Raw genomic sequence first — 72,089 nt, forward strand, 5'->3', positions numbered from 1 at the left:
ATCAAGTCCTGTGGTCCTAATTCTGTCTTCAAATAAGTCCAGAGGAAATCTCTCTGTGTTGCACCCATTAAAAGTAGGAAGAGCTGGGTCCCGTATTGCAAATGCCATCTGCAGCTCCATCTAGAACACTCTGTGAAGTTATGTGAAGCAAATACAGGCCACAATCCTACAGAAAACTGCAAGTGGGCTGATCCCTGAATTCATGCATAGCAGCACTTAAGTTAATTGGCCTTCCTGGGCATGCAGGGGTCCTTATACATGGCGCATCTGCCAGGCTCAGGATCAATTAGAGATTTTTTCCATCAGAGAACTTCCCACCCTGCTCCTTCCACTGATAAGCCTAAAAGTCAGAAGTTACAATATGTTAACTCTCAATAGCTCAAGCACTGGGACTTTTTCTAGCAGGAAATGCATGACAATTTTTTTCCTGTTAAAAAGTTGTGCTAAATATAGAATCTTGACTTATGGCCAAAACAAAGCCCACTAGCAATCACAATAGGAGGACTTCTTCCTCCATGTTACCACTGAGGTCCCCTAGGTCTTGCTCTAGACCTGGTGAATGCAGATGCTTGTTCTAGAGCTAAATTGGTTCAGCTCTGGGAACGGATTGTAGCCACGATGTAGATATCAGGATAGCGTGTGTATATACATATACATTTATATCTGTATAGCCAGTTCATGTGATTTTTTTTTAAAGGCTTTAATTGTTGTATTATGCATAGGGTTTGGGTTTTTTAATGGAATTCATCACCATAGAATCTAGGTATCTCAGAGCTGGTCGAAAAATGCCAATTTTTCACAGGAAATTTAAAACAAAAACTTGTTTTAACTGCAATTTCCCATAATGTTTGGGTTTTGCATGAAAAAGTGTAACCAGAATGTTTGTTTTCAAAATATTTTTGGTAAAAGAATTATGGGTTTCAGTACAACTGAATTTCACTGCCACCCAATCATTTTTATAGAAAACATTTCATTTTGTCCAAATAGCAGAAAATTTTGTTGCAAATTAAAATTTTCCATGAACATTTTTACTTTCAATAGAAAGATTTTCAAAGAATTTTTGTACCAGTTCTACCTCAAACATTAAATAAAGCCTTGCAACTCTCCTGCTACTATAGATGGGGAAATGGAGCACAGAGAGGTTAGTGCCCTGATTTGCAGAGGTGCCAAGCTCCAGCAGCTCCCATTGACTTCAGAAAGGTACAAGTGACCAAGGTCACACAAGAAGTTTGTGGTAGATTTGGGAATAGAATATTAATTACTGAGATGGGTACTAGCGTAAGAAAGAGTCCCTATCCTAGAGAGCTATCTTCTTTAATACTTGTCTGTACAGTGCCTAATGATAACTAGCTATTCTATAGTGATCTGAAATCACCTTACAAAGAAGGAAAGTATCATCCCTATTTCATAACTGGGGAAACTGAGGCGGGAGTGGCCATATGACTTTCCCCAGGTCATAAGGCCAGTGATAGAGCCGGGAATGGAATCTCATTTTCCTAAATTCCAGTTCAGTGTTCTACCCACACTCCCCACCCCTCCCACCCCCCATTGTACCTAGCACAATAAGATTCTGAATCAAGAATCATGGACCTCAATGCTATCTTAATACACCTCTACCTCAGTATAACGCAACCCGATACAACACGAATTCAGATATAACTTGGTAAAGCAGTGCCATGCGGGGGCAGGGCTGCGCACTCTAGTGGATCAAAGCAAGTTCAATATAACGTGCTTTCACCTATAACGCGGTAAGATTTTTTGGCTCCTGAGGGCAGCGTTATATCGAGGTAGAGGTGTAAAAGTAGTAATGCTAGATCAAATCCATGCCGGTTGTTTCCTTTCCTTTTCCTCAAGCCACAAGGCCATCCTTGTGCTCTTCTAGGTCTGAAAATTGCCAAATTGAAATGAACTGTTCATCAACATATCAAATTTCAACCTGGAAATCAGGCATGTGGCTGTAAATTTGCTACCATTAAAGTGAACCGTAATAGGAAATACCTGCAAAAGCACGATAGAAAAACAACATGAATTAGTCATGATCTTATCAAAAATATTTTATTTATGAAAGTAACAATTATACTATACCACCTATACTGGAAGTATGTTGAATAATTGCTAGAATAAATACAGGCAATTAATTCAATATCTTATAGAATGAGAGGATTTATTTGACATTTGAATGTTACTCAAGCTTTAACTTACAACATAAATAGTTAAAAGGCAAACTCAAGTTTTTTTTTAAATGTTTCTTTTGCTTGTTTTTAATACTGCTTGTTCTATTTTGTAACCAACAAAGATCAACTCTTCAATCATGAACATATTAGTATGACATTCAAGCAACCATGTATGTACCTTAACATAATCAGACAAATAAGGTAGTGTGTGGCCCATTCATTCTACAGCAGAAACTATTCACGTCTGCATATAAAGGAAGGTGAACATACTTCTAGATCGTTAAAAATATATGCTGGTTTCTGCTTTGCCACAGTCCTTTTTAAGCCAGAATCCAAAAGGGCCTATATTTGTATGCAGCCAATGTTCTATCATTATATAGTATATTAAGGCTCAATGCTGCATTCCTTTGCTTAACGTCCTGGTTAGAATATAGTCCTAAAAGTTATTTTTCCAAAGCTTTCAAACCCAGTGCCTTAATTATACTTTCTAGCTCTTGAAATGAAGACCGGATGTCTTTCTGGAAGATATGTTTTCGTCAGACACAAGTTATTGGGCTCTCTACAGGGGTAACTGAGTGAAATTGTATGGATTGTGTCATACAGGAGGTCAAACTAGATGATCTGATGGTTTCTTCTGGCCTTTAAAAAAGATTTATGGATGTCAGTTTAGAAGGCTTATTTAGACACCCGGGTTTTGAAATTTTTGGCCATTTTTTGTCTTCAGAGCATTTAATTTTTATCCTAAGAAAATGTGCACTCTCTGCCTGATCCTGAGAAGTAGTGAGCATCTGCAACATTCATGGAAGTCAAAGAGTTGTGAGTGCTCAGCACGTCCTAAGATCAGAACCTGTAGGCCCAAATCCTTCTTCTTTCAAAACCAATGGGAGTTTTGCAATTAACTTCAATGGTATCAAGAACAGGCCATTTTATACCCATGGCCATATGCTGAGACTGTCGTGTTCTCTTTAGAGAATCAGGGTTCCCTCTTACAATGTCCTCCAATAAAATTGCACGTATGTACCCCTTTGGCCTTTTTGTGCATACAAATATGTTTCTATTCAAAAACTGACAACAATGTTGGCCTTTTCCAATACAATTAAGTCAAAAGTTCAAGAGAACATTTAAATACTTTTCACAGAAATAACCATTCAGCAATTTAAAAAATGTAGAGACATTTTATTATTTTTGTTGTGAACAATATCAAAATCAACACGTTTTCACATTGTGGGAAGCTTTTTGCGGGGAGAAGAAGTGTTAATTCTTTCAAAACGTATTTAGAAGGATAGATAGAGAGCAAAATGTTGGGGAGGTGTTCTTTTGGCAGATAAGTAAAATATAAAATATACAATTTTTAAAAAAAGTTGGTGTAAAAATACACACACACACAAATAAGACAATAATATAAAAATACAGCTCAGCCAATGTCCTCTTAAAATTTACCTTTGGCATTACATTTGTCAGCCTAACACAAAAAGACCCTTCCTATAAAACAAAAATATTCTAAAAAGTTCATAAATTAGGTTGCAAGATCCTTTGCTTGATTCACCAAACTCATTTCTTTCCTGTCCACCCACATAAGCATGACTAGTGAGGTATATAGAACGTAACACTGTCAGGCATATGCACAATAAAAAAAAGTGCATAAACAAAGAAGTCCTCCCATTTTCCTGTGAACAGGTGGAATCTGTGTGGTTTTTTTTCCCCCTTCAGAAAAAAACAATGGTGTGTTTTTACTTTGGCAGGATGAAAGTGAACCCATAGAAACATGAATGTTTGAGTCCCAGCAGCAGTGATTCATTTCTCGTGGTGACATTAATTCGATGCCACAAATACTATCAAGTTGTTGGGTTGCTTTAAAATTTTCCGTGTAACGTTCTGCAGAAATATCATACATCAAGCACCATATCGTACTGTTGCCCTTTCTTCCGCCTGCCACATTTGGTGATAAGAACCAAATACAAAGTCAAAAGCATAACCCAGTAGCATGCATAGAGTACTGTACCAATGATGAGAACTGTCTGTTCTGAATCGGAAAATGACTTTTTTGATTCCTTGCATATAGTGAAAATCACACCGCCTAGAAGGATTGTAAACCAAACAGACACTGGAATAAGTCCTATGAAATTGACGACAATGGTTTTTCTTCCTGATGTGCCCCACCCTGCTTTGTTTATTGTGGCTATTGCGAACATCTTCGCTGGAAGTAAACTTGACATGTACAACACTGAGTAGAGTGACATGAACACCATGACAATGTTCCCCCTAAGGCAGCTGGCAAAGGAAGACTTTACAAGGCCCACTAACTGAACTGTCAACAAGAAAAGGAGGATGTTCCAGATTTTCCCCCGGTAGAAAAGCTGAATGACTGTGGCAATAAGGAAGAAAGGAAAGAATCCAGTGATTACAGCTTCGTAAGTCATCCACAAATGATGCTTGTGGAACCACATTGCATTATATAGCCACTCTCTAAAGTATGATTTACTCCAACGAGTCTGCTGGTTCAACCACCTTAGATATTCTATAGGTGTTTCAGTAAGGCACTTTGATCTAGCTGTGTACTTTGTGGCATAACCCAGACTCAGCACTCGGTTCGTTAGATGTCTGTCATCTCCAAAACTACACTGGGAGCCCATAAATTCTTGATTGTACCAATCTTCCACAAATTCATGCAGTAAGGAGTTCCGGTACATTCCCAAGGGTCCGCTGATGCACTGTACACAGCCAAAATAGGACTGACAGGCTCGTTCTATGTTAAATGCCATCCAGTATCTCACGCTGCTGAGAAAGGAGATCCAGGAATCGTACTTGTTCAAAATCTGCAAGTAAAAGGAAATTTCAAAAATTAGCTCTAAAGAAACAGAAATATTTCTGGGTCTGAAAATTAACACTCATGAAGTGAATGGCACTAACCAAAATATGGGATAATGACTTGTGGGAAGAGCTGTCCACCCTGACAATTCAGGAGAAACATCAAGAGTTCCCATTAAATCGCCAGCACTTTTAACCAAGGGTTAGACTATCAATTCCTACCAAGCTGAATTGTCTCTTCCAGAAGCCATGCTTCCTCATTTACAGTGACTGTTCAGAGTCCCTGGTCCACCAAAACTTCTCTCCCTTCTATCCAAAAACAACATGAACCTTCCCCTCACTCCCACAAAGAATCACCCTCCCGACTCATAGATCTTCCTTCCCAGCCCCATGTACTGACTCTTCCTCTGTGCCAATCTGCCCATTCCCACTTAGCAGACCCAGAAAGACTCCTGGGGACACACTCGCTGTTGTACTCAGTTTCTGCTGTGTGTAACAGAGCAGAAATGCTGCTTAGTAACTATTCACTTCCCTCTATGAGCTCACACTGTCTCCCACCTCCTTGACTCTCACGCTCAGGGTAAGTGTGATGCCTGATTTGTTCTGAGCAGCGTGCAACAGTAGGGAAGGTGGGAAGCAAGCTCAGACAGGGACTCAGGCCCAGACCCTCAAAGGTATTTAGGTGCCTAACTCCCAGGCCCTGTGCCTCAGCTGTTAGCTGGCTGCAAGAGTAAAGATGTTTCTCCTTCATCCCATGTTAAAAGTCTACTGGGTGGAAAGGGAAACAACAAATTTTTACAAAACCTAAGACCAGTGGAACTGTTGTTGTGAATTTTTTTTCATAAATCCCACCAGAAGCAATTATTTTGAAAGAAATAAACATCCCTCTGCTGCATTTGCAACCCAAACATTGCAGCACTGAAAATGCACTAAGATGGGTGAACCTGAGTGTCTGGTATTAAATTGATATTGATAGAACAGGTATCACAAAATGATGATAATGAAGGGGACATGATAATACCGGGGTGCAAAATGTATAGGAATGACAGAGTAGGTTGTGCTGGTCAGGGAGTGGCACTATTTGTTAAAGCATAATCAAACAGTAACAATCTTAAATGAATCAAACAGTACCATAGTCTCTATGCATAGGAATTCCATGCTTGAATAATAAGAATATAGCAATTTATACTACTGACTAAGAAGGGTAATTTCATAGAATATTAGGGTTGAAAGGGATCTCAGGAGGTCATCTAGTCAGACAGATTTTTACCGCAGCTCCCTAAATGGCCCCCTCAAGGATTGAGCTCACAATCCTGGGTTTAGTAGGTTAATGCTTAAATCACTGAGCTATCCTTCCCTGATTAGAAAATGCTCACAGAGATTAGAGATGCTACAAAAACAGAAAACTTGATACTAATGAGAGATTTAAACTATCTCCATATTGACTGGGAACATGGCATCTCAGGATGAGATGCAAAGATAAAATTTCTAGATACCATTAATGACTGCTTCTTGGAGAAGCTAGTCCAGGAACACACAAAGTGAGAGGCAGTTCTTGATTTACTCCTGAATGACACACAGGATCTAGTCCAAGAGATGAATATAGCTGAACTGCTTGGTAATGGTGATCATAACATAATTAAATTTAATATTCTTGTAGGGAGGAAAATACCAAAGAAACCCATCATAATAGTATTTAACTTCAAAAAGTGCATTACACAAAAATAAGGAGGCTAGTACATGAAAATTAAAAGGAACAGTCACAAGAGTGAAATGCCTGCAAGCTGCATGGAAACTATTTAAAAAGATCATAAAAGACACTCATGTATGTATATACCAAAGAAAAAAATACAGTAAAAGAACCAAAAAATGTCACAATGGCTAAACAACAGTGTAAAGGTGGCAGATAGAGGTATGCTTTAGAAATTAGAAGTCAAATCCTGTTGAAGAAAATTGAAAGAAATGAAAACTCTGGTAAATCAAGTGTAAAAGTATAATTAGGTTGTCCAAAAAAGAATGTGAAGAGCAACTAGTAGAAGACACAAAAAGTAACATCAATTTTTTTTTAAGTACATTAGAGGCAGGAAGTCTGCCAAACCATTAGTGGGACCACTGAAGTGCTAAAGGAGCACGCAAAGAAGACAAGACTGTTGCAGAGAAGCTAAATGAATTCTTTGCATTGGTCTTCAATGCAGAGGATGTGAGGGAGATTGCCACACCTGAGCCATTCTTTTTGGGTGAGTGATCTGAGGAACTGCCCCAGATTGAGGTTTCAATAGAGGAGGTTTTGGAACAAATTGATAAATTAAAATGTCACCAGGACCAGAGAGTAATCACCTAAGAGTTTTGAAGGAACTGAAATATGAAACTACTAATTGTGGGATGTAACATATTGCTTAAAACAACCTGTTTCAGATGCCTGGAGGATAGCTAATGGAGGATAGCTAATGTAACATCATTTTTTAAAACAGGCTCCAGAGGGAATGCTGACAATTACAGGCCACTAAGCCTAACTTCAGTGCAAGGCAAATTGGTTGAAACTATAGAAAATAACAGAATTATGATATGTTGGGGAAGAGTCAACATGGTTTTTGTTAAGGGAAATCATGCCTCACCCATCTATTTGAATTCTCTGAGGAGTCAACAAACATGTGGATAAAGTTGATCCAATGGATATAGTGTACTTGATCTTTCAGAAAGTGTTTGATAAGGTCCCTCATAAAAGGCTCTTAAGTAAAGTAGGCATTATGGGATAAGAGGGAAGGTCCTCTCATGGATCAGTAACTGGTTAAAGGATAAGAAACAAAGGGCAGAAATAAATGGTCAGTCTTCACAGTAGAGAGAGGTAAATAGTGGGGTCCCCCAAGGAGCTGTATTGGGGCTGCTGCTGTTCAACATATTCATAAATGATCTGAAAACAGAGGTAAAAAGTGAGGTTGCAAAGTTTGCAGACAATATAAAATTATTCAAGATAGTTAAGTCCAAAGCTAAGTGAGGAATTAGAAAGGGATGTCACAAAACTGGGTGCCTGGGCAACAAAATGGCAGATGAAATTCAATGTTGATGTATGTAAAGTAATGCACATTGGAAAACATAATCCCAACTATACATACAAAATGATGGGGTCTAAATTAGCATAGAAAATACCAAAGTGCCACTATATAAATCCATTATACTTCCACACCTTGAATACTGTGTGCAGTTCTGGTCACCTCATATCAAAAAAGATAAATTAGAATTGGAAAAAGTACAGAGAAGGGCAACAAAAATGATTGGGGTATGGAACAGCTTCCACGTGAGTGAGATTAGAAAGCTTGGGACTGTTCAGTTTAGAAAAGAGATGGCTAAGAGGGGATATGATAGAGGATGATAAAATCATGACTGGTGTGGAGAAAGTGAAAAGGGAAGTGTTATTTACTCCTTCTCATAACACAAGAACTATGGGTCACCCAATGAAATTAATAGGCAGCAGGGTTAAAATAAACATGAGGAAGTACTTCTTCACACAACACAGTCACTTGGTGGAACTCATTGCCAGGGGATGTTGTGAAGGTCAAAAAGTATAACAGGGTTCAAAAAAGAAATAAATAAGTTCCTTGAGGATAGTTCTATCAATGGCTATAGTCAACATGGTCAGAGAAGCAACTCCATGCTCTGGGTGTTCCAGGGCCACCCAGAGGGGGGGTCAAGTGGGGCAATTTGTCCCAGGCCCCGGGCCCCACAGGGGCCTCCATGAGAGTTTTTCGGGGTCCCTGGAGCGGGGTCCTTCACTCACTCTGGGAACTCCGGAAAACTCTCGCGGGGCCCAGGCCCCAGAGCTTCTTCTGCTCTGGGACTTCAGTGGCAATTTGGCGGTGGGAGGTCCTTCCGCTCTGGCACCTGCCGCCGAAGTGCCCCGAAGATCCACAGCGGGGAGGTCCTTCCGCTCTGGAGTGTCCCTAAACTTCTGACTGCCAGAAGCTGGGACTGGATGACAGGAGATGGATCACTTGATATATTACCCTGTTCTGTTCATTCCTTCTGTAGCATCTGGCACTGGCCACTACTGAAGACAAGCTACTGGGCTAGCTGGACCATTTGTCTGAGCCAGTATGACTATTCTTATATTCTTATGATAATGTCAGAGAATGTGACTAGAAACAAAAGTGGAACTGACTTCAGTGATTTTCATTGTCCTAGTTCAGAGAAATAAAAAAGTAAAACAGCATACAGAGTGAATACCTTATGGGATTTCAAAAATACTTTAATAATCGAAGCTGGAAATTGTAAAATAATTAATGGAGAGGAAGGATGGCCTGTTGGCTAGGGTGCTAATGTAACAGTCAGGAAAGCCTGGTTCAGTTCCCTATTTTACCACAGACTTCCAGTGTAACTTTGGGCAAATTACTTAGGCCCAGATCCTCACAGGGATGTAGTGAGGCTAAATATATTATAAAGATTACAAGGTCCTTAGATACTATGGTAGTGATGAGTACCACCAGAGATAGAAAATCTCTTAACATAAACAGGACTCTAAAATACACCTCTACCCTGATATAACGCTGTCCTCGGGAGCCAAAAAATCTTACCGTGTTACAGGTGAAACCTCATTATACTGAACTTGCTTTGATTGGCTGGAGTGTGCAGCCCCCTCCCCCCCGAAGCACTGCTTACCGCGTTTTATCTGAATTCGTGTTATATCGGGTCACGTTATATCAGGGTAGAGGGGAATTTTACTACAAAATTCCGAATTCCTTGTGTTAATTCAAGTCTGGGGATAATTTGCTGCTAATACTGTTCAGTTAATCTGAAGTTCACCATATCCACCTGCACATCACCCCCAACTCCGCCAACCATTGGATCTTCCTCTAAAACCTTTACCATCTCCACCGATGAGGCTGGATCAAGCATTGTATCTGAATCACAAACCTATAAGTAACACAAAGAAAAAAAAGAAAAAAATGGAATTAGTTAGGGAATATACTAGAGAAGAAAATTAAGACTAAATATAGTGACTCAGTTTACATATTATATGAAATATAATAAAATCTGTTTGGAATTTGTATTGTTACTTCTGTTAAGGGCATTTAATATCAGACAACTAGACTTATCATTGAATGAAACAGCGCATTTGTCTGTGGTATAGACACAAAGAATCTTCTATTTTCCATATTATCTGTATTTGTTCATTGGCACATTGGATCAGCTAATATGAACGAGAGAGATATTACTTGAGAGAGGGCACTAAGAACCATATGAATCGAAACAAAACTTTTATGAGTGGTCTGCAGTTTCTTTGCTGAGCTTTGGCATAGGGAAACTGGATGTGTTTGGTGCACCCCGTTCAAATGTGTCCTATTCTCATAAGGGGGATCAATGAAAAGTTGACCCACAGATACTTCTATAAATTAGCTAGGAGTCTGGGAAGGACCCCAATAGAAGCGTTCAGCAATTCATGTGAAAGTATGTATTGTGGATTTCAGGGCAAATTCACTTTTCGGTTTAGTTGCATGTTACTTTATAAATAATAGAGATTTGACATTTGATATGGAAACTATTTGGTATTTTCTCCAGTAGTAAAAAAAAGGAAAGGCTAAAAGCAGAGGTCACCAATACACAAAGATATTGGTACAGAAATGGATGACACTCAGGATGGCTCATTTTTTTGGCACCCAACTAAAAGACACCTAAAAGGGGGTCTAACTTTCAGAGGGTGGATGCTCAGTGCTGTCTGAAAATCAGACCTGTTTAAAGTGTCTTAAGTTGGTCACCCTAAAAATGAGATCAACCCATTGGCAGTTTATTTAGCCGGTCTAGTGAAGACCCACCAAATCGCTCTCCAGTCAACCCCTGAACTCTACCCCCGACAAGAAAAGTAAGGTAAGGTTTCTCCTGCTGACCCCCCCGTGGTGTAGACTCTGTGGTATCGACCTAAGGTACGTCGACTCCAGCTACGTTATTCACGTAGCTGGAATTGCGTAGCATAGGTCGACTTACTGTGGAAGTGTCGACATAGCCTAAGACACTCATCAGGCTTTTTGAGTCAATGCCATGAGTCAGTCAGAGCCCCAGTGGACAGGTGCTAAATAAACTTAGCAAGTGCTGGCAGCATCTCTGTGGGGAGGCACTTCCTTTTTCCCATTTTTCATAGATTCATAGATTCCAAGGCCAAAAGGAACTACTGTGCTAATTTAATGCAATCGCCTGTATAACACAGGCCATAAAACTTCCCCAAAAGAATTCCTAAAGCAGATCTTCTAGTAAAACATCCATCTTGATTTTAAAATGGTCAGTGATGAAGACTATTTCAACCCTTGGGAAATTGTTCCAGTAGTTAATTACGCCCACTGTTAAAAATGTACACCTTATTTCCAGTCTGAATTTGTCTAACTTCAACTTCCAGCCATTGGATCATGTTAGACCTTTGTCTGCTAGACTGAAGAGCCCATTATTAAATATTTGTTTCCCATGTAGATACTTATAGCTATTAATACTTTTGGCCAGTTTCTTTAGCAAAAACACTTCACTACAGTTTTCCTGGACAGATATGAAAGATCCTGGACCAGCAAAATAGGAGATACGATGGCCTGATTCTTCACTGTGCTCCTTGTGCATCTATTTACATCCATGCAAAATGCTTTCATATTAGAATAGCACTTTGCACCCTGATTGCACTACACAAGGTATGAGACCAGGGAGGATCAGGCCCATCACTTTTAGGGAACAAACTAGTTTGATTTTTCTGAGGTGGGTTGGTGAAAGGTGGTGATTTATTTATTTATTTATTATCTGCCCTCTCCATGAACTGTTCATGTACCTATAAAATCCTGCTAAGAAACTCCTTCGTGTAGTCCTCCAGGAGCATACCCACCTTCCCTGGCCTTTGAAGCCCCCATGGTGTTGATCCAGCTACTCTGGTACACCTCTACCCCAATATAATGCAGTCCTTGGGAGCCAAAAATCTTACTGTATTATAGGTGAAACTGTGTTATATCGAACTTGCTTTGATCCACCGAAGTGCGCAGTCCCGCCCCCCCCGGAGCGCTGCTTTACTGCGTTATATCCGAATTCATGTTATATGGAGTCACATTATATTGGGGTGGAGGTGTAGCTCCTTTGCAAGGGCCCAGATGACATGATGTTCAAATCTTGCACACTTCATCATGCAATGCATTCTGGAGTCATCCCAGAGTGTGAGCAACTAGAACACTGACCCTTCTGGAGCCCAGCAGAGAGGCTCCATAATTGGTTGACCATCAAAAGAGTATTTTTAAAGGGGAAGCTCAGGGGAACTGACTTTGAGGTCCACAGGGAGGAAGGGGAGAGCCTCTAAAAAGCCTGAATTGCTTGGACAATCATCACAACTTCCCAGGGCTTAGTCAAAACCAAACCCTGAACCTTGCAAGGTTTATCCATTGCTAGTGGTAGTCAGTGACAAACAGTGGCCTGATCGTGCAAACCTTATTCACCAGAGTAGTTTTAATTCATTTAAGGCAATAGGACCATTTCCAGGAGTGGGGAGTACTTCTGTGCATCTTGATCACAGAATCAGGCACAAAATACAGGAAATCTTGTACAGACTCCAGGACAGCTTGAGAGCAATCTGTCTTTGTAGCTTTAGAAATGGGGTAGGACTCTGCCTAATTCATTTTTAAGTGAACAGTTTCATTAAGTCTTTAAAGGCCAAATTGTGGTGAGGTAATGCAGCTGTAAGAGATGAAGCAAATGCTACTCCTGGCCTTTGCTGAAGAATTTCTCATCTGTATTTTCTCCATTTCCCTCTCTCTCCCCTTTTATTGAATAGTCCTGGCTACCTCTGAAGGCTTAAAGATGTCTCCTTTTTACACATTCTGCTAATGCTTTGAGATATTCCTGAAGATATTCCCTAATACAGGGGTTGCCAACCTTTGGCATATGGCCCATCAGGGTAATCCGCTGGTGGGCATGAGATATTTTGTTTACATTGCCAGTCCGCAGGCACGGCCCCCCCCACAGCTCCCTGTGGCCGTTGTTCATAGTTCCTGGCCAATGGGAGCTAAGGGAAATGGCGTGGGCCGCAGGGACATGCTGGCCGCCGCTTCCTGCAGTTTCCATTGGCTGGGAATGGCGAACCGCAGCCACTGGGAGCTGTGGGAGGCCATGCCTGCAGACAGTCAATGTAAACAAAATGTCTTGTGGCCCATCAGAGAGGATTACTCTGATGGGCCACATGTCGAGGGTTGCCGACCCCTGCCCTAATCGGTTATTGCATGTTTGTATACAGGGCATCCATCTCAGCTTCTTCCAGAATCAAAAATTACCTCTGATCTCAATTTACATTGGCAAAGCAGGGATCTTCCAAAGTAAATCATTTTTTTTAAAATGTAACCATTCTGATAAGGGAGTAGTACTGCTCAGTACCAGGAAATGTCTCAGACATCTCAAATAACAGTGCACAGATTTAGCATACTCACAGAAAGTCTAACCATTTTAAAAGGTTACAAAAAATGCTTTCAACGGTCATGCTGTTTTCAAATAGACTGAAAGGAGCACTGTGTTCATAGTGGACTAGGATGGGCTAAAGCATGCTGCATAAAATATACAAAAGTTGCTTTATGTCAAGGTATGTTTGAATTGGCATTGGCCTAGTGCTTTAATACCTACCTGTACATAATCCACACTTCTCCCCAGCGCTTTGAATGCTGTGTACATTACTTCTCTTTTTCCACCCCATTTCTGCATGATGCAAATACTTTTGTTGGATAGGACTAGTTGAGTTACGTGTTGCATACTCTCTTTATGTGACTCCTCTGTCTCACCTGGACCCTTCTCGTGAAAGTTATTCCTCCAAATATAGGTGACAGATTTGTCCCTGCCCATGATTTCACTAAAAATGTCCATCATGTAAATGTCATCTTCTGAGTTCCCATCAATGACCATGATAACTTTAATTCCAGGGTAGGTCAATCTTTTCACTGAAAGTAAACATTTTCTTAAGTAGTCAGGATCCTCTTGATAGGCAGCAATACAAAGGGCAACTGTTTTGTTCAATTTTATTGGAGTCTCAAGTGATCTTTTCATTTTCCTGTGTTCTAAAAAGGCAAATAGGCTTTGGATGATGAGATGTGATGCCAAAATAGCACCATAGAGTCCAAAAGAGAAATAGTAATTGTCTGTTTGGATAAACTGGTAGCCAACAATGTAAGCAGCTGTGATTCCGAGCAGGAGGGAGACCCCAAAGAGTGTGGTTCCAAGTATTCTCAGGATACATATAAATCTCTCACAATGCATCTGCAACAAAACCAGAATAATAATTAATGTGATTGCTGTTTCCTGCTACAGAATGTAATCTGAGTGATCTCATGGATAAAACACAAGATAGAGAATCAGGAGATATAGGATCTGTTTCTGCATCATCTTGGTCAAGTTGCATCATCTCTGTGTTGCACTAATCCCCACTTGCAAAACGGAATGCCAGTACTTCCTTATCTCATTGGAGTGTTAAAAATTTGTGAACATGTGTAAGGTCCTCTAAGATCCTCAGACAAAAGGTGCTATCTACATAAGAGTCTGATCCTAGAAACCTGGGCTTTCTGGATGAGACCTTAAGTATAATAGTATTGAAGACACTTTTAAAAAATAGATGTCTGGCTAATTATATATATATATGGGTGAAATCCCAGCTCTACTGAAGTCCTGGGAATTTTTGCCATCAATTTCAATGGGGTCAAGATTTTACCCATTGAAGTCAATGGCAAAATACCCATTGACTGTAATACACAAAATACCCATCGACTGCAATATAGCTGGGATTTCACCCAGTCTTTGCAATTCTGCAAAACTTCAGTTGATTCTGACAACTTCCTACATCCTCAGCTTAGCTGTCCCTGGTATCCCTTTTATTGAACTCCAGCTTATGCAAGATCTAACAAGTATGTAAGGTGCTAAAATGGTGATAAACGGTATGTAGAAAGATATGCAGGCAGGCAGGCAGATTAGCGGTATGGTATATTCCTGGATTTCTTCAATCACAGTCAAATCAACCATTTTATGCAACAGATTTCTTAAAACCAACATAAAATGTGTAACATGATGTCTTCAAAGTCCTGATTCACATTCTGAACTTTAACTGCATGCTTTGAATTTCAAGGGGTTTAAAGACATGCTTGAGTGCTTTGCTGAATCAGGACCTCTCTTTGCATTTTGCTCTCTTTCCTTTTCCATTATTCACATTTTCCCTACTGTTATCAGCCAGTGGGTATGTTGATAATATTCATCACACCGTCTGTTGGCCACAGCTGGATTTGGAACATCACTCTTTTACTTCAGAAATGCCTGCAGACTATCCCTTGAAATACATGGGGAAATCGCTACTAAACTGTAGCAATGCAGCTGTTCTCAGCTGTTTACATTTCAGTCTGCAAAGTTACAGCCATGGGGGAAAAATAAACCACAGAATTTTAGGCTGAGAAAATGCACTTCTTCCTTTTTTCTATTTTAAAGTGATGTATTTCAATATGGGAGAAAGGCTCTGAAATTTCCATTTGGAGCCAATAGTTAAGTAAGTAGCATAACCTGGACTCTATAACTAAAACTTGCTTGAATACCTAAAGCCAAATTCTGTCAGGTGCCATAGGTACACATCAGCAAATTTATGGCCAGCAGTAAGTCTATTGACTGTAAATCAACAGTCCTCTTCTGACCTGTCTGAAATGTTGCAGAGAAGATCACACTCAAAAAGCTTTCCATGACAGGAGTCTTAGAGAAGCGTTACAGAACATGACCATGAATGCCAAATGATAGGTGCATTAGAAATAAATAAATAAAATAATTGATCTCTAGATTAGATGATCCTAAAGATCAGAATATGTAGTCCATGTGTTTATTCATCTTTCATATAAACAAGCTCCCTGTCAGCTGAATTCAAAAGGTATTATGCCATCTTACATCTGGGCTGAATTTGTCTCAGTAACGACTCTTTTATAGCATGAACAACGAGGAGTCCTTGTGGCACCTTAAGAGACTAACAAATTTATTTGGGCATAAGCTTTTGTGGGCTAGAACCCACTTCACCAGATGCATTGAGTGGAAAATACAGAAGCAGGTATAAATACATGAAAGGATGGGAGCCGGGGCTTACTTAAAATAAAACTTAAGACTGTGCTTACATTACAATAAAACTGAAGCAGTTATACATAACTAACCTGCTACAGTACCGGTCATGTTACCATATTAAATCTCTCTTCCTATGAAATATATCTGCACAAAAATGTTGAGTTCTGTGTGGTTATGTTTCTAGCATAACTTTCCCTCAAAATATTTTCACGAGATCAAGAAATGGGTTTCTGGACCTGATAAAACAGCAATTTTATTTTATTTTTTTCATCAAAAACAATCTAAACTAAATATAATATATAGTATATATATTAATAGATAAATATAATCCCTGGCTACAAAACTAATGCATACTTTGACCTAAATTTGTGGCTTTAGTGAACTTTATTTCCCCTTTTATACATATAAACTAGGGTTTGACAATTAGACTTTTAACTGACTGACTGTCTGGGAGAGTCTGGAAAAAGCTGTTCAAGGAACGTTCTCAAGCTTTAGCATGTGGACTGTTGATGTTTTGCCCAGTAGACCTGATCTTTATCGGTTTGAATATACACAAAGAGAGAGGAGCCAAAAAACCTCCACCCTGCTTTAAACATTTTGCCAAGGATCTTACAGGAAATTCACAGTTTTACATGTCTGGGGCCAAAAAGGAGTGCTGAGTAGGCGATTGCTATATCAGAGACTTTTAAGGCCAACAGGAACTATTATGAACATAGTCTGGCCTCCTGCGTAACTCTTAGCCACATCCTTAATCACACTTTGAACATGATTTTACTGAATTTACATTTGAGCATAACTTCAATAACTATCAGAGAAACCAAAAGCCTACGTCGGGAATGTGTTATACCAATTTTACACTGATGTAACTCCATTGTTGAATCAGGCCCGAGGTGGCAAGAATATAGTGAAAACTAAGGGCCTAGTTTAGGGGGGAGGGATGGCTCAGTGGTTTAAGCATTAGCCTGCTAAACCCAGGCTTGTGAGTTCAATCCTTGAGGGGGGCCACTTAGGAATGTGGGGCCAAAAATCAGTACTTGTCCTGCTAATGAAGGCAAGGGGCTGGACTTGATGACCTTTCAAGGTCCCTTCCAGTTCTAGGAGATAGGCATATCTCCAATTATTATTAACTTTTCAGATCAGTTTTTTTTCAGTGACTTCTTTAATACTCCTTTCTAAATTATGCCCTTAGACCTAAATCCTCCAGACCACCATTAACTTCAAAGGGTGTTCTGCCCAAATAAGACTGTTCAAAAGTGTCCAAATTTGGCCCTTTGTTTTGAATGAATAAAACAGAAATTCCAGCCCTGATCCAGCTCCTGTTGAAGTCACTTTGGGCTTTGCCATTGACTTCAAAGAGAACAAGATCAGATCTATAAATACATGTATAAATTACTAAGATCATTAAGGGCTTCATCCAGAGCCTGATGAAGTCAGAGAGACTCTTTGACTTTAGTGAAGTTTGGATCAGACTCAGAGTGAAATCTTGTTGCCCATGTAATGGGACCATGGTCCAGATCCTCCAGATATATAGGCAAGGGAAGGAAGGAGCCTAAACATATTTGAGGAACTGGGCCCAAGTGCCTAATCATGCACCATTAAAATAAATGGGTACGTCTACACAGCCTGCAGAGAGGCAAGCCTTCCAGCCTGGCTCAACAAACTTGGGCTAGCAGGGTTTGTGCTAACGCCCTAAAAATAGGGCTGTAGGCAGCTCTTTGAAGTTGTAGCTTAGACTTGGGGCTGGGGCTCTGAAGCCTAAGGAGCAGGTGGGCTTGTATTTAGCTGTGACTCTGAGTTCCTTTCCCAGACCCGAGGAAGAGCTCCATGTAGCGGATAGTGGGCCTCACTCACCAAATGAAGTTGGTCCAATACAAAATATTACCTCCTCCCCCACCTTGTCACTCTAATATCCTGGGCCCAAAACAGCTACAACAACACTGCAAATATCCAGCACAATGTCTGTTTACATTAGCATGATGGTGTAAGTGCATGAAAAGTAGCATTTCTCACCACTGCTGAGATTAAATAGATCTTACTCTACACTAGCCTTACCTGGCAGTGTTAATTGAAACCTGAAATTCTATGGGGCTTTTCATAAAAGCTTCTGGATAAGAATGTTTGAACGACTATAGAAAATGGAGCTGTGGCATCTTAATTTATAAGTAAGGCCCATGTTGTGCCATCTATACTCATGTCGTATAGTACATTAGGTTCTGAATCAGGAAAACACTTCAATATGTGTTTAAGTTCACTCATATCCAGGAAAACACTTAACTCTCAATGAGAGTTAGGCATTTGCTTAAAGTGCTTTCTTGGCTAGGGATACTTTCCTGACTCAGGGCCTTACTCACCAAGTTATCCCATTGAAATTGATGGGACTAGTTGTGGCATAAGATAATGTTCCTCTTGAGTGAGGCTGGAACAGTGTGGCCCTGAGAGTGTAAACCACTTTCCATAGACGTGAAGGGATATTCCTCTCAGAGACCAATAGGAGCTGCACATGATCAGTGCATTTGAAAAATGAAAAGGCCAGAAATGAGTAGGGCCCTACCACATTCTGGGTCCATTTGGTCAATTTCACAGTCATAAGATTTTAGAAATCATAAATTTCATGATTTCAGCTATTTAAATCTGAAATTTCATGGTGTTGTAATTTTAGGGGTCCTGACTATATGTTTGGGTTGAAAGGTTATTGTAGGGATGGTTGTGATACTGCTACCCTTACTTCTGCACTACCAGGGCATTGCCTTCATAGCTCGGCAGATAGAGAGCAGTAGCTGCTGGCCAGGAGCCCAGCTCTGAAGGCAGTGCCACCAGCAGCAGCAGCGCAGAAGTAAGGATGGCCTGGTATGGTATTGCCACCCTTACTTCTGTTCTGCTGCCTGCAGACTTAGGCCCTCAGTCAGGAGCTGTCACTATCCATCCACCCAGTTCTGAAGGTAGCAGCGCAGAAGTAAGGATGACATGGTATGGTATTGCCACTCTTACTTTTGCAGTGCTGCTGGCAGGGTGCTGCCTTTAGAGCTGGATGCCTGGCCAACAGCTGTCGCTCTCCAGCTGCCCAGTTCTGAAGGAAGTGCAGAAGTAAAGTTGGCAATACTGTGACACCCCCCCCCCCACAAATAACTTTGTGACACCTCCCTTCCCTGCAACTCCCTTTTGGGTCAGGCCCCTCGATTTGAGAAACGCTGGTCTCCTCTTTGAAATCTGTATAGTATGGGGTAAAAAACACACAAAAGATCAGATTTCACAGGAGGAAACCAGATTTCATAGTCTGTGATGTGTTTTTCATGGCCAAAAATTTGGTAGGGCCCTAGAAATGAGAGTTCAACCTAATAAATAGATAGAGAGAATAATAAACAGAATTGGGGAACAAAATATCACAAAAATATCATATATTGGTATAGGAACACTTCAGCATTCACTACCATAGACCCCTTACACATTTATGTAGCTGATTTCTCAAGTAGTGAAAGCCTTTAGGTGGTCCTCTCCATCTGCTAATATGGGATTTGGAACTGGTGACTAACAGGGGTCAAATTAAAGTCAGACTTGTTTGCAACACATGGGATGTAGCTCACTACATCAGCTGTTTAAGACGAGGTCCCTAATGTGCAATGCGCACACAGCTTTTCAGAGGAAACCCTGAGCCACTTTTTCCCCAGAAAGATTGAAAACAAGAAGGGTGAGATGTAAAGTCACAAATACAAAGGAAACTACATGGGGGTTATGTTGGTTTGTTTTTTTAATCACTTCTTATCCGTTTCAAATTTTCTGGGATAAACTTTAAAAAAGGAGGATTAACGTTACAGTATGATAATGATACTATTTAGGAATGGTTGTAATTGGGTTTTGAGCAGAATACTCATGCGAGAGAGAGTTCAGATGCTTTGGAATTTAAAGTTCGGTCAAAATGTGGATCTGAACATCAAATAAGATTTCAAATACTTCGGGCTATAATATTCCATTGCTTTTTCTGATGAACACCACTGAAATAGTTAAACCTCTGTAATACAAAATGGCCCTGATCTAGGGACATAGCTTAAAATTAAACTCTTTTTATAAAGCAGAGTCATTTCCAGTTTTGCCCTAGTAAAAATGTATCCAACTTGTATGATACTTTTTAACCTTTATAACTATATTCTACTGAATAATTAACCACACAATTTCCCATGTGTACAAGAAGGATGATATTGAGTAAAGCATAAAAGTGTTTTGAGATCTACTGATGAATAGTTCTATATAAGAGCTAAGGATCTGATTTGTATCCCTTCGAGTGTCTTTAATTATCCACCAGTTTTGTAATTTAATATCTCTCTCTGTCTCTCTCTCTCTCCCCCCCCCCGCCCCCACCATATATCAGTCCAAACCTTGCTCAGCTTACCCACATGAGTAATTCAACTGGTTTGAATGTAATTATTCAGATGATTATCAAGCCCTACAGCAGGGCCACGGGAGGGGCAAGTGGGGCAATTTGCTGCAGTTTTCGGTGGGATTTTCACGGCAGGTCCTTCAGTGCTGCCAAACATGGAGCAAGTGAAAGACTCGCTGCCAAAGACCCGGAGCTACTTCCACTCCGGGTCTTCAGCGGCGAGGTCCGTTCCGGGTCTTCAGTGGCCGGGGTCCTTCACTCACTCCGGGACCGCTGCCGAAGGGCCCCGAAGACCCAGAGCAGAAGGACCCCCCGCTGCCGAAGACCCCAGGCCCCTTGAATCCTCTGGGCAGCCCTGTCCTACAGTCCTCACTCAGGCTAATATTCCTGTTGATATCAATGAGATATGATCACTAAAGGTTTTGGGATCAAGTCCAATATAAAATGTCTCACACACATATCAGTATATAAACAGATCTCCCACTGATGTCAGCGAGAGTTGTATGCATACAGCCAAGGGAAGAATTTAGTTAGCCCTTTATAAGCCAAAGCTTGATTTCCTTACCCATGTGACTAGCTGGTTTTGGCTTCAGTAAAACAACTAGGTCTGGCCAGCGTGTATGTGGGTGTGCATAAGAAAATATATACACAGATTAATATATGCTGTAATGTATATATACACAAACGTCTACATATACACATATAGTGCAAATGTTATCTGATTATTATGAATTGGCATCCAACTTAAAGAAATTTAGATGTATTTTGGCAGCAAAATAAATATTTCAACTTTGAAGTACAAATTATTCCATAAAATATGAGTTATAAGCATAAAATAACTGTCCACATTCCCTCTTCCAGTTTACAGAAGGGAAACAAAAGTTATGTTATATCTGCACATTTTTACATTAACAGAGTTGCCATATCTGTTGTTTAGAGTTATTTGTCACTTTCAGATTTTACATACCATTTATCTTCTTGAAAGGGTTCACATAAGACTAAAGTTAAGCCTGGTTTTAGGTGAGAGAACAGAATAGCATATCAGAATTAATAACAACAAACTGTGCCTGCCTTTAGAAGCTTTTGAATACCGGACCAAGGATCTTCTCTTTCTACTCACTACTCCTCCAAAAGTATTCTCTATTGTTTGTTAGTTTTGTCCCTGATGTAAACAATGGTGGCAAACTCATAGAGTTATGCAAAGGAAAGCCATGCTTGTACAAAAAATTCTGTTTCATCAATCATTTCCAGTTTACCTGTCATGCAGTTTAGGTAAGTATTTGGAATTAAACATTTTAGTGGATCTCAAACTGCGGGCTGGGACCCTAAAGTGGGTGGGACCCAATTTTAATGGGGTCACCAGGGCTGGCTTTAGACTGTCTGCTTGAGCCCCACTGCCCAGGGTGACCGAGGGCTTCAAGGGGCTCAGGTTACAGGCTCCCTGCCTGGGGCTGAAGCCCTTGGGCTTTGGCTTGGATGCTTTCAAGGTGTGGCTCAGGCTTTGCCCTTCCTCCCCCTGCCCTCCAAGGAAGTGGGACTTGGGTGGGTTCAGGCTTCAGTCTGCCCTTCCGGGATCATTTAAGGGGTTGCAGTGCAATGAAGTTTGAGAACCCGTGAACTACTTACATAGTAGTAATGTATGTTATCCACCTTAAATAATTTTGATTGGTGTTTATCTCTTAATGATCTTGTAATTTATTTACTGCTCATTCATAGATCATAGGCCATATCCTGTTGGACTGACTTACGTGAGTCATCCCATCACCTTCAATACAGGAATCATTTGGCCCTGTGTATATAAATCTAGAGGAGGAGACAAAATAATTTGTTTGCTCCAATGCCATAAATATGTATGGCCAAATTCTCTGCTAGTGTGTGAAATTCCATTGAAGTCAGTGGTGCTGTGTCCTTGTGCACTAGCAGAGAATTTGGCCCATGATATATGGGCATGTGTGTAAGAAGATTTACAAGCTTGGCATGAAATCCTGGCTCCACAGAAGTCAATGACCAATTGACTTCATTGTGCCTACGCTTTTACCCATGACTCTTTAATATTACAGTACATTAATATATAGTGTTTGAAGGAGAGATGCTAGCTTGAAACTAACAATTTAATATTAATATGGTCATTTTAAAGTGTCCAAAGCCCCAAAAGACTAAGAACTGGATCCTGCAAACTCTTATGCCTGTTGAGTTGCATGAGAAGTCCCATTCAATGTAAAGAAATGGTGTCCCTAGCCTCTGTTTGCCAGAAGCTGGGATTGGGTGACAGGGCATGGATCACATGATGATAACCTGTTCCGTTCATTTCCTTTGGGGCACCTGCCATAGGCCACTGTCAGGGGACAGGATATTGGGCTTGATGGACCTTTGGTCTGACCCAGTATGGCCGTTCTCATGTTCTAATGAGATTACTCATGCACGTATGTGTGTGCAGTCACACACAATTGCAATAATGTACCTGTTTCCCTGGAACAAATACTGAGGCACTCGTGCTGTGTGCCTCAATGTGTACTAATGAAAACGTTTGTTTTCATTTTAAAAACTCTGATACACCTCTACCTCGATATAATGTGACCTGATGTAACACGAATTCGGATATAACGCGGTAAAGCAGTGCTCCAGGGGGGCCAGGCTGCGCACTTCAGTGGATCAAAGCAAGTTCAATATAACGCAGTTTCTCCTATAACACGGTAAGATTTTTTGGCTCCCAAGGACAGTTATATCCAGGTAGAGGTGTATGTATGAATATTTTAAAGTAAGCAAACATTAAGAGTTTGTATGGCTTCTACCAATGTGTGATAAGGAAACTTTTGACCTCTTCTATCTCATCAGTGGAAGAACTGAAATTTGGAACTCGGTTCTCTGCTATTTTAGATGGAGTGTCTGCATAATACATGAAATTAAATTCAAAATAAAATTAGCATAACACTTTCATGTCAGGAGAGATGTAGGAACATTAATCCATAATGACAGCCACATCAGCATGTTGCTTTCTGTTGTCTGCGTGGTTCTGAAGTGTGCTGTTGTTGGAATCCATGGGGCAGATTGTGATCTCTCTTGCACTGGGCAAATATGCAGTAGCTCCGTTGAAGGCGATAGAGGCTAATCGGGAAAAGAGAGATCACAATCTGGTTCCTGGGCTGGTCTCCCCCAAGCAGCAAACCCTTTAAGCAAGCGAAGCTGGGTCCTCGTTGCACAATGCTCTAAGGGCTCTTGGTCAGAGAGCACCCTCACTTCCTAAAGCGACACGTGCTAAAGTCTCCCAACGCCTCTCCTCCGGCAAACAAGAGAGCCAAGGCGAACTAGGCTCAGACCGCCACTTCCCGGGGAACCCCCTTCCCGCAGGCATTAGCCAATCAGGGAGAGGCGCTCTCTTACATCACAGGGGGCGGCCCCTAATGCAGTGACCTCAAAGGTATTCCCCGCTCTGCCACGTGGGTTGCAGCTTGTAAATGTCCTCCCGGCGGTACTGGCTTGGCAGCGGCTGGCTGGAGCAGCAGGCACAGCCCTGGAGCGGAGCCGGCTCTCGCTCGGCTCAGGCGTTTCTTGACCCCGTGCAGCAGCAGCCGCCGCCGCCGCCGCCGCCGCGGTTCTCCCTCCCCTGCCGCCTGTGCTCCGTGCACAGGTACGTACCCCAGGCTGGGGTGCCTCCGCAGCTCCTGCGCCGGAGAGACACGCCTCCCGCGGGCGCTGAGCCATTGCTGGCAGTGGGACGCGCTCCCGCAGCACCGTGACAGCTGGACCCCGCGTAACCTGACACTGGGGTCTCTCCCCGACACCCTTCCGCTCAGCACCCACCGCCCGCCCCCCGCCCCCCACTCGGCTGCTTGGGCCAGATCCGCCCTCCTGCTCTGCGGAACGCTTTGTGTGTGTGTGTGTGTGGGGGGGGGGTCCTCTTGGGGGTGGGGGCACAACGAAGGGGTGTCGCTCCAATGGTGGGGCTCGGAAGCCCGCTTGCCAATCAATCAGCCTGTCCCCCGATGTGCTCTTACAACACGTGCCTAGCTCGCTGGCTGCCATGCCACGTATCTCCCCCCAACCACACAGACGCACTAATCCATTCACACTGGCGTAGTTAGTAGGAGTTGTGACCGTTTGCATCGGAGCCCAGCAGGGCTGCTCCAAGTTACACTCCCCTCCTCAGCCTATGCAGCAACCGGACGCCTTAGGGGAGGTGCTAAAAAGTTTTTCTGGTAGTGGTAGGTTCCCCCTCTCCCCGGATCTCTCTCCCCACTTTGTATTTCAGCGAGACATCTTGATCGCGTTTGCGCTCTCTGAGGTGGGGCTATAGGACAACCCTCTCCTCCCCCCAGCCTTCCTGCAGCCCCATCCCTGCCTCTGCTCCTGTCACGTCCCCCATCCCCTGAACGCACAGCGGAGAGGGAGGGGATCACGGTCATGTTTGCACAAGTGTATAAATGACTACACTGTGTGCAATCCAAAAACCCAGCAGCAGGCTGGATATGGTGCGTGTGGAGAGTCGAGGAGGCTCCAGTCCCAACGCACCTTTGCAGCTTAGGTGAAAGAAGAACTTTCTAACCATGGCCCGCATTTCCCGCGGATAAATTGCGTGAGCTCGACAAGCTCGAAAGCGTTTTTTTTTAGGCGAGAAGTTAAGTGTAAAAAATGCACCAAGGCACTCTGCATTCCACTTTATTGCCAGAATAAGTGTGCATGGGGGAAGGCAAATATGTCCCAAATTCCATTCAGACGCATATAACTCTATCTCAGTCTTTGCAACATTAATTCGAAGTTGAAAATGGTTTGTTCCTCTTTAGATGAAATAAATATAAATCACGTACCTTGTTTGTCCTTTGCTCATAAAGGGTCCTCGGCTTGCTGGGTGGTCTTGTATTTTGTAGCTCCCGCGGAACAGTTTCCAGTACTGAGGTAATAGATCAAATCGCGCGTCTCAAGGATTGAGCATCAAGGAGAAATACAAATAATCATTGGAAATTATTCACTCGCCCTCATTTCTCTCCCACGTGTTTTCCTTCCCTCTCCCCTTTTCCTTTCTCTGCTTCAGTTTCTAGCTCAAAAGTTTCTCTCTTAAAACAAACAAACAAACAAACCGCTTCGGAATAATAAACGTGAGGCTTGTTTCTGGCGCTCGAGCGGACGGTCCTGTTTGAAACGCGAGTCGCCAGGAGCCTGGAGAAGTTGCAGGCTCTGAAAGTTGCGAGATGGGCAGCATCAATATTAGAAAGTCTCTTTGGTGATGCCTCGCAGCTCCAGCGCCTGGGTCAGTGAGGCGCAGCAGCGGGCGGGTAATATTTTCCAGACGTCTTGACTTTTTTCTTTCCTGCTGTTGCTTTGCTGCCTCCTCCACGTTATGGGGTCTTCTAACAAGTGAGACTTGGAGGTTGTTTTAATAGGGCGGAGGATGGGGACAGGGAGGAGGAAGGGAGGTCCGGGGGGGGGGGAGGGAGGAAGAACTGCCCATTCAGACTAAGTTGGGTCTAGAACCAGTTCAACTGAGTTGAATTCAATTAGCCTAATTGCAAACATTTGCAGAAAAATGCAATACACATATGTTGTCACCACCTGATTTCCTCTTCATGTACAGCGGTTTGGAAAGCAGAGCCTCGCTTTTAAAATCCCTTGAGCTGTATTTGTGTGCTTGGGGTGCAGAAGTTTCTCCTGCAAACGTACTTCACACAGTACATTTCTTATAAGTGAATTGCGTCTATGGATTTATGAATTAGTGTTCTTTCCTTGATATGAACTAACTTCAGTTTCTTGATCTATCCTAGCTTCCAGGATTTCCTCACACACTCACTTTCTCTCCAGCTACTTGCACTAAGAAATAACACTGAACCTCCCCACGAGCCTGACTGACTTCTGCAGATGTAGTTTCCAGAAACTCGGAAATAAACCGTATTGTCTCAAATTCTCATACGAGTTTTGCCCAAGAAACTTTTATACTGATCTCTCTCTCTCTCTCTCTCTCTCTCTCTCTCCGTCTATACGTGTATTGTAAGCTTGCAGTTAACCACGTGAATAGATTATTATAGTTAACTGCAACCCTTCCATCAGCTTCCAGAGTCACAGTGCCCTGTAAATATTATTAGCTCTGATATAGGAGATCGTTATCTTTATGTCCTTTTGCTACTTCATTGTAAATTTTCTCAAATCCGGAGAGCATTTTTTCCTGGGGAAGCCTGTAAGTTATTAAAAAGGACCACTAGGTGGCACTGTTTAGGAAATAATAAGAGGTGAGATACACATGCTGAGTGGAGAATCACAGCAGCCAGCCTTAACTAGTTTGTTAAAATAGACATGGTAAACGTGGGTGAACCCATATATACACACAGTCTAACAGATACTGGTGTACATTTAACAACTGTATCTTTTGAGGTCAGGGATCATTTTAATTTTTATCTTCTGCCATGCTGTTTTCTTTAGTCTTAATAAGGTAGTTACTGTGCTAGACATGCTTTTAAGTCTGCAGACCTGGTCATGTTTGATCACAGTTGTGAAACATGATTGTGACTCTTCACTAAGTTATTATCATACAGTTCATATTTGCTAGTAGGGGGGAGAAACAACAAAGCATTCTTTAATCATGCTAAGAAACTGTTTTAAGTCTGGTGGGAATGTTGAAATGCCAAGAGTAATCCTGGGCTACCCAGTTTACCCTTTGCTCCCATGGCTCATGAAGCCATATGCCGGCCACCTCAGCAGCACCAAGGAGCATTTCAAGTACAGGCTCAGCAGGTGCAGAATGACAGCTGGACGCGCCCTTGGCCATTTGAAGGGTCGCTGGTGTTGTTTACTTACAAGATTGGATCTCAATGACAAAAATACCCCAATGGTTATAGCTGCCTGCTCTATCCTGCATAATATCTGTGAAGCCAAGAGGGAAAAGTTTCCCCTAGGTTGGAGGACAGAGGTGGTGCAGCTGTCTGCTGAATTTGAACAGCCAGATACCAGAGCTATAAGAAAAGCTCAACACAGAGCCATCTGGCTTCAGGGAGGCTTTGAAAGATCATTTTAATAGTGAGCCGGAGTAGTGTGTGTTGCTGTAGTGTTCTTTGCCTACCTTTCTCTTTTATGGCCCAGAATGAATCTTGTAGTGATTGCTGTGTGTGTAGGAATATAGGACTAAAACATTGTCAATGAACCTATTAATATTGTTTGTGAATGTTGTTATGGGTTCTGTCTGATCTCCTTGGTTTTCATGAGGCATTGTTGCTGGTCCCTGTTATAGCCCTTCTCTCCCATGCCCTGAGCAATCTGCTCGTAGACATCAAAATTTCTATAGCTGGAGCGGAGCTGAATCTGCACGATCTCTTCTCCCCATAGGCCCAGGAGAGCCAAACCCTCTTGTCTACTCCAGGCAGAAATGCGTTTGCAGCATGTAGCCAGCTGGGCAGATAAAGTCAACAATGGAGACCTGCTAGATGTGCTCACCAAGCTGGGCAACCAGGAAAAGGAATTTCAAAAATATGTAGGGCTTTAAAAAGGAGTGGGTGGCTTCCTGTCTACCAGAGCCCTGGGCAGCAGAGTTCACAATGGTGATCAGAGAGGTCAGAGTGGGACATTGTGGGACAGCTCCTGGAGGCCTGCGGCACTGGATGTAAGTAACGCAGTGTCTACACTGACACAGCGGCAACCTAATTACATCAACCATGACTCTAAACCACTCACAGAGGTGGTGTTATTCAATCAGCGTAGAGAGGTGCTTATGTTAGCGGTTGGTTGCCTTGTATTGCCATAACCGGGTAGACCAGGCCTATCACTCCCATTGTTGCTAAGTCCCAGAAAACTTTAGTGTAGAAGAATGAGTCAGAAGAGCTGGTTATAAAATAGTTAACACTGGTAGTCAGGGCTGGCTCACATTTTGGCACCTGAAGCGGGAAGCTCAAATGTCCCCATGCCCCCTCGCTTGGGCCAAAACTTTGAAAGGTCTCAGTTCTTCCTTCTTCCTGTTCTACTCCTCTCATGGTACTGCTCTGCTACCTATTCCAGTAAAGGAGAACTAACAACTTAAAATGCCTTGTTCAAAAATTTAAAGTAACACTTAGCTTTCAAACACCTGAACAGCAAATGTAACTTTTCTTGTCTGCATAGTAAACGCTGGCATTTTTATCTGTTTAAATAATCAAAAAGAACGAGGAGTACTTGTGGTACCATAGAGACTAACAAATTTATTTGAGCTTAAGCTTTCATGGGCTAAAACCCTCAAATAAATTTGTTAGTCTCTAAGTTGCCACAAGTACTCCTTCTTTTTGCTGATACAGACTAACACGGCTACCACTCTGAAACTTGAATAATCAAAGTGGTGCTTTCTGTGCCTTCTTGGTTGCAAAGATTTGAACTGCTTCCTGAAGGTCCACAGTCTGGGACAGATCATGCTCTATTGAGATGGTTGCAAGGCCGACCAGCCTCTCCTGTGTCATTGTGGAGCGTAGATGTGTTTTTATTAACTTCAGCTTTTAGAAGCTGCGTTCTCCACTGGCAACTGTTACAGGAATTGTTAGAAGTATGCGCGGAGCAACAAAAGCATTTGGAAAGAGAGTGGTCATCTTATTTGTGCACATATATTCCAGAATAGCTTTTGGAGTTGACCCTGCTGAAATATATCTTGAAAGGGCTTTCTGTTTATCACCTAAATCACTCGCATCAATATCACACGTCATCATGTGTTAACACTGTCTCTAGTGCCCTGCATTGCTGGTGTAGGTCTTCTTCAGGTATAATGAGGAATTTTGGAATATCATTCAACATCCCAAATATACTGCTGTGTTCCTTCAGCTGCATGAAATGTTCTTCAACTGACAGTATTGCACAATCTAGCACCTGGGTAAATAATTCAACTTTGATTTGTTGTTTGAGGTCTCTTGTGGGATTATCCTGTGCCTCATAATCAAAATGTCTTCTTCTTCGATGACTCTTGTATTCTTGAATGGATGGGAAAATAGCTTCAGTGTGAAGTTCCTCTGCCAACTTCTGTGCACTCTTCGGAACATTTTGAAATCCCTCATCTGATCAGTAAGGTATGAGTTTGCTTTGTCCAGTTGTTCCATTGCTCCAAATATATCAAGGTCAACCCCTTGGAGTCTCTTGCTTACAACATTTATTTCAAACAGTATGTCATGCCACAACACTAAGACACAGAAATTTGAAGTTATGTATGTTTCTGGAGATTCCATTTCCCTCTGCCACTGTTCTCCCATGAACAGTTCCAGTCCATAATGGCAAGTATGGCATCATCTATCTTCCCAATTTGATGTTTGATAGGCTTTATCACCTCCACACAACTTTCCCATGTGTGGCACTCCGTGGTTTCAGTGTCAGAGAGGATGTTCCCAGATGTTGCTTCAAAATTTGCCATCAATGAGTTGATGCAGAGAAAAATACATAAATGGTCTGAATTACATTAAAAAATTCAGCAGCCTCACAAGAAGCTGATGCTGCATCACTGGCCACCAAGTTCAATGAATGAGAACCACATGGGACAGAAAAAACTCGAGGGTTTAATTCTTGGATCCGTGTCTGCACTCCTCTGTTCTTTCCTCTCATGTTGGCACCATTATCATAGCCCTGACCTCTCATGTCAGCTATCGCAATTCCCATATCTTCCAGCTTTTTAAGAAGCACATTTGTAATGCCAGCTCCTGTAGTATCATCATTGTCAACAAATCCTAGAAAATGCTCTCTAACAGTCACCATTGCACGGACGTTTTCACTAGGTTTTGTTGTTGTTACAAAATGCACCATTAAAGTTATTTGTTCCGCATGGCTGATGTCAGGTGTGCAGTCCAGAATAACAGAGTAATATCTTGCTGACTTCAGATCTGCCACAATCTTCTGTTTGACTTTTGTTGCCAGTAACTGTATGATCTCATTTTGAATTGTTTTTCCAAGGTAGTGGTTTGTGTACATTTCTTGGATGGTGACTCTTCTTAGATGCTCCTGGAGTACAGCATCAAACTCAGCCATTAGCTCCACAATTTCAAGGAAGTTTCCATTGTTTGGCACATACAGCTGATCTGAAGTGCCTCGCAGTGCTAGGTTTTGGGTAGCAAGCATTCTCACAACGTCAATGAGCCTTTTCAGAACATTTTGCCAGTAAAGAATCTCCGATGCAATCTTCTCTTGATGCTGATCATCTATGGTGGCCTTTAACCTTAGTCTCATCTCAAGCTCTTTCCACCTATGGAATGCTCTCTGGTGATTTGCTGCCTTCTCATGGCATGCCAGATTTCTAGCTAGATTTTTCCAGTCCTTTGTTCCTGTAGAACCCAATGTGGCTGGAACATTAGACTGGAAGTTTTCAACAAAAACAGTATGCAGCATTCTGGGTTTTTGAGTACATAAGCCATGGCTTCTCCACTTTGTCACCATTGGGGATTTCACACCAGTAATGTGTTGGATGGAAACTTCTATTTTCATTGTCTTTGGGGAACGTGAAGTTTTTCACTTGCTGTGGCCCATGCAATACAAGGCAGTGCCTCAGTCTACTTCTCAAGTGAGTCCACAGTCCTGGATCATCTTGACTTAAGGAACTAAACTCAGCAGCAGCTGTTTCTTGTGCCTCCACCACACTCTTCTCTGATCTACACTTTTCTTCAGGAATGTGCATGGTTACATCCATTTGAGATGGAGGTATGGATGCTGTTGTAGCTGCCAGGTCACCTGCACTCTGACTAACTGGAAGGTCAGGCATCTCCTCACCACTCACATTCTCACTGGGGCCAGAAGGCTCCCCGTGAACATTTGTGTTTATGTATCTCAGGAGTGCTCCTTCCTGCTTAGATAGAAAAGCTTCCTTTGCTTTCTTTCTTTTTCTGAATGCTGCCCCAGAGAGGGGCATTTTCTTCTTTCACTCATGACTGCTGTTCTGTGCCAGCTATAGTGGCTCTGAACTCTCAGTTGAAGGGGACAAATAAGCTGGCTGGTAGCAGGGCCTGAGTGAGGGAAGATATCAGCATCTTAAGGGCTAACTGGCTCCTACTACTTCAGCTTACTGCCTGTTCTCCTCAAGTGGGTTCAGGGAAGCAGCAGGAAACAGGAAGCTCCCTGAGAAGCTGGTGTTCGTCAGTCCAGGCTCCTGGAGCCTCAGTTTGCCTCATGGTAAGGCCAGCCCTGCTGGTAGTGTGGACAGGCTAGGGATGCTTAGGTTACGGCAAAACTAGAAATGTTAATTGTGTTGTAACCAAGTCTCATGAATCAGTGCAAGTAAATCCAAAATATGATTTTCTAACATCAGCTTTTCTCTATATAGTGGCTTTAAGGGACCAGGTTATAACACTGCTTGGCCACAATCATGTTTGAATATGCCTGCATTTGCAGCCTTGAGATATCCTTTGAGGAAAAACTGCTAGTTTGCTTCATCTTCCTTTGCCTGAGCCCTCAAGCATGTCCTGTGCAGATGACTTTAAAGACACAATGTAACATTCTTAAATGTTTGAGAGTGATATTTTTTTCATTACCACATGTCCTCTATCAAACTATTTCTCTGTGTTCAAATTTTAAATAGTTGAAATCTATTTTTGACCATTTGTGGGCAAATGTTTCTCGACTGAATTCCTTCTAATGCATTTGCAAGCATTACATGTACATTCTCCATTAGTATAAGTAATTCTAAACTAAATATTGGGCCCAGACCTGTGTTCTCTGTGCATCCTAAACGTACCATAACATCAAGAGAGGTGACCCAATCATGCAAAAATCCTTGTGTCCTGTGTACATTACCAGCAATAATAAGCAGTTCTTAAAATAAACTGAAGCTTTGTAGCTGGGCCTGATTCTTCTCTCGTTTACTCTGGTGTCAGCCAGTACTTATGTTGTGCCAGGCAAAATAATGGAAGAACTAATATGGGATTCAATTACGAGAGAATTAAAGGATGGGAATATAATGAATGCCAATCAACACAGCCTGTTTTCATTTGTTGATGAGATAATGAGTTTGTCTGATAATGTAACTCTGTAGGTTCAGTACTCTTTATTTCAGTGGAAGTTGGGTATCTAAATGCCCTTGAGGATCTGAGTCTTAGACTTTTTGTAAGGCTTGGCTGAATGACATTCTGATTAAAAAATTAGCACCACAATATCAATAAAGCGCATGTTAAATGCATTAAGAACTGGCTAACTGATAGATCTCCAAAAGTAGTTGTTGATGGAGAATCATCAGCAAATAGGGGTGTCTCTAGAAGGCTTCCATAAGGATTGGTTCTAGGTTGGATGCTATTCAATATTTTTATCAATGATCAGGCAGCAAAATATAAAATCACTGCTGATAAAATTTGTGGATGACACAAAATTTGACAGAGTGGTGAATAATGCTGAGAATAGGGCATACGTACTGAGTGATATGGATCACTTGATTAAACTGGGCCAATGCCAACAAATTGTATTTTAGTATAGCCAAATGTAAGGCCATACATCTAGGAACAAAGAATGCAGGCCATACCTACAGAAAGGGGGACTGTATACTGCCAAGCAGTAACTGTGAAAAGAATTTAGTAGACAGACAACTGAACATGAGCTCCCAGTGTGATGCTATGGCAAAAGGAGTGAATGTGCCCCTGGGATGTATGAACAGGGGAGTGGTAACAAGGAGGAGGGAGATTATTTTACCTCTGTATACAGCACTGTGAGGCCAATACTCGAATACTGTGTTTTGTTCTGATGTCCACATTTTAAAAAGAATGTTGAAAATTTGGAGACAGTTTAGAGAAGAGACACAAAAATGATTTGAGGGCTGGAAAAAATGCCTTACAGTTAGAGACTTAAAGAGCTCTATCTGTTAACTTATCCAAAAGAAGTTTGAGCGGTGACTTGATTATGTTACAAAAGTACTTTCACAGGGAGAAAACACCAGGCACTAAAAGACTCCTTAATGTTCAGAGAAAGACATAACAAAAACCAATGTCTGCAGCTTAAAACCAGACAAATTCACACTCAGAATAAGATACACATTTTTAGCACTGAGCATGATTAACCATTAGAGTAAACTACCAATAGAAATAGTGGGTTCTCCATTTCTCTCAAGTTTTCAGTTCAAGACTGAGGGCCTTTCTGGAGATATGCTTTAGTTAAATATAATGCTTTGGGCTCACGACAGGGTTAACTAGATGCAAATTCTGTGGCCTGTTCTATCAAATTATACAGGAGGTCCATTTAGAACATCTAATAGTCCCTGCTGGCCTTAAAATCTATGAATAACTAACTCTTCTGACATCACAGGAATGTCTGCATATATTGAGGGGTGTCGCATACTCCACTGAAAACAGCAGAGTTACAGAAAGTAAAGGGGATGCAAATGATAGGTGAATCAGGCCTCTGAGTTATGATTTTTGACAACTGGAAATCCATATACAGATTTTAGGGTAAACATCCCTGTGAGTTTGGGGTTCACAATGAACAAAGGGTTCGGCCAAGACATTTCAATCTTCTGAGATGGTTTTAATTGTATACAGAGTCAGTCGAGAGGTTACCAGTGCTCCGGACATTTAAATGTCCATTGATTTATTGAAGGAGCTATATAGGATTTGCAGAAAACCACCTATCTTTAAAACTAAACCACTCTTGAAAAGTTTAACCTTTCCAACAATTTATGGACGTGACTATACCCAAATCCCTTGGCCGGCACTGCCTGTGTTATCAGCATAAAGCCCAGTTGGAGGGTAGTCGGCAGCCTAATTTACAATGGCTTTATTTCATAAATGGTGATTTCCCCTTTCTTTTGCAAATAAAATAGTTCCACCCTGTGTGGACTGAAGTCTTGGTCCCATGCGTTTAAGAATCTAACCTTGGTACTTTTGGTTAGTTCTTCCAGGTAGTAATAATAACCGTCAGTACAAAATGAAAACAAGGTTATTTGCTTTCACCCAGAAGCTGTGGACTGTCTGAAAAATCTCACTGTCATATCGTGGGTCCTGCAGGGGGAAGATGCTTCTGCATGTGAGGGCGTTGACCAGTCCTGAAGGGATACAGCCCAGGATACCAGGGGACATGGAGGGTAACCTTGACCATGCTGTGGAGAAATCCTAGGAGCTGCTCAGAGGATGGGGAGCTCATGCTAATAATAAGGAGCTTTATCTGAATGGTGCTGGAGAGAAGGATGAACTGGGCAGGGCTGGGTTCCTTTATGCTCCATATTCTGCCTGTCAGAAGTTCAAAGTAATGGGTAATATAGACATTAAAAACTGCTCACAGGCACTGACCTAGCTAACAAGCACTGCACAGGGAGGACACTGCAGCAACCCTGTTGGCACTATCTCTCTTGGGTACTTGTGTGTGGCCCCTTAAGGCTGGGCTAAGTATGGGGGGGCTAACTGCTAGACCACACTTCCTCTGAGGCTGGGAACCGTAGACAATTTAACAGGCCTTTGGTTCTGCTCTGAACTCTATTCCTCTCCAAGCAGCAGCATAGGCTTGTTACAGACCAGTGTCTGCAGTCACACCATGCACTGCAGCAACGACCAAGAAAGACCCTGACAGCAGTGAGGTGGAGTCAAATACTATGTTTCAATTTTATGTGTGAGATTGTTGATATAAATGCAAGCCCCAAGCCTAGAAGGCTTAAAGGGGAAAAGAAACTTTCTGCTCCTCCTAAAGGAAAAAGAGGGCAAGCAAGTTCAAATCATATCAATTGCCATTTTGCCTCTGTGCAGTTTGGCAGTGTTTTGCTGTTGTGTTGTTCAGGGTTGCTTTGTGTCCTGTTTTTGGCAATGACTTTCAATGTTGCATGCAAATGTAAAGAGATGAAAGGGGGAAGAAATCACGAAAGCTATACCTTGGGGAAAGTGAGTCACCCTAAGTCAGGGACTTAGACTGGGGAGCGAGCCCAAATTAAATGGGGGAGGAGGGAATTCTGCCTGGGAGCAGAGTCTATTTTTAGTGTTCTTGATTTGCTCTGGGTTTTCTACCCAGAGATTTTGGCTCTCATGTGGAGCTGATTTTGTAGAATTAGACCTAGCAGGAGTTGTGGTCCTGCCTTTGTGAAACCAAACATGACAGGGCATGGTGGTGTGGTTTTTACTGGACAAGAGGAGCAGGCAGTCTGGGAAAAAGCCATCCCAAGGCATCTACTTGACCACCTCTGAGTCTATTTGGATTTGTGAGTAAGATTTAGGTGGGTGGGGAACTGTTTTGTGAATAGCACTTCGGACCCCAACAAACCATGCAATTAATAGCTGGGTCTGTGGGCTTGGTCATGCCCCTTCTATACTCTTTGGGTCTTGCTAATTTCATTTTATTATGTAAAGAGATGGTTTATCTCTTTTTCCACGATAAACAGCATTTGAGGTTTCATTTTCAAAGGCTTCTGAACGCTTGCAAGTTGGGAAGAGAAGAGACACCAGTGAATGTAGCCAGGCAGTTAAAATTGTAAGTTCCTAAACCAAGGACTGGGCAAAGTTTTAGGTGGGGGCTTGAGCCAATCCTTTAGTTATTTAAAACAGAGCCCAAGACTGTGGTGTATAGAGGACTGAGTTGGAATTGCAAGCTATAACTTTAAGACTGACCCCGCCTTCCACCCACTTGGTTTCCTGGTCCAGCTTGGAAGCTAGGGGGCTCTGCAGTGAAGTATGCAATCAGATTCAGAGTTAGTCTGGTAACAGCCAGTTTAAAACAAAGAGAGGTGAGTTGTACCTCGGTGCCTTATGGAGCAGCCTGTTTTCTCTCCCTCTGTTTTGGGGTTCTTTTATGTTATCACTCTGAATTCTGTTATGCTGCAACCTTCCAACAGGAGTATTTATGTTTTTATCTGACTTCTCTGCATGTGTATACTTTGAACATAATGTATACATAATCTGAGGTCTGGCCCTTCATACTGCTAATTAGCCTGGTAGAAGGGATACAGAAACAATTACAAATGGTGACATGGCACCAAAGTTCCTTGACAATTCCCAATGTAGGATGGAACTGGGAAGACAAATATCATCAGATTAACCACCCTGCTCCATTATGACTAGCTCAGCTGTCTAGTAACTCTTGCAATAGAGGCAAATACAGTGGGATAGGATCTACCTCACATGGAAACATCCAAATATAGCTGCCAACTGATGGCCACAGAGGCTACTGTTTACAGCAGAATGTATGCATATTAGCAACAGACCTTTTGCCTATGACAGAAGCCATGGGACACAGAATGAAGCATGGTATAGCAAATGGCTCCTCCAATCCCACTCACATCGAGTTAAACAGTTGTATGCTTGCCCCTAAAGATTCTTCAGAACATGGAGCAAACCTAATTCTTATTTCACTGGCTAGCTGGAGAGGTGTGCTGTGGACCCCACTATACAATGTATTCCAGACCACAATGTACATAGAACATACCTGAGCAGCTGCCCCTCTTCCTGGACAATACTGTGATCAGTGAAGCTCTTTCAACTGGTATTAATTCACTGGCCTGGCCTAGCTTGTATCTTTTGCCCTTTAGGGCATACTGCAACCACCTGGGGAGGGTTGAGTGGCTGGGTTCTGGACAGGGTAGGTGGCTGAATTAGTAGGTAGCGGAGCTGGTTGTATTGCGTTATGTGGGCTGAATTGTCTGGCCTCTTTGGTCACTATTTTGCTAACAATTATCATCTGTTTTTATGCATTACATGTAAAATGTTATGAGAGCCCCAGTCATACTGTGATGGGTGCAGCACACAGACGCGAACAGAATAGGCACTGCTTTATAAATAAGAAATTGTCACGGTTATTAATGATTATTTATAATGTAACTTAATCCCCCCTCCCCCAACATTCACACAAATAAGAAGGCCCCTTCCAGAGGAAGTCCAGAAGATTTTCTTATTGTCAGCATTTGATTAGGAAAGTGGCTTGCACAGTTTTGTTAGAGACACTTTGCAAACATAGTTAAATGTACAGGCCAGAGACAACAAATTCATGGGGAAGGATAGTCCACAGATCCTCAGGGTTTCACTCCCACACCCCCAAGTCTAATCTTTTCTTCAGAAAAAAAGTTTCTTGCCATTCTGCTCGTGAAGATGGACTTCAGACACATTCTAGCCAGACTGAGACCTTGCTTACCATGAGATTTGCCCTGAGTGCAGCCATTGGAGTAACTGAGTCAGAGCAAAACAAAAGTGGACTAATGTAGACAGGCAAAGCTGTTAGAGACCACAATTTGTATTGATTCAGCTTGCAGGCTAGGGGGCTCTAGTCACAGACCATGACCCCATTTGTCAGGTGCTATACAAACACAGAACAACAGGATTCTCCATGCGCTAAGAGCCTTTTTACAATCTAAGTGGATGTCTACACTGCCCTGCAGTTCAGACTACGGGCATGTGAGTGGCCGTGCCCACCAAATTGCTGTGCTCTGACTCTTCCATGCGGATGCTGTGGGCACTAATATACATAAAGTAGGAACTTTTTAGTTTGTGCCAACGACATACACGTGGGGGAATTACAGCACAGATCTTTGGTGTGTACTGCTATTCACACATCCTCTAGTCTGAACTGTGGGGCTCTCAGTATGAAACAGGGGACTCCAGATTTATATAGACAATAAACAATCAACAATCTGATAATATGCAGCTTACCCTGGTTTCCAGCTGAGCTAAACTGCACTGGTGGTTGGTGCTTACTGAAATCTGTAGTGGTTTTGCTCATCTACCTTCAGGCTTGTCTACACAGGGAACTAAGACAAATTAGTAAATGTGTGAAAGAAGTTAAGCTAAACCAAATGGCTGCTTTACTTCTCAATGAGAGGGGGTCCAAACAGAACTTTAATAAGCTTTAATTTATGCACATTAACTTCACACTTTTAGTTAAGTTGTCTTAACTTTCCTGCCTGTAAAGAAGCCCCAAGCGTTTGGCCTGGTGGAACTTTACCCTTGGCTGACCACTGATGGCTGATATCCTCAGCACAGACAAAGATTTGGAAACAATGCAACAAAGAGAAGTGAGAACTTCCCCCAATCCATCTGTAAGACCTGTCAGACATGAAGCTCCGCTATCTCCACTGCAGTTTGAAGGCTGATGTGTGTAATCATTTCACTTCATATCACAATCATATCTGGGAATAGTAAGATAAGGCATTTAAGGGTTTTCCCCACTGGCTTCAATGGGGATTGGGTCAGTTCCTTTCCCAATGTGGCTGGATGAGTTTGTCCTAGCCCAGTGGTTTTCTAACTCTCATCAGGGGATACATAAGAAAGATCCTGTAATGGCAGATAGTGCATCTTATTTAGTAAGACTTGGCAAGCTAATCACGGGTATATCATGACCCTATCTCAGATGGGGGTAGGCGGCAGACTACATTATGTGGAAAGGGGTGAGCAGCCTAAAAAGTTTGAAAACCACTGTCCTTGCCTCATATTCTGTTCATTTAAAGACACTGCAGAGGCCAAGGCTCCCTACTGTGAATATGGAGATCATTACATGTTCTAGTTATTGTATCAGATAGTCATTTGATTTAAAAGGTTATGCTTTGATTATTAAAATATTATAGATGCTTCCTACTGTTTTGATAGCTTTTTCTAAAGTGTCAGCTACAGAATATTGGGGTCTAGTGCATGCTCGTTTCATGATTTTTTCCCCTATATCTAGCCATTCAACAGGGCTTTCACTTTAATAAACTTTTTGACATGTTGGGATGACTCTTTGTGTCTCACAGGATACTTTGTCCAGGGGAATATACCATTCAGCACAATGCTGCACTAGTGATATTTGAACAAAGGGTTCCACAAACATTTCCCCTCTGTAATGGGTGATAGACTATTCCTCTGTGAGGAACTGGGGAATCTCTTGCTCTCTTTATTTTCCTATTTAAACAAAAATGCTTTTCCAGAACCATAATCCAAGGAAAGATGCAGCACCTACCAGCAAGCAAACATGTATTGAGCTGCACTAGTGGGAATAGGGCAGAATATATTGATTGTATAGGACAGTGGTCAGCTTGTGTAATGTGACTTTGAAGGTGCAGGAAGCCCAAGCCAGAACAGTGATCCAGGATGTCCTCCCAGCCCATTACCATTGCCTAGTGCTTTGTAAATGAGTCATTTTGGCCATGTTATAGCTTTGCGCCACACTTTAAAGCCCTCCATGACCTGGGACCTAATTATTTAAAAGACTATATCATCTTGTGGTATTTAAGGTCCACTGAGGGATTCTCAACCATTAGGAACATAAGAACAGCCATACTACAACCAATCTAACCCAGTATCCTGTCTTCTGGCAGTGGCTAGTGCCAGGTGCTTCAGAGGGAATGAACAGAGCAATTATCCAAGTGATCCATTCCCTGCCCCAGCTTCTGGCACTTGGTGGTTTAGGGACAACCAGGGCATAGGGTTGCATCCCTGACCATCTTGGCTAATAGCCATTGAAGGACCTGTCCTCCGGGAATATCTAATTCTTTTTTTAACCCATTTTTCCCTTGAACTTGGCTTTCTGAGGCCAACAGGAGGTCAAATGACTCCCACTTTGGAACTTACATCTCCTGACCATCTATTAGAATTTAAGGCCATGTCTGCACTGCAGAGACTATACTGGCATAACTACAGAACCATAGTTATGCTGGCATACTTCCATAGAAGCAGCCTGCAGAGATGGAAGGAATTTTTCTATTGCCATAGGAACACCACCTCTCCAAACAACAGTGGCTAGGTCGATGGAAGTCCACACCAGGGATTAGATTGGCACAGTGATGTCACTCAGGTGTGTGGATTTTTCACACCCTTGTGCAATGTAGCTATGTCAACTTAAATGTTTAAGTGTCGATCAAGCCTAAGTTTAGGAAGCTCCAGACAAAACACCATGGCTCTTTATCCAGTGTCCAGGCTGAACATTGTTTTGTCTGTAACTTTATTGTTGGTTTTCTTAAATGTTTTAGGTCAGGGATGCTTTACGGAAGGTAGTATATTTGTGAATCATGAGCTTTATTCATTTAAACACGTTTACTATAGGTACTATAAGAGGTACAAAATAAATAAGTATGGTCCAAAGGTTAGGGTACAGATCTGCAACTAAGGAGAGCTAGGTTCTCTCCCTCTGCCACATACTTTTTGACATTGGTCATGTTAGTTAATTGCTCTGTGCTTCAGTTTCCTCATTTATAAGAGCACTTTGGAAAAAAAACACTATAAAAATTCATAGTGTAATTATCATTCATAATATGAGAACTGATGGGACAATTAATGTAGACAATGAAAACACCCATGATCTTCTCTGTAGAAAACTTGCATATGTAGGGAAAACCCCTCTGGATTTTGCCAAAGTTCCCCACAGATTAGTATTATCTCTGTTAATGCTTAATAAGATTGTGTGTCAACACTTTATGAGAGGTTTGCTAAATACTGTGGTTGTAATGATGACATGCACGGTAGGTACATATCTGGATTTTGAGATATTTGGTTGAGCCTGCAGTGCCAGGAAGTGGATGGATATTGTTTTGATTTTTAATGAGAGTGCATTTGAAATGTAAAACACTGAAGGAATATAAATCTGAAACTTCTCCATATCATTTAAAGCTCTAGCCACCCCAAGCAGAACCATTGTAGCTGTCTTTCCCCCTTATCTACTGTAAGGGAGAATGATGTTATAATGCAATAGTGTCCAGTTTGATCTTGCTTATATAAGTGGGATTAAACCATGTTATAACTGTGTTATGGAATTGTTACAGTCCATTGACAATCGGAGGCGTTATTCACCCAGATAAATTGAACACATCCGCAGGTGGGGATTCTTTCAAGTGAATGGAGACCTTTTATACCATGGTAAGAGCAGGAGTGGATTAAGTTTATACTAGAGTGAAATAAGATTAAAATTTTTTAATAAAATGACATTTAAAAATAAAGGTTAATGGTACAGAGTTTAAGCATAGAAGTTTCTGGTTATAAGAGAATAATGTACAGATTATTGAGGGATGCGAAGTTCGGTTTTGGATCTGTTGGCATAAGGAATACATAATCTGCAATATCCCCGATTGAGGGTAAAAGGTTGACGGGTCAAAGTACAGACATTGAGATATGAGAGTATGAAGTTCATGTAATGACTATGTTCGGGTATGGAGTATAATGAGTGGATACAATGATGAGGATGGGTTGACCCTCATACTATACCCATAAAAACCTTCATCCGAAAATATTGACCATCGTCTGGAGTGCTGGACATGCCAGTCAAGTAGAAGTCACAGCCATTTTCTTCTTTGCTTTTCTTCCAGGTACATCAGCACACAATTTGAGGCGGGTACCATAGCCCCACAATCCATCTTCTCTGAGTGTTCTGTGCCAATAGTAGCTGACCCTGTGCTCTGACATGCTGCCTGCTACTCCCTGGCTCACTGCTATATTGGGGCCCTCTCTCACCTTGGGACTCAGTTTGCAAGGATTTTGTCTTAATGCTTTCCTGGTGGTAACTGAGGAGAAAAGAAAGCTAGTTATTTGTTTTATAGATTCAAGTTAATCCATTTCCCCGAGTGGTGGTAGCTTTGTCAATGGGAGTCATAGTGCTGTCTTCACTGGGGGTTAGGTCGGTTTAACTGCATCCCTCAGGAGGTGTGGGTTTTTCACACCCTTGAGTGACGTAGTTACAGTGACCTGATTTCCTAATGTAGACCTGGCCTAAGTGTTTGAGTGCACGGCAGATATAGGCAGCCCTGTTCAGTATAGTGCAAAGGCACAGTCTGTCTAGCGTGTTATGGGCATAGGGGGCATCACTCAAAGAGGGCAGAGCTAGGCCTGCATGGGCGTCTGCCTTCCCTCTGTATTTCTTGGTCTTCAGAAGTTTGAGTTTTGCTGAAGAAAGGGCAGGAGATAACACACCAGGGATGCTGACTCAGTGTTAAAGAAACTTTGGGTCAGTAAACATCCTGCTTTTTTAAACAGAAAGAAATGCTGGAGGGAGTTAGTGGACATTTGGGCAGTTGTAGTTACTGTGTAGATTTGCAGTTGAGATGCTGCTGTGGCCAGATAATGATAATACTGGGTAGCTCTTACATGAAGCTTTTCATCAAATCTCAAAGCACTTTACCAAGGCTGGAAACATCCTTATCCCTGTTATACAAATACAGACACTAGGGATAGAGCCATGAAGTGACTCAGAAAAGGCTCTACACGCCCATCTGCAGCACAGGCGGCTCTGAGGTGTGATGCATCCCATTCGTCTCAAGGTGATGTTTTCAAGTGGATGAGAACACTCCAGGAGGTGACTACAGCCTGAAGCCATAGCTCTGAGACATGTGAATTCTTCCATTCATCTCAGTGGGTGTTCTCTTCCTGCCTCTCCAGTGACAGGCTTGAGAGTCTGTGATAGGCATCAAGCATGCCCATTCTCAGCTCCTCCCACCCAGTGTCAGGGCGGTGTTCTTGGTGTATTCTCCCAGCATGTCTGTGCTCAGCTCTTCACTCAGAGGGGCAGGGTTTCTCTTGATGCTGGCTCACATTTTGTGGGGGCAGGGAGAAGGGCTCAGACACCCCCAAAAGGACAGCCCCCCCGATCCTGGTATATGCACAGAGGACAGGGCTCGGACCCCACAGATAGGAGACCCCAGATCTGAGACACCCCCAGAGGGGCAGGACCTCCCACATTGCAGAACAAACATGGGAGAGGAGAATGTGATGGGGCTGACAGTCAACCCCACTCACCATGACCCCCCACCTCCATGTTACGCCTCCCAGTGTCTCAGCTCTCCCATGCCCCTAATCTCCCCCTAACTCTGACCATCCCTATTTATTCCTCATCCTCTCATTAGAGCCCCCAATCCCTCTACCTTGTTTCCCTTCCTTACAATCCTCAGTGTCCTATTTCCCCTCACCGCAGCTAGCATTCACATGTGTAATTTATTTTCTTTCCAAAAGTAGCACGAGCACCTTCTGAATTTTCTGCTGTGCTCATTGCATTTCCCCCAGATAAAACCCAAACCCACTTTGACAGAGGCAGGTTGCAGCAATGCAGCCAGGTTTCCATCGGTGCTTTCAGCCCAGGGCTGGGTGTGAAGTTACAGTGTGTGGGTGTTGCGTAGGTTTGATGTCTGTAACATGTCCCCTGGAACCAGGCAGGAATAATCCATGCCTTGCTAGTAAATCTCTTGGGTCCTCTGGCTGCATGGCTAATCCATCTGGCACCTGCGCCTATGTGGAGAGCCAAACGCTTTCTGAATCCCCTTTTCAGGCTTGTTCCTCCAAAGTGTTTAAATAGCATTGTAACAAAGGGAGGTAAGATCTGTTTAAAACACTTCCTGACTTTTTGGGGGGCCATATTGTGTAAAACCCCTGGGAGACACCAAAGGGCCCAGGAAGCACTAACCAATGCTCCCTTGAGGCAGCAGCAATACTGTCCACAAATCACACTGATCCAAGGGTAAAAGAAGCACTGAACTCAGGGAGAAATTCCCTCTCGGGTGCAGTTCACCCTCTCTCTCTTGCCCCGTCCCTCGCTGAACAGCCCATTTAGAGTCCAGCCCTATAATCAACTCTTTGTAAGCCGCGCTTCTCTTGGCTCCTTTGCCCACACCTGGGCAATAAGAAGGCTGCAGGAGTGGAACAGGAGTTCATGGTGCTTTGAGTGTCAACAGCTATGACATGAATATCTGAGGGGAGCATGCAGAGGGTTGTTGCTGCTCCTCAGCCCTGCTCCTAGCATGCCTTGATCCCATGGAGTGAGTGTGGGGTTACTTAGAACTGACTTCAAGGGGCTTTGGACCAGGTCCAAGAGAGGAGGGAACCTGCAGTGGAAGAGCTGTTCTGCCAGGTCAGAGCTCTCCTCCGTCCTTGTTGGTGAAGGGCAGCATCAAGATCCTAACTCCTTTTATGCTCATCTTGCTCCATGGACCCCACACTCCTGTGAATTTGCCAGGCATTGCTGCCTTTATCACCTCTGTCAGGGAAACAGCCAGGACAGCTCACCATTGAATGCAAATGGTGGTGCTTACCTGTGCACTGCTGGGAGCACTGGTGAGTGTGCATATGTAGAGTGTTTAAGGCTTGCTGGGGGCACCAACAGGTGGGTTGCATGCCAAATGTATCTAGTGCAAATAGGTCTGTTCACCCTGTGTCTTCATTTACACTTGCAGAGATTGTGACTCAGAATGGCAGTATTTTAGACTCATTTTGCATAGGTCTGAATGACAACACAAGATGCATGGCAATGGAGAACCAGGCCCTATGGTAGATCTATCTTTGTACAGGGGCTCTGAACAGCAAAAGTTGCATAAGATAGTCAGAGTGGTAACTTCTTTTAATCAGTATAACCTAGGAGAGATTTAAAAAAAAAATTCAGCAAGAAGTAAAGAGGTAAGTAAATCAACAGACTTTTCAGAGGTTTTGTTTTTTAAATATGTGAAAGAAATATCATGGGGCTCTTTTCCCCACCTGTGGATAATGCTACTGATCTCCTTTGTAAAAGAGTTTGTGATCTACTGATGAAAAGCACTAGATAAGGGTTAGGTGGTGGTATTATTATTTAAAAAAATATATCCATGTTATTTCCCAGTTCCTCAGCCACATGCGACTTGAGCAATGACACATGTATATGCACTTACTCTGATTATACAGTCTGACCACTAATGGTACTAGTGAGTTACAATGGATTAATAATGCTCCTGACACAGTAAACATTTCCCTTTGCAAGTCCTCCTTTTACTTTTGCTCTCACTAATCTTATATGGGCTGCTTCTGATGCAGTTTTGAAACCCAATCTGCTCAAATGTTGACCTCCATGTCTCTTTCTTAATTTTCTCCTCTTTTCCAGGACTCAATCAATCTTCTTTCCTGAAGCAGCTTGGTTGGTGTGTGGGCCATTTGAACTAGGCACAGCAGGGAAGGAAGCTATTTGTGGTGTCCTGTGTCCTTATCTTCTGTCTGCCACTGGAGATTTTCATTTCCTCCAATCTCATTTGTTCCTTCACTGGCTGTGTGGAAGATCAAACTATACAGCTGTGGGTAAATCATTTGGCAAACGCTAATCAATTAATTTACAGTCAGCAACTGGTCTGGGCCAGTGCTCAGTGATGTGTCATGCTAGGATTTTTCTGGTGGCTCTATCTGAAAGAGATTTTAAACTTTCATTATAGCAAAAATGAAAGTTGAGATGTTCAGAAGCACTCAGCTTTGCCCTAACTCTGCTCCGGGTCAAAGTCAGTAGTCCCCATTGACGTCAGTAGGAGCAGAGTTAGTTCAAAGCTGAGTGCTTTTGAAAAAAACTCACTCTATGATTTAAACCATCAGATTGTGAAGAAAACTCCCAAATATGACCTAGGCCAGTGCTGCCCTAGGCTTAGTCTATACTACAAATATCATCATGTCAGAGGACGGAGCGATACACAATGACCCCCCACCCATGTTACAGCACAATTTAGTCTTGCCTGTGTTGACATGACCAAACCATGTTATAACCATGTCACCAGATGTAACCTCTTTAGACAGCTTGGGCTCAATTTTGTACGGACTACCATCTGGTGGAACTCCACTGACTTCACTTGGGCAGCATAGATTGTAAGTCAGCACAGAACTTGGCCCATCGCATGTGAGCTATTGGCAGGACATCCCAGGGGGTTATGAAAGAAGCAGGCAGAGCCAAGGGACTGGTCAGAGGTCAAGGTCAGGGATGGGGTAACTGAAGCAACGCTAAGCATCAAAATGGCTTTATGTTTCAATACATGAACAGCCACACTGCTAGAACTTATGTAACCTATTAAAATAAACTTTGCCTCTTGGAGGGACTTTAGGAGTCTATTAAAAAACATTCAAATACCAGTACTAACAAAAACAAAAAATCAGTTTCATGCAGTTTACTGCTGGTGTGATTGTTCAAATGAGACCTTCAGATCTGTGGGCCTGTCTGCTCCAGACATTAAGACCCTATGGCCTTTCATCAGAAGAACTATTTGCCTCAGTTTCCTTTGCCAATCCCCTACCCCACGCCCACTGGCATGAAGTGAACTGTCTGCCATTTGTCTGCCTGGCTGCTGCATTTCTATGTTAGAGACTGTTGGTTTTCAGTGGATGGTGACAGTGGTTTCTCATCTATGGAAAGTTTAACGTTGCCTTTATGGCACAGCCAGCGGTATGAGACTTTGCACAGCTGCACCGCGCTCATGGGTGCTCCTGGAGCACTACGCATAATACAGGGGGAATGCAGCCCCTGTGCCGTCTTTTGGTGAGTCAACTCTGTGGTAGAAGGGCAAGAACCAGGTACTCCTTGCCTCCTCTGGAAGTTTAGCAACATCACTAACAGATGCTTATAATCCTTGAGCTCAGGGAAAGACAAGGACTATGGTTGTACCCAGTATAGAGTGTATATGGACTTGTGGAGGGGTGGGAGCAATCAAGTCAGCTCTTGGCTCCCAGCATTGCTCCCTTTGCAGCTCTCACGCAGTGCAAAGGGAGTGGGAAGCAGCTGCCACTTCTCTGTGTTGGGGAGCCCCGGTGTGCAGAGAATTCTGGGCTTCTTGGTGAGGGAAGGAACTGCCTCCATGTAGAAATTAAAGGATCTGCAAAGCTAATGCAATGTGAGGTCTGGCAGATTTGACACTGTAATTGAGGTTCACCAATAACTCTAGTTAGAATTTGTGAACCTTATACTCTCATTTAAACCCAAGTATTTTTTCCAAGGGTAATTCTAATTAACCCTCCCCCAATAATATCCTTTTTTAGCTACAGAGGAGCCTAGAAGAAGCCCTCTACCCACTACCTCTCTCTATAAAAACTATCATAGACTAGTACTAGTGGGGGCTTCCAATACAGAATACATGTAATTGCTTTTTATTAAGATCTCTCTCTCTCTCTCTCTCGCTTTCTGCTTGTCGTCATGCTCTCCTTCTATATTTGTTTCCCCCTCTGCTTTATTTTTCATCTTATTTTTTTTCCTTTCCTCTTTCCCATCTCTGCTCCTATTTGAAGCATTTCAGAATGCAAACCAGATCATATTAAACTCAGGTCAACATTTTGAACTCATCATGTTTGAATGGATTCAAAATTGGGCAAAAACAGGCTCACACTTTGCCAATTATTCAATATTGCTGCTAAGATTAATGATAACAAGCAACACCTTATAAATCAAAGGGAAAAAATGGAGTGATCGGATGTGATGTAGACCTGGAGGCAACATTCATTTAGGCCTTGTCCAGACAAAGGCAATTCTTCCATTAGTTGATTCTCCCAATGTTGGTCTAGCATTGGTGCAACTCTGTCAGCGCTAAAAATGTCAGGAGCACTAGTGCAGAAGAGGCACTTCCCTTTGTATCCTTGTGCTGGCTAGACCTGCTCTGAGCACAGTTAGGTGAAACAGTGGTTATACCCCATTGACCAATAAACACCAGGGCTCCCACCAAAGCTAAGACCAGCATGGCTACATTGCTGCTAGATCCAGGATGAGATTTTCTAAGCCTTAGTAAATGCATGGGTGCCAGGCTTATATAATTTATGGTGGTGCCCAGAACGGGTTCAAGCAGAGCCATCCCGTTCACAGGACATACCGGGGCAACCGCCCCAGGCCCGCGTTTTGGGTGGCCCTGCACTTCAGGGGGATATGAGGTCCAAGCAGAGCTGTCCTATCCATAGGATGGACCAGGGAAACTGACCCCCGCACTCTGGGGGGGGGAGCAGCCCACCCCTGCTCCGCCCCATCCCCATTCCACCCCTTACTCCAAGCCCCCACACCCGCCCTGCCTCTTTCCAGCTTCCGCCCCCTCCCCGAGTGACACCAGGAGCTGGTGCAGTGGGGCAGTCTGGGGCCAGGTCACTCACTGTTGCTAACCTCCCAGGCCGCCCTGAACCCCAAGTCTCCCTGAAGCGCAGGGTCCCTCCAAAGCACAGTAAACCCAAACATTGCTGGAGCCGGGCCCATGTTCCTAAATATTGGTAGAGCATGGACACCACAGGCCCATATAACTCATTGCCTGTGAACACATGTTAGTTTGTGCAAAGATTACAAGGGTCTGCTCCATTTTCTAACACAAGCTCAAGTCACCTCAGACTCAGGAATGAGGAGGCCAGAGGGTTAGCACAGATTTTTCAAACTGGGTTCATACAGGTGAAAAGGTATTGGCAAGCATTTCTGCCTATCCCTTTGCTTCAGCTCATTACTGGCTTTTTTTTCCGGCTCTGTAGTGTTCAACCCCCCCACCCCAGCCCATAGTGTCAGTGAGAAAAGAAATTGCTGAAATCTGAGCTGTGTGTGTGTCTGGCTAAAGAAGATGAGGGATGAGAAGAGGAGGTGGTAATTAAACCCTCCCCCATATTTATTCCTGCAAGGGAATTGTCTTTGAACAGCACTTCAGCCTGGGAGACTTTCAAAGTTCAAAGCAAATTCAGAGTTGGTGTCACTCTGGTGCCTTAATCTAATCACAGTGTCCCCCTTTGATTTAAAAATCCACTTGGGAGGTAGCAAATAGCTAACAGGCCCCTTTTTCGGCCACAGAAAGACAATTTTAGTTATTTCTTCATTTTCCATGTTTTAGTGCAGAATTTTAGGCCCATCAAGAACATTGCTTCATAAAGTGATTAAACCCAGAAATATCTTTAAAACAATTCCAGTTCCTGAAAGAGCACAGACGAAGTCTATTTGTTATTTAAATCTCTTTTAAAAAAAAATATTTTTAACCTGTTCTGGCCTTGTCCACGCTGAAGCTCAGTCTACACTATGTATTTGGGGAGAAGTGTTTGCCACGGCTGTTGAGGCTTTGGAAAGCAGTTCTTTCCTGATGAAAGTTCGATTAAATATAATCAAAACATGGCTATGGTCCCATCTACACTAAAACCAAAACAAGCTGGGTTCTAGCTAGAGCTGGTCCAAACTTTTCTGCCAGAACATTTTTCATTTGAAAATGCCAATTCAATGAAATCAAAGCATTCTGCGGGAACATGCCAATTTAAGTTAAAATTGAAATGAAGAATTCAACATTTCGTTTCAAACAACTTTTCATTTCAAACACTTTTAGATTTGCAATTGTAATAGAACAGACCAGGATCTGACATGCCTATTAAATGAGACTGAGGTGGTTATATATGCTTTTCCCTCCAGCAAAAATGCAAAGCATCAAATATTGGCTGATTCTGAACAAGGACTATAGAAAAACGTAGGTGAGATGAATTCCTGTTGTTCTGCCAAGAAGACCATGTGATCATGCATAAAGCCTTCAAAGAAATGGGGCAACTACTGGGAGATGATATGCAAGGGAATTTGCCCTTTTGTAACAAATTGGAAAAATATAACATTAGTATGTATCTCAGGAGGGTTTTTTGTATAAGCTGCTTTATACAGAATCCGATGGAAGTTGACAAATGACTATGAGAACAGCAATCTGGCTTTTCTCCACACTGGTCCTGCACAGAGGATATATCACCATCCCATGTTACATACCCCATCTGGTAAAGTGGAATGAGAATTTTTATATTGTATTTTGACAATCTGAATGAATGTAGTTGGCTCTTCCAAAACAGATGTTTGTTCAGTTCTAGAGGTTATCAACAAAGCGAAAATGTTGACAGTCAGGAAATAGCCAACCAGATAGTCACACGAAATGACATCAGTTTTAATTTACCCAGGTTGTTACAATCACGGCTTCCACTTCTGGTAAACTATAGGATGCTGTCATTTTGAAGAGGCATGGGGCTTGTTCTGTTCGTTTTCTTTTTGTGTTTTTTGCATAATCTTTAACCTTCTAAAAACACATGAGAAAGAACATGAGACATTGTAGTGGCATCTTGAATCCCTCAGTATTTTTTGTATTGGTCAGTTTACAGACACTTTAGATGCTATGATCTACTGAATAACCTCAGACTACATAGTATCACACCAATACCCACAATAGAGGAAATTGGTATTAATCACAGAATAAGAGGCTGTATGATGGAGTCTGCATAATTTTTGGTTTCCGTTCACAAAAACCAAATGAACAGAGTCAGGTTATCAAGACAGTCTCTGAGTCACATTTCAAATATATAAAGCCTAAAGAACAGATGCGAATTTGGCCAGATTTAAATTTGGCTGGTCTCTATGACTTCATGTCCAAGTCGTGGGCCCTATTCCCTAAAATGACCAGCAAAACTATGATCAGCAATTACTGCTGAAGATTAGGCAATTCTCTGATGCTTAATGTAGCTTGTGTCTGTGGCTAGTGATCAAGGAAAACTAACCCTAGGATTTTTACCAACACAGTTTTCTTGTTAAAAGTTAAAATATTTTAAAGAGAAAATGTAGTTTTATAGACTCATACTGGAAAATATGTCAGACTCTCTTCAGTATTTTATACAATTTTCAAGAGGATACTTACCTAAAAGCTAAACCCTGCTCTCATATAAACTGATATATATCTGGAAGAACTCCATTGTATCAATTCCACTGGAGTTGTTCTGGATTTACATTGACATACATTAGGTTAGAATTTGGCCCTAAAGTGTTGGGAAGAGGAGAAAACCCAGTGACTGCCAATGACCAAATCCTGCTGCTGCTGCTTCCTGAAGAACACTTTAACATTCCAGCCTTTTCTTTCTGTCCATCTGGACTTCAACGAGACACCTATAATTCAGAAACCAACCTGGTAGCCATAATAGAAGGCTAAGAGGCACTTCCAGATGTTCTACATTCATGCGCACATGTGCTGCTGCACCTAAAACTTTTATCTACATGAGGAAACTTGCCCCAAACCCTATTTTCTAGCAAAAGCACCTGGGAACTGGTGGTTCTGCTGCCACTTTTTGCCTTTAAACAATACTTCAGTGAGAATAAGGTTTCCTCAGACCTCACTGAGCCCTAGGTGTTCACAAATTCATAGCAGGGATGTGCAAATGTCAGCCATTTTGTCCATTTAGGGTTTATTCATAGATTCATAGGTTCATAGACTCTAGGACTGGAACGGACCTTGAGAGGTCATCGAGTCCAGTCCCCTGCCCTCATGGCAGGACCAAATACTGTCTAGACCATCCCTGATAGACATTTATCTAGCCTACTCTTAAATATCTCCAGAGATGGAGATTTCACAACCTCCCTAGGCAATTTATTCCAGTGTTTAACCACCCTGACAGTTAAGAACTTTTCCCTAATGTCCAACCTAAACCTCCTTTGCTGCAGTTTAAGCCCATTGCTTCTTGTTCTATCATTAGAGGCTAAGGAGAACAAGTTTTCTCCCTCCTCCTGATGACAGCCTTTTAGATACGTGAAAACTACTATCATGTCCCCTCTCAGTCTTCTCTTTTCCAAACTAAACAAACCCAGTTTTTTCAGCCTTCCTTCATAGGTCATGTTCTCAAGATCTTTAATCATTCTTGTTGCTCTTCTCTGGACCCTCTCCAATTTCTCCACATCTTTCTTGAAATGCGATGCCCAGAACTGGACACAATACTCCAGTTGAGGCCTAACCAGAGCAGAGTAGAGCGGAAGAATGACTTCTCGTGTCTTGCTCACAACACACCTGTTAATGCATCCCAGAATCATGTTTGCTTTTTTTGCAACAGCATCACACTGTTGATCATATTTAACTTGTGGTCCACTATAACCCCTAGATCCCTTTCTGCCATACTCCTTCCTAGACAGTCTCTTCCCATTCTGTATGTGTGAAACTGATTGTTCCTCCCTAAGTGGAGCACTTTGCATTTGTCTTTATTAAACTTCATCCAGTTTACCTCAGACCATTTCTCCAATTTGTCCAGATCATTTTGAATTATGACCCTGTCCTCCAAAGCAGTTGCAATCCCTCCCAGTTTGATATCATCTGCAAACTTAATAAGCGTACTTTCTATGCCAACATCTAAGTCGTTGATTAAGATATTGAACACAGCCAGTCCCAAAACAGACTCCCGTGGAACCCCACTTGTTATACCTTTCCAGCAGGATTGGGAACCATTAATAACTACTCTCTGAGTATGGTTATCCAGCCAGTTAGGCACCCACCTTATAGTAGCCCCATCTAAATTGTAGGTTGGTAATCTTTACTATGACCTTGTTTTCCCGTGTCACACCTGGGGTTATTACTTTGACTTTTGAGTTCAAATGAAAAGCCAGCTAAACACAGAGCAAAAGGTGCATAAAAGCCTCCCTAATCATCCTACTGTAAATTTACCAAGTGAATGCACAGCCGTCATAGACCCGAAGCATGGTTCCAAAAATGTGGTCCATGGAACACTGGTGGTCCATGGAACTCTTGTTAGTGGTCCATATACAGCTGAAAGGTCACTTTGTTCTATCTTTTCCTCCTTGTTTTCAGTGGGCCAGCTCTAGGCACCAGCAAACCAAACATCTGCTTGGAGTGGCACATTTTCAGGGGCAGCATTCTGGCTATCTTTTTTTTTTTTTTTTTTTTTTTTTTTTTTGCTTCAGGCAGCAAAAGCCATTGTGGCTGGGCTGGGCTGGGGGCTGCCCCACGGGAAGCACAGAGCCGCCAGCAGGTGCTGCAGGGCAATCACTCCCCAGCACCGTAGCTGGGGCTGGGCAAAGCAGCTGAGCCACCCAGGGACTGCGGCAGGGCAGCCAGAAGTAGCAGCAGCACCCGATATAACACAAATTCAGATATAACGCGGTAAAGCAGTGCTCCAGGGGCGGAGTCTGCGCACTCCGGTGGATCAAAGCAAGTTCAATATAACACGGTTTCACCTATAACGCTGTAAGATTTTCTGGCTCCCAAGGACAGTGTGATATCGAGGCAGAGGTGTACCAATCTTCATCCTTCCCAGCTGTTTGTTTTATCTGAGGACTATGACTACTCCTGTGCTGGGAAACCTAGCAACAACAAGGCAGTTCCTTGAATAAACATGGTTTACTTTTTCCTGGGCATTTATTTACGTAAACGTCTATAAAAATAAAGCAAACACTCACTCACCCCAGAGATGCCCATTATGTATACTAGGGCAGCAGTTCTCATCCAGAGATTTGGGGCCATGAGCAGGTTTCAGGGTGTCCGCCAACCCCCCCCCCACCCACCCCCCAAAAAAAAAACAACAGAGGACAGGGCCAGCATTAGACTCTCTGGGGCCCAGGGCAGAAAACTGAAGCCTGAGCCTGCCTCCTGGGACTCAAGCGAAAGCCTGAGCAACTTAACTTCCCGGGGCCCCTGTGGTATAGGGCCCTGGGCAATTGCCCTGCTTGTTGCCCCCTAATGCCAGGCCTAGCTGTTAATCTACTGGATATGAGAAAAACAGTTGTTGTGGCACAGATGGGCTATGGAATTTGAATAGCATGTTGGGGGAGGGAGGGACTGCAGAAAGAAAAAGGTTGTGCACTAGGGGCCATCCCATACATTAAAATACACAATAAACCTCCTCAAAAGGTCTGGTCATCTGCCTAGACACATGTATCCATCAGCTAATATGAAGATAATAAAATAAACCCAACCCTCTTCCCAAAAGGCTGGGAATAAAGGTGCTACTTGCAGCCTGCCCAGAAACTGAACACATCCAGGTTCTACTGCACAAAGGGGTTGAGTGAGTCCTATGTCTACAGAGAGGCCTGTGTCTACAGTGCAAAAAACAGCTGTGTTCTTAAGTCAGGCTAGTTAATGCTGGGTAAAATAGCAGTAAAGTGATGGCTGCCCTACAGGCATGAACTCAGACAGCGAACCTGAGTTAAAAGCCAGGTCTTCACTGCTATTTTAACCCAAGTAAGTTAATGTCAGTTGAAAATAGACTGATTGACTGACTGATTTATATATTTATTGATTGATTATACTGTAGACCTACCTTAATGCTCAGGAACCCCTCCTTGTGTATAATGAGGAAGCTTCAGTTTGAGCACTGTTGCCCATCAGAACTGTGGTAGAAAAGACTGAACAGAATATATGCTGAGGGGGATGGGGAGTGTGCAAAGAGTAATTGTGCTGAATTTACATTAAGTGTGGGATACTGAGGGAGAAGGCAGGACTGTTGGAATTAAGGATAACTGACCTGCTCCCCTTCCCTCAATGAGGGTCCATGATAATTTTGTCCTTTGCTTCAGCAGGCACAGGATTGGATGCAAAGCATCAGCTTTAATGGGCAGGGCTGCACTTAAAACAATGGGTAATGACGGCTTGTTAATGATAAACTTTCAGTGTAGATTTCAGGTTTGGATAACACTAGAAGAGCAATCAGAGCTGCTGTGGATGTGAAATGTGCACATTCTCACCAAAGCAATTCATCAGCGCGCTGAGCTTCCTAGCATGAAAGCCACAACATTTTCCCCAAGTAGCTTACTGTTCTTTTCTTCTGGGTTCGTTTTTTATGCCTTCTTGATTGGTTGCCAAGGATATCATCATCATAATCGATTAATTGATACTAAAATACCAAGCTCTTACATAGCCCTTTTCATCAGTAGATCTCAAAGCACTTTACAAAGGAGGTGGGTATTGGTTTTCTCATTTTAAGGCTGGGGTCACTGAGACATAGAGAGGTGATGGGACAGACCCAAGGCCAGTTAGCATTACAATGGCAGTACCAGGAGTAGAACCCAGAGTTCCCGTCCAGTGTGCAACACTGCTTTGGAACAGGCCTCTGAGGAGTGTGAAATTTTCATGAAATTTCCTGCTCTTGCTACCACCAGTGCAGCTCCCTCAGTGGTAGGACTGGTGGAAGCATTAGCATAGATAAGGCATCAGCAGCTACCAATAATGTAATATTATGTTGCCTAGACCTGCTCCTGCACCAGAATATTGGTGGCTCATTTACATTAATATTCTCCCCATTGCAGCCATGGAGGGAGCTGCACCAAAGGCAGCAATAGGGAGAAAGAGGTCTTGTGTAGACACAGCCAGTGGGAGTTTTGCCTGAGTGAGGATTTCAGGATGCGATTGCCACTGACTTCAGTGTGATCTGGATTTATTTGATCTAGTGCAGGGGTCAGCAACCTTTCAGAAGTGGTGTGCCGAGTCTTCATTTATTCACTCTAATTTAAGGTTTTACATGCCAGTAATGCATTTGAACATTTTTGGAAGGTCTCTTTCTATAAGTCTATAATATATAACCAAACTATTGTTGTATGTAACGCAAATAAGGCTTTTTAAATGTTTAAGAAGCTTCATTTAAAATAAATTAAAATGCAGAGTCCCAGTATTGGTAGCCAGGACCCGGGCAGTGTGAGTGCCACTAAAAATGAGCTCGAGTGCCGCCTTTGGCACATGTGCCATAGGTTGCTGACCCCTGACTGGTGCCTTGTCTACACTTGGAAATTAAACTGTTTCAGACCGAGTAGCCTTGTATGCACGAGGCATGCTGGCATGATGACAGTAGAATACCTGGGTCACATGCTGATACATAGAGAAGTTCTTTCAATGGTGCAGAGACATTCACACCATTGCTGAGGCTGCAGTTTCTATGGGCAAGCCTAAGCATTATGTCAACTACCACCATATCCCTCTGCACCACTGCAGTGCTAGGGTAGATACAGGGCTGCCCAGAAGTGTGGGCAAGTGGGGCAATTTGCCCTAGACCCCGGGCCATACAGGGGCCCTGCGAGCTGCTCCGAGTTTTCAGCGGCACTTCGGCAGCGGGCCCGTTACTCACTCTGGGTTTTCGGCAGCGGGTCCTTCAGTGCAGCGCAAGACTTGGAGCGAGTGAAGGACCCACCGCTGAAGTGCTGTCGAAGCCTCGGAGCACTGCCTGGTGAGTAAAAGGCCGGAAAAAAAAAAAAGCCGCGATCGGCAGCACTTAGGCTGCTTTATTGCCGCCGCTTCATTCTTCAGCAGCAACTTGGCTGCGGGTCCTTCCCTCCGAGAGGGACCCGCCGCTGAATTGCTGTCAAAGTCCCGGCCCTGCCCCAGGCCCCTTGAATCATCTGAGCAGCCCTGGGTAGATAGTAAGCACTTATGTAATAGCTACAATGATTCAATCAGCCCTAGATTTTAAGGTCAGAAGGGACCATTAAATCATCTAGTTAGACATCTTGTATGTCATAGGCCACAGAATTTCATCCAGTTACCCTTTAGTGAGCCCAATCACTTTCATGTGACTTACTCATCTCTTCCAGAAAGGCATCCAGTCTTGAGCTGTAGACTTCAAGAAATGGGGACTCCACTCTTTCCATTAGCAGTTTGTCCAAACAAGAACATAAGAGCGGCCATACTGGGTCAGACCACAGGTCCATCTAGCCCAGTATCCTGTCTACTAACAGTGGCCAATACCCTCACAGTACAAATGTGTGCCTTGTTTCTAATGTGAATTTGTTTGGTTTTTGACTTCCAGCCATTGCTTCTATTAGTGCCTTCAGCTACACTGAAGAGCCCTTTGGGAGCTGATATTTTTCACCTTTTGAAGGTGCTTGTACATTGTAATCTGGCCAATTAGTGAGAGTAAGTGAGTACCTTTGATTTCGCACTGTACAAGACAGTGGCCTGGAAGTCAAGAGACCTGGGTTTTGTTCCCAGGTGTGCTGCTGTGTGACCCTTGGCAAGTTTCTGGCCTGGAGCCTGCCTGTGCATCTGTTTTCCCTCCCACTTTTGTCTATCATTTGTGTTAAGTCTGTGAACTCTTTGGGGCTTGTCTTTCACTATGCTTTTTGTGCAGCACCTAGCACAACACTGTTATCTTGACCCCACCCCCACCCCCATCCTAGGATGGGCCTTTTAGATGCTACTGTAATACAAATAAATGGTAATAATAGAGATTTCAGGGAGTTACATGCTTTTTTAAAATAATTTCCAAATTTCTTTTTCCAAAATGTAAGCAAATCCAACCCTCCCAGTATAAGCCATTTGGACCCCTGCCCCTCCATCTCATTATTAATGCTACTTACTCATGAGGCCTATATCCAGGCCATGATATCATTAAATACCCAATCCCACCTCAGAATTAGATTTCACAAACATTGCTAGGCTTGTTGAGAGTAGGGCTGTCCTTACCAAAATGCTCCATGAGCATCATATGCCTTAACAAGATTCCCGTCTTATTTTATCAGTCCAATGTGAATTAAGATGAGTAGGTGTTAATATGCTAGACTATTTTCCCCTGCCATCCTTACACTCTGTAAATATATATCTTGACTCTGGAATGCTGGATGCCACACACGCTGCTGGAGGCTTTGAAGTTTCCTCATTTTATACATTATATTTTTAAAAATCCCCATAGCTTAAAATCTCCCATGCTGATAATAGACACATCACTTTTCTGTCTGGGAATTAGAAGCTGGTTATTTCCAGAGCCTACCTCATTCCTCTCCCATGGCAGATGCTTCCTTTCCGTGGAACAGATTGTGCAACCCTTACTTGTGTCGATGATCATTAACTCACACGAATAGTCCCATTTGCTTCAAAGGATTTACTCACATGAGTAAGTGCTCATGAATGTTAGTATGGGTTATGCAATTGGACCCAATGTCCATTTATGAAAAATGGATTCTTTTGGAGGGACAGTAAATGGTCTTGGGTAAACAACTACAGTGATTAATTAGTTACTTGTGTTCTACTAATGTGGTTAAAATACCTCATTGCAGCAAAGAAAATTCACAGACAAGAGCTACTGTAGATGCTAATTTATAAAATAAAGACCAGATCTGGATGAATAAACAGAAAGATATTTCATCTTTCTAATCTGGTTAACCTTTGACTGTAAATGAGGAAAGATTAATTAATCTTAAGCCTGGAAAATTGCTAATATAGTTCCTATTTTTAAGAAAGGAAAAAAAAGTGATCCTGGAAACTACAGGCCTGTTAGTTTAACCTTAATTGTGTGCAAGGTCTTGGAACAAATTTTGAAAGAGAAAGTAGTTAAGGTCAGAGAGATGAATGGTAATTAGCATAGGCGCTGACTTCCCCTCTTTCCCTTGGGTGCTCAATCCCCGACTGCCCCTGGCCCCGCCCCCACTCAACCCCTTCCATGAGGCCCCTTCCCTGCCCCATTCCAGCCCCTTCCCCAAAGTCCTCACCCCAACTCCACCCCCTCCCTGCTCCTATTTCAACTCCTTCCCCAAATCCCAGCCCCAGCCCTGTCTCTTCCCCGCCTACTCCCCTGAGCGCGCCACAGCAGCTGCCTTTGAGAAGGCCTGGCTGGGAGGCAGTGGTGGCCTGCTCCCTGTCCTGGCTCAGTTGTTGGGGGCTGTGGCCAAACATGTCGGGGAGGATGGGGGCTCCAGCTTGCTCGGTCCCAGTCCCTGGCAGCCAGGCCTGGGGGGCCCACCATGCCTCCCTAGCAAGCTCTCTCACAGGCTGCTGCTGTGCTGCACAGAGCAGCATCCCAGTGGCTGGCCATCATGTGAAGTGGCTCTGGTCCACAGTTGCCAACTTTTATCCCATAGATAAGCACCCTGACTTTCACAATAAGCCAAAAATCAAGCTAATCCCATTTCAAAATGAGGCCGAAACAAGCCAATTCCTAAGAACCCCAACACTCCATGTGACTGGATCCCCCCGGTGTGCAGTCTGGGACTGTGGTGGGCCCCCTGTGCACCCCTGACTCTCTCCCCGCCCTTGCCCCTGCCTGCTGGGAACCAATTAAAAAGAAAAGAAGCAACAAGCCAAACCAGCAACAAACTGCAAGCCAAGCACTAGCCAACAAGCAACCCACAAACCAATAAAGCCAAAAGCAAGCCCATTTTCCACGTTTTTTCCACGGATTTGGCATGTCTACCCTGGTCTCGCCCCTTCCGCTCCCTTACCCCAGCCTGGCTGCTGGTGGGGGGGCATTTGGCCCCACATGTCCCCCACCATGCATTGCCTCTGCATTTCAATGTATGCTGTAGTCTACCATGTAGATGTCTGTCTGCCTTTTCATCTTTCATAGAGATGGAGGATCATGTCATTGCAATTAGGAGAAACAGTTTTTATCCTGTTTGATTTGGGGCCAGCTTTTACAAATGTTGGAATGGAAAAGAATAATGTTTTGCATCGATGATCTTTGAACAATTTGGTTACAAAGCAGAAGCCTTTCTCAAGAGCAGGCATGCCAGTAGATATTTATGGATGTTGCTATCAGAGAATGCACTTTAGATATAGGATTTGTTTAAAATGATTTTTGTCATTTGCATGAGAGGCACAAAGTTTTAATGATATTTTGCACTTAGTTAATATCTTTCAAATGAGGCTCTTACAGTGTTTTATAAATATGAATTGATTAAGCCATGGAACATTCTTCTGAGAGGACGATGATAATAATAATAATTAACAATACCCATTTTAAAGATTTAATTGCCTAAAATCATGAACTGAGCCAGAAGCAAAGGCAGGATTAGAACCTAGGAGTCTGGGCTCCCAATTTCTTGTAAAAACAGTACCCCAGCAATAGAACTTTGCAGAGCACACATGACATGAAAACAGAGCCCTTCTGGATTTTTTATTGTTCACTTACATTTGAAAAACTAACTAATGCAATGCAAGGAGGGGCCCAGTCCTATGAACACTTAGACACGTGAGTAACTTTATCCACATGAATTAGTCCCATTGAAGGCAACAGGACTACTCACTTCAAGTTCCTCATGTGCCTAAATATATACAGGAACCAGTCCTAGAACAGAGCTTTGAAAAATTGTTCTAATAGTGACAAGTACACAACCTACCAAATAGATAAGTTGTGATTCTTTGTCTGGGATTTTGCTCCTTTGAAAATCCCACCCTTCATCAATTATCATTGTTCATATTTAGCATGCTGAGATGCTCAGATGAGGGCACTTGCTAAGTGCTGACTTATTAAGATGAATAGGCAATATTTCAATTTGTGAAGTTTTTCTTCTAGGACAGGGGTGAGGCTCAAGCATTTGTTCTGGAACGTTAATTTAAAACTGTATAGACTGCCCTAAAAGGAAAGTGCTACTAGCTAGGGGTCTGACAACCTTATCTGTATCCTAAAAAACAATCGAATGACAAAATCACTTTTGAGCCCATCTCTCCTCTGGTTTGGTTCTAATCCCATTATTTGTACATTATTTGCCAATAATTAGCAAAACTTCTTTATTTTGTGATTAAAAAGAAACAGTGAAGAACTACAGATCACATAAATGTCAGGTGACTTGGATGAGGTCCTAAGTGGGCTAAAATGCACAAATCCAAAACCAACAAAACTCCTCCACCCACTGCTTGGGAAACCAGCCATTCCCAAAGCATTATAATTATAAACAGAACTGAGTATTAATAACAAGAATCCGGGCATCCTCTAGGTCTGGCTGCATTTAAGATGACATATTTTGAACGGATCCAGTCAAGACATCTTGGGCCAGATTCTGCCACCTTTACTTATGTTTAGTAGCACCTTATTCCATGAGTAGCTCCATTGAGTTCAATGGGGCTACTTGCAGAGAAAGGTACAACTCAGCATGATCATGGGGGGGGGGGGAGTGGGAATTGGAAAGGGGTGAGGAGCCTGTATCCTTACTAGTAATATTACTTTGCTCATTGATAGCGCCTTCCACTGATCAATTATATTTCACAACACCCATGTCATATATGATCATCCTCATTTTGCAACCGGGGAATTTATGTGACCTGCCATAAGGGCTCATCCTGCAAAGTGCTGGACACCATCAATTGCCAGTGAAGCGAATGGGAGTTGAAGGCGCTTTGCATCTACCAGAAATAGTCCAATTAGGAGCCCATGGCTAGAAATCTAGCAGCCTGACTCCCAGTCCTCTGTTCTGGTCACTTAGCAACATATTTTCCCTTTCGTAATGCTATAATGCTGTGCTATCTCTATGCTTTAATGTGATGCTCTTCAAAAGTTCCAGGGTTTTGTAATATACCTGAATTCGTCTCAGTGGTGTCTTCCTTACTGGTAATCTTTCATCATGTGTGCTTTTGGGGCTCAGCTAAAAGGACTGTTGAGTAATGGCAAACAGTGCTGTTTTCCTCAGACTGGCACTTTACTAGCAAATGCAATGGTGAGTTGCATCCAGCAATATATTCTAATCTAAAGCACACAAAAAATCAGCACACAAGTCAGACTGTCACTCCCACAGGGTGGGAACCGTTGTCTCCTACTTTGATAATACAGATTTCAGTATGATATACACATTTTGGTATTAATTATACTCTTTGTAGCCAAAGTGATAAACAACCAGGTAAAATCACAAAAAAGACAGACATCCTAAATGCATCTAATGCACCTACTGCTGCAGTAGAACCTACTTTCTGGCTATCTGAGCATTTAGCACATTGCTCATGGCTGTCTGATAAAGTAAGAGGGCAGTAGATAATTGATCTTTTTATATATCTCAGCAATGCACCTTGGGACTTTTAATGGTGCCAGAGACAAAAACATTGTGTTGCCCATACACTCATTCACCAGGTCTGTTCCTTACAACTTCCTGAACAGCAAAAGAGGATGCAAAAACTAAAAAAAGAGTAAAAAATGCTACTTTGTTAAAAGCTTCCAAGTTATTTTGGAATAACCTGGCAGAAACAAAGGATAAAATCAAAAATTAGTTAGCAGGCCCGTGGATGTGCACACACAAACATACACAACACAAGCTGCTCTCTCCATGTAGTTGCCTTAGTGGGGGTGTTGATATGGATGCCCAGGCTCTTCCACTGCAACATGTCCCACGCTCCTTAGGCCTAGTCTGCACTACTAAATTAGGCAGACACACGGTAGTTTAAGTAGACCTAACTACGAAAGTGTCTACACTAAAAATTCACTGCCACTGACATAACTGCCCTATTATGCTGACTTAGGGTATGGCTACACTTGCAGCTGTACAGCGTTCCCGCGGCAGCGCTTTGAAGTGCGAATGTGATCGCAGCGCCAGCACTGGGAGAAAGCTCTCCCAGCGCTGCACGTACTCCACCTCCCCGCGGGGATTAGCTTTCAGCGCTGGGAGCCACGCTCTCAGCGCTGGGGCACTGTTTTCACTGGCGCTTTACAGAGCTGTAACTTGCTGCACTCGGGGGGGGGGTGTTTTTTCACACCCCTGAGCGAGAAAGTTGCAGCGCTGTAAAGCGCCAGTGTAGCCCAGGCCTCAATAACTTCACCACCACTAGAGGTGTAAAGTCAATGTTGATGTAGTTAGGTCAACGCAGTGTCCGTGTAGACACTGCGTTGCTCACACCAACTTTTACTGGCTTTCAGAAGCCTTCTCACAAATTTCAGGTTTCAGAGTAGCAGCCGTGTTAGTCTGTATCAGCAAAAAGAACAGGAGTACTTGTGGCACCTTAGAGACTAACACATTTATTTCAGCATGAGCTTTCGTGAGCTACAACTCACTTCTTCGGATGCATAGAATGGAACACACAGACAGGAGATATTTATACATACAGAGAACATGAAAAGGTGGAAGTATGCATACCAACAGGAAGAGTCTAATCAATTGAGATGAGCTATCATCAGCAGGAGAAAAAAGCTTTTGAAGTGATAATCGAGATGACCCATAGAAGGTGTGGGGAGAACTTAACATAGGGAAATAGATTCAATTAGTGTAATGACCCATCATTCCCAGTCTCTGTTTAGGCCTGAGTTAATTGTATCTAATTTGCATATTAGAGTTCAGCAGTCTCTCTTTGGAGTCTGTTTTTGAAGATTTTTTGTTGCAAAATTGCCACCTTCAAGTCTGGCATTGAATGGTTAGAGAGGTTGAAGTGTTCTCCCACTGGTTTTTGAATGTTATGATTCCTGATGTCAGATTGGTGTCCATTTATTCTTTTGCATAGAGACTGTCCGGTTTGGCCACTGTACATGGCAGAGGGGCATTGCTGGCACATGATGGCATATATCACGTCGGTAGATGTGCAGGTGAACGAGCCCCTGATAGCGTGGCTGATGTGATTAAGTCCTACGATGGTGTCACTTGAATAGGTATGTGGACAGAGCTGGCATCGGGCTTTGTTGCAAGGATAGGTTCCTGACTGTACAATCGATACACATGCTCCTGGTGAGGATGCACACTGCCGACACAAGGAGCAAAGTGTAGACATGCACAAGTGACATAATTACTGTAGCAGCTGTATGCTGACGTAAGTTAGGTCATCTTAGTTTTGTAGTGTAGACATGCCCTGAGAGCTGGGAAAGAGAAAGTGCATTGTTAGGTATGATGCACAGCAAGGTTGCCCCACTGCTGCTCCCGCTGGCTGAACTGTACTAGCAGTAGTGAAGAGCTGGACGATTTTTAGAAAGAGTATAGATGACCCTGTGATGAGCGACACAACAGAAGTGCAAAGCATTGTGATTAATAACATCAAATGAGAATCAACCCAACTTTTACCCAAAGCCTGAACTAAACTTGAACTAAAATTTTCTTCTGAGCTTCACTCTGTACATGAGCCTTCTGTTTGTTTGAAAGGTTAATGTGAGTTTTGATTTTGACCATACCAGGGCTACCTAAATAAACTTGAGAAATGGCCTCATTGTGATTTTTCTGAGTCAGCCAGGATTAGGAATGACTGGAAGTGTTGTGAGAGAGCCTGTTCTCATGAGATTTCCCTTCAGATATCTAGCCCAAGAGGTTTCTCACTGTGAATTTACAGAACACTTTTCAGCACTCGTTGATGTAATCTCCTTGCTTCCTGTAACAGAAAGAAAAGGTCTTTCTGCATTGTCTCTATGCAAATTACAGCAAAGAGGGCAATATAAACTCACCTTTTAAGACTTTCATTTAAACTGCTAACACATGAAGGACAGGCCTTTTAAGCTTCAAAGCTGAGGTATTACAGTTTGTTTGTTGGTCTAGGAAAAGCTATCCCATTACCTACCCTTTCAGGACAATGCAATAAGTACAGGAGGTGCAGTTGTTGTTTTGTAAACCCACAAAAGCCAGGAAGTACATGGTTAAAGTTCACACTCTATCCCCAAAGCACCATGTTTTCTTTATGCAATTACTGGGGGTCTTCAATCAGAGAAGGGATCTCATGGGCCACCTTTGCTGCAGCACTGACACAATGGACTTAAGGCTGGAGTTTCCAGCTTTAACCTGAGAGAGTCTTTGTGTTTGTGGATTCAAGTCAGACAGTTAATGTTACCTGGACATAATTGCAGTTTGTTTTCACTTTATACTGTGCTCTAAAAAGGGTTCTGGGGAGGAGAGAAGCCTGGGAAAAACAAACTGTTTTGGAGACCAAGACAGCTTCAAAAGCAATGTTAGGAGTAGGCCACCTCACAGACCAAACAACATAAGCCCTAAAGGTCATCTTCCTTTCCTGCTGCCCTGACTATGTTATTTCCCTCTTAATCCCTCCCTGGCTTCCACATTATGTTGAAGTTTCTGTGCGCTTTCATGCACAGTTTTGTCCCTGGCTTCATCTCTATTTCTCCTACTCTGTTCCTCCTCCATCCTTCTCCTCCTAGTCCTTCCATTTGAACACCCTGGGCCTGATTCTGCCCTTATTCTCAGGCATGTAAATCAGAAGGCACTCTTGTATCCTTTTCCCGCTCTTGTCTTTGTGCCTTCAACATTCTAAATATTATTTGGTGAGCACTAACCATAGACTCCTTCTGCTTGGAACTTCTTACCTCTTCCTGAGACCCTCTCCTCATTCCAATCCTTTCTGAAAACAATAGTCAACGGGACATGTGTTCCTAAATTCTATAAGCACTTTTGAAAATCTGCCGTCCAACTTAATCAGGGCATGTCTTCCCCTATGTTTGTATAGAACTAGGCTCATTATTAGCACCAGTAAATGAAATGTTAAGATATGAATTTATGCATTACAATATGTTTGCATTTTTCATATGTATTCACAATATACACTACAGTGGCCTCTTTTGAATATTTTAATGGCGATTTTTCTAAATGAGTATTAAAAATATTAGCTATCTGTACACTGTCGGTCCACATTATAGAATATCTTTAGATACAGGTATTATTCTTGGCTTCACAGCCTACATAATAGCGCTCCTTCTGAACTATGCTGATGAAGTTCTATGTAGTGTATGAAATGTGTATAAACAATAGAAAATGTATATTACTCATCCAAAGTGTTGTGTCTAATTGAAATTAAATAGAAAAAGTACCTAATTTAGTTATCCTAGATTGTAAGCTCACTGGAGCAGAGACTGTCTTTCTGTTCTGTCTTGTACACAGGACCAGGATTCCTAGCACAATGGGGTCATGGTGAGTGACTGGGGCTCCTAAGTGTTACCATAATGTACATAATTATTATTAATAATAATTATTTTTGCTCACATGCACTCACCCTTATACAATCTCAATATAGTGCTCTTTTTCTTTCACTTTTTAAGAACTAAAACAATCTGCTGCCCTAATGTCTCGAACGATTTCAATGAAATAACAGGACAATTTCAAAGTTACAACAGAATAAAGAAAAGTTCTGAAGTCAGTGAGCCTGTGTTTTAAATGAACCAAGTAATTTTTTTTTACTTGCCAAACTTGTGTTATAGCCACGTTGGTCCCAACATATGAGAGAGATAAAGTGGGAGAGGTAATATCTTTTATGCGACCAACTTTTGCTGGCTAAAGAGTCAAGCTTTCAAGCTACACAGAGCTATTCTGACCTGTTGGTCTCATAAGAGATATTACCTCACGCCCTTGTCTCTCTCATTTTTTTAAATTATATTTGAAAGGCAAAAGCCTACCCTCCACCTGCTGACCAAGGACCAATGTAAAATTACAATGGAAACATTGATGGGAAAACGTAGGTAATGTGGCTAAAGCACAGGATTTAAAACAAATTAAAATATAGAATATCTTGTTAAATATTGGTACTGATGAATATTTAACAATATTAAATAATAATAAGTATAATGTAGTAATAGTGGCCAAGCTTCCCAAAGCATCTGCCTAAGGTTAGACTCCTAAATCCATAATTAAACACGTAAATAAATAGTATGATTTTCAAAATTGTTGAGCACTCAGCAGCTCTTACTGACCTAAGATGGAGAGGCTGGGTGCTCCCCAATTTCGAAAATCAAGTCACTTACCTAAGAATGGTTTTAAGAGCCTAACTTAAAACTCTTATTTTTGAAAACCTTGGCCAATATAATAAATCTATATGAAAACATTATCAGAGAAGCCAAACAAATTCTCCTCTTCCGCCACTCTAAATTACTGGGCTCGAGTCTCTTCTCATTTATGCCAGTTTTATCCTGGTATAGTTCTGTTGACTACTACTACTCATTTACCTCAGTGTAAATTAGAGGAGAAGCAGGCCCAGATTACTTTAATGGAATTACTCTGCATTTTCACTGGTGTGAATGAGTGGAATTTAGCCGTAGGGTTTTATTAATAGCTTACTGTATCTGAACCTGATCCAAACCCCATTGCCATCAAGACTCTCATTGACATGAGTGGGGTTTTGATAGGGCCCTTTATTTGCAGAGCAATTACCCATTACCAATTTATCCCAGTCATCTATGGCCTGGTCTACACTACACGTTTAAACCGAATTTAGCAGCGTTAAACCGATTTAATCCTGCACCCGTCCATACAATGAGGCCCTTAATATCGATATAAAGGGCTCTTTAAATCGGTTTCTGTACTCCTCCCCGACGAGAGGAGTAGCGCTGAAATCGATATTGCCATGTCGGATTAGGGTTAGTGCGGCCACAAATCGACGGTATTGGCCTCCGGGCGGTATCCCACAGTGCACCATTGTGACCGCTCTGGAAAGCAATCTGAACTCGAATGCACTGGCCAGGTAGACAGGAAAAGCCCCGCGAACTTTTGAATTTCATTTCCTGTTTGCCTAGCGTGGAGCTCTGATCAGCACAGGTGGCGATGCAGTCCCAAATAAAAAAAGAGCTCCAGCATGGACCTTACGGGAGATATTGGATCTGATTGCTGTATGGGGAGACAAATCTGTTCTATCAGAGCTCCACTACAGAAGACAAAATGACAAAGCATTTCAAAAGATCTCCAGGCTATGATAGACAGAGGCCACAGCAGGGACTCAGCACAGTGCTGCGTGACAAGTGTAACGGAAAGCCAAAGAATCAAATGGACGCTCATGGAGGGAGGGAGGGGGGACTGAGGACTCCAGCTATCCCACAGTCCCCGCAGTCTCCGAAAAGCATTTGCATTCTTGACTGAGCTCCCAGTACCTAAAGGGTCAAAAACATTGTTGCCAGTAGTTCAGGGAATATGTCGTCAATTTACACCCCCCCCCCCAAAGAAAAGGGAAAAAATAGTTTCTCTCCACTTTTCAATGTCACCGTATGTCTACTGGATGCTGCTGGTAGACGGGGTGCTGCAGTGCTTAACAGCAGCATCGTCTCCCCTTCCTTCCCCGGTGGTAGACGGTACAGTTCAAAATGACTGATAGCTGTCCTCGTCATCATCCTGTGAGTGCTCCTGGCTGGCCTTGGTGAGGTCAGCCGGGGCGCCTGGGTAAAAATGAGAATGACTCTCTGTCATTCCTGGCAGACGGTACAAAATGCTGGGTAACCGTCCTCATCATAGCAGCTGAAGTCTGAGCTCCATCAGCCCCCACCACCCTTTCGTATCTAAAGAAAAGATTCTGTACTCCCTGGACTATCATAGCCGTGGGAGGCTGCGTTCCTCTCCCCCCCACTCTTTAATGTCCTGCCTGGACTGTCATAGCAGCTGGAGGCTGCCTCCCCCTCATTTTATCTCACTAAAAAGTCAGTGTTTCTTATTCCGGCATTCTATATTACTTCATCACACAAATGGGGGGGGGGCACTGCCATGGTAGCCCAGGAGGGGTGTAGGAGAAGGGAAGCAACGGGTGGAGTTGTTGCAGGGGCACCCCCTGGAATGGCATGCAGCTCATCATTTCTGCGGGATCTCTGGGGCTCTGACCTGGAGCGGCTGTGCTCTCTGGCTCTCTAGTAGACTTGCCCATATTCTAGGCAGGACTGACTCTATTTTTAGACAAAACATACAGAAGGGAATGACCCAGGGAGTCATTCCTATTTTTGTCCATGCGCCCCCGGCCGACCTCAGCGAGGCCAGCCAGGAGCACCCATGACAGCAGCAGATGGTACAAAATGCTTGATAACCGTCATCACCAATTTCCAATTGCAAACGGTACAAAATGATTGAAAACCGTCGTCTCATCGCCAATTTACAATGGCAGAAAGTGCAATAGGGATGGTAACCATCTCTGCTACCTTGCAAAGGCAAATGAATGCTGCTGTGTAGCGCTGCGTCCAGTACACATACAGTGACAGTGACAAAAGGCAAAACAGGCTCCATGGTTGCCATGCTATGGCGTCTGCCAGGGCAATCCAGGGAAAAAGGGCGCGAAATGATTGTCTGCCATTGCTTTCACAGAGGAAGGATTGAGTGATGACATTTACCCAGAATCACCCGCGATACTGTTTTTGCACCTTCATGCATTGGGATCTCAACCCAGAATTCCAATGGGTGGGGGAGACTGTGGGAACTATGGGATATCTACGGGATATCTACCCACAATGCAATGATCCAGAATTCGACGCTAGCCTCAATACATGAACGCACAGAGCTGAATTAATGTGCTTAGTGTGGCCGCATGCACTCGACTTTATACAATCTCTTTTACAAAACCTGTTAATGTAAAATCGGAATAATCCCGTAGTGTAGACATATCCTATAACTGTATCTAAATAAGAAGCTCTTGATTTTTGAATAGTGTACGTCCTCTTGCTTTCATTGTCTCAGATCTTTTTAACCATCACACACAGTCTGTCAATTTTGCTAGCAGAATTAAATCCAATTTTATCCCTTAAATGCTGCAGTTGGTTTCCTTAGTCATTCTAGGCATCTTTCCAATTAAATACAGACTAAACAGAGTATATTAATTTTACTTTACTCTATATGCATTGCACAAAACAGTGATGCATAAGAGTTTTGGTTCCAAAAACTACAATAAAATAGTTGTGCAATCCGTCAGTTTCAAACGTCAGTGATAACTTTCTAAGGGAATTAAAGGCACTTAAGAAGCAGCCCTTTCAGACTCATTTAAAAAGTAATAAATACCATAATAATGTGGGCTGTGAGGCATGATTCCCTCACCCACAAAAGCAGGTAATATGAAATTAACCTCCTGGTTAATAATGTTATGTACTCTCCATTATTGTAGTTTCCCAGCGTGGATCACTGGAAAATACTGAGCTATGTCTCAAGGGTGCATGACATTCTTGTAACAATGGGAGGGAGGAATCCAACAACTAGAATCTAAAGCATACTACCATCATACTATGCGTCTTTTGAAAAACTAGGGCAAGTGTATTGGGAAAAATGGAGCACAAGTTTCTTACTATGGGCCAGATCCTCAGCTGGTACAAATCATTGGGGGTATGTCTACATTGCAAAACACCTCCAAAACCATGGCAGTGAGTCTTACGCTCAAGTCTACAGTCTTGAGCTCACAGGGCTTGTGCTACAGTGCTAAAAGTAGCAGTGTGTGTGTTCCCACGCAAGTTGGTGCTCAAGCTTTGAGACACTCCCCACCGCTGCTGGGTTTCAGAGTCCAGGCTCCAGCCCGAGTGGGAACGTCTACACTGCTATGATAGAGGTATATAAAATCATGAGTGATGTGGAGAAAGTGGATAAGGAAAAGTTATTTACTTATTCCCATAATACAAGAACTAGGGGTCACCAAATGAAATGAATAGGCAGCAGGTTTAAAACAAATAAAAGGAAGTTCTTCTTCACGCAGTGCACAGTCAACTTGTGGAACTCCTTACCTGAGGAGGTTGTGAAGGCTAGGACTACAACAGGGTTTAAAAGAGAACTGGATAAATTTATGGTGGTTAAGTCCATAAATGGCTATTAGCCAAGATGAGTAAGGAATGGTGTCCCTAGCCTCTGTTTGTTAGAAGATGGAGATGGATGGCAGGAGAGAGATCACTTGATCATTGCCTGTTAGGTTCACTCCCTCTGGGGAACCTGGCATTGGCCACTGTCGGTAGACAGATACTGGGCTTTGTGCAATGCAAACCTTTGGTCTGACCTGGTACGGCCGTTCTTATGTTATGTTCTTATGTTCTTATTTTTAGTGCTGTGAGTATAGCGTGAGCCCTGTAAGTCCAGATCTGTAGACCAGGGCTCCGAGATTCACTATTGCAGCTGTTTTTTTGCAGTGTAGATGTATCCCAGTTTAGCTGGTCTTGTTTTAGTATGTTTGAAGGACTTGTCCTCTTTGAACTACATCAGTGTAGTTATTTGATGTACTGGTAAATTAAGCTGCATGGTGTAAGCCCCATGTTGCACTGGTGCAGTGTGTTGGGGTTTGCACAGGTGTAACGTTAGCAATTATTGTTACACCAGTAAACATTCCTTTAACATAGACAAGTCTTAACTAAACCATTCAGCCAGTATGTAGGTTTGAAAAGAGGCATGATAATAATTTCCAGAATCCTAAACAAAAAGAGGTCTTGGACCTTGTGTTTGGGGAACTGATTGGATTTCTGCAATTGTTTTGAGACTTTATCAATGACGCTCAGCACAAATTGTTTGGACTTTATCTCTAGCAAACGCAGTCACAGCCAGCTACAACTCATTGCCTGCATGTTATCAGCTGATTAACAGCAAGCACGCAGAAATAACAAACCCTCAGTCCAAGAATCAAGGCAGGAGAGAATGAATTAACCACTCACTGAGCTGATGATGCTGTGATGTTATGTAGAGACTGACACAATCCAGTCTAAAGACTTGTATCTAAAGTAAAATCATTAAAAGGGTATTTGCTTCCTTGAAGATGAAATAGCCATGTCCAAGACATTATTCCATAGGCCTGCAAAGACACATCTGTTGAAACATATGGAGAGCAGTGCTGGCTTAACTAACCAGCTGCACAGGAAATATATTTAGAGCTTTTTTCTGAGAAAACTCGTGCCATGTGTAAGACTGATTATAATTTACAAAATCTAACATGCTTTATTCTGGAACTCTCACTATGGGTGCAATGTTCTGGGAAGCCAGTCTACTGGGGGTTGTTCAAGTTCAAACTCTGAAGAAAGAAAGAAAGAAAGAAAGAAAAAGACTCACAGTTAGTTGATTTGTAATTTCTTGGAACAGATTTTATAAAACCTAGAGATCCAAATCCTCCACTGGCTAGTCTAGCAGTGGGGAACAGAGCATGGCTGCTGCCACAGGAATCTTGCCAGTATGGGTCAAGATTCCTCACTGTGGGGCTGTAGCGAGGCGGTGTGGCTCCTCTCCCCCTCAGGGAGGGTCGAGCCCTGTCAGTCATCCACGGGGGCGGGGCCGCTGGGCGGAAGTCCCACCCCTCAAAGGGTCAGGCGGCGACCTGGAAGGATAAAAGCCGGGCCCCAGCCTTCAGTTGTGGCTCGGCCACCGGCAGGAGCAGATGTGCCTGCCGCCGCTCGTGACTGGGAGGCTGCCCAAGCCAGAGGTCGAGACCAGGAACTGCCAGAGCTGCCCCGCCCCTACTACGACGAGGGACCGCCAGAACTGCCTCGCCCCTACTACGACGAGGGGCCGCCAGAACTGCCTCGCCCCTACTACGACGAGGGGCCGCCAGAACTGCCTCGCCCCTACTACGACGAGGGGCCGCCAGAACTGCCTCGCCCCTACTACAGCCCCGAGGAGCCCCCAGACCAGGCATGTCCCGAATTCCCCGAAACCCTACCGGACCTGCCGCCCAGCCCGGATTGGGAGGAACCGATGGTCCTGGACGTCTCCGGAACAGAGGCCCCAGCCCAGGTAGGAATAGAGGGGGAATTAGGAAGTAGCCCGGGGGCAGCTGACTCCAGTCAGGCTGCAGAGCTACCGTTGCCCATGTCAGTGTGTTGCGGTCAGGACCCCACTGACCACCGGTAGAGGTGACAACCACTACCAGGGCCCCGGGCTGGAACACAGAGGAGTGGGTGGGCCTGCGTTCCCCCTGCCACCCGTAACCGGGTGGCAGATTCCCCCTCTTCCCAGTCGGAGAGGCCTGTATCTGTTTAAACTGTGTTTGGTGCCCCGCCCGAACCAAGGGCTGGGCCCCCGCTGACTTTGCCACGGCTCTGCCCTGC

General features: G+C 43.0%; 1 protein-coding gene across 1 annotated transcript; it reads right to left on the reverse strand.

Annotated features, from left to right (window-relative positions):
- Positions 1-2,133: 2,133 nt before the first annotated feature.
- Positions 2,134-25,689, reverse strand: HAS2 (hyaluronan synthase 2). Its single transcript, XM_050940967.1, has 4 exons — positions 25,233-25,689; positions 13,605-14,231; positions 9,789-9,890; positions 2,134-4,990 (listed from the first exon to the last, which is right to left on the reverse strand). Exons 2-4 carry the CDS (start codon positions 14,229-14,231, stop codon positions 4,061-4,063), a joined length of 1,659 nt encoding a protein of 552 aa, XP_050796924.1. The 5' UTR covers positions 25,233-25,689; the 3' UTR covers positions 2,134-4,060.
- Between the last annotated feature and the right edge of the window lie 46,400 nt (positions 25,690-72,089).

This window comes from Gopherus flavomarginatus, chromosome 2 (genome assembly GCF_025201925.1).
Source record: "Gopherus flavomarginatus isolate rGopFla2 chromosome 2, rGopFla2.mat.asm, whole genome shotgun sequence".
NCBI lineage: Eukaryota > Metazoa > Chordata > Testudines > Testudinidae > Gopherus > Gopherus flavomarginatus.

Excerpts from the sequence above, each read along its gene's own strand:
- HAS2 (XM_050940967.1), bottom strand. The coding sequence starts at position 14,231 with ATGCATTGTGAGAGATTTATATGTATCCTGAGAATACTTGGAACCACA. Across the intron at positions 9,891-13,604 it reads GAAGTGTGGATTATGTACAG|GTTTGTGATTCAGATACAAT; the intron begins GTAGGTATTAAA and ends TGTTACTTATAG. Across the intron at positions 4,991-9,788 it reads GAGTTGGGGGTGATGTGCAG|ATTTTGAACAAGTACGATTC; the intron begins GTGGATATGGTG and ends TTTTACTTGCAG.